This window comes from Mesoplodon bidens (genome assembly GCF_964165515.1).
Source record: "Mesoplodon bidens genome assembly, chromosome: 4".
Lineage (NCBI taxonomy): Eukaryota > Metazoa > Chordata > Mammalia > Artiodactyla > Ziphiidae > Mesoplodon > Mesoplodon bidens.
This window is the reverse complement of record NC_138160.1, coordinates 97,842,354-97,914,442: the sequence shown is the minus strand read 5'-3', so window position 1 is coordinate 97,914,442 and position 72,089 is coordinate 97,842,354.

Here is a 72,089-nt window from a genome sequence, read left to right as displayed (position 1 = left end):
ACAATGCTATGAGACTAGACATCAATTACAGGAAAAGATCTGTAAAAAATACAAACATGGAGGCTAAACAATACACTACTCAATAACGAAGTGATCACTGAAGAAATCAAAGAGGAAATTTAAAAATACCTAGAAATAAATGATAATGGAGACACAACGACCCAAAACCTATGGGACGCAGCAAAAGCAGTTCTAAGGGGGAAGTTTATAACAATACAATCCCACCTTAAGAAACAGGAAACATCTCGAGTAAACAACCTGACCCTGCACCTAAAGCAATTAGAGAAAGAAGAACAAAAAACCCCCAAAGTTAGCAGAAGGAAAGAAATCATAAAGATCACATCAGAAATAAATGAAAAAGAAATGAAGGAAACGATAGCAAAGATCAATAAAACTAAAAGCTGGTTCTTTGAGAAGATAAACAAAATTGATAAACCATTAGCCAGACTAATCAAGAAAAAAAGGGAGAAGACTCAAATCAATAGAATTAGAAATGAAAAAGGAGAAGTAACAACTGACACTGCAGAAATACAAAGGATCATGAGAGATTACTACAAGCAACTATATGCCAATAAAACGGACAACCTGGAAGAAATGGACAAATTCTTAGAAAAGCACAACCTGCCAAGACTGAATCAGGAAGAAATAGAAAATATGAATAGACCAATCACAAGCACTGAAATTGAAACTGTGATTAAAAATCTTCCATCAAACAAAAGCCCAGGACCAGATGGCTTCACAGGAGAATCCTATCAAACATTTAGAGAAGAGCTAACACCTATTCTTCTCAAACTCTTCCAAAATATAGCAGAGGGAGGAGCACTCCCAAACTCATTCTACGAGGCCACCATCACCTTGATACCAAAACCAGACAAGGATGTCACAAAGAAAGAAAACTATAGGCCAACATCACTGATGAACATAGATGCAAATATCCTCAACAAAATACTAGCAAACAGAATCCAACAGCACATTAAAAGGATCATACACCATGATCAAGTGGGGTTTATTCCAGGAATGCAAGGATTCTTCAATATACGCAAATCAATCAATGTGATACACCATATTAACAAATTGAAGAAGAAAAACCATATGATCATCTCAATAGATGCAGAGAAAGCTTTCGACAAAATTCAACACCCATTTATGATAAAAACCCTGCAGAAAGTAGGCATAGAGGGAACTTTCCTCAACATAATAAAGGCCATATATGACAAACCCACAGCCAACATCATCCTCAATGGTGAAAAACTGAAACCATTTCCACTAAGATCAGGAACAAGACAAGGCTGCCCACTCTCACCACTCTTATTCAACTTAGTTTTGGAAGTTTTAGCCACAGCAATCAGAGAAGAAAAGGAAATAAAAGGAATCCAAATCGGAAAACAAGAAGTAAAGCTGTCACTGTTTGCAGATGACATGATACTATAAATAGAGAATCCTAAAGATGCTACCAGAAAATTACTAGAGCTAATCAACGAATTTGGTAAAGTAGCAGGATACAAAATTAATGCACAGAAATCTCTGGCATTCCTGTAAACTAATGATGAAATATATGAAAGAGAAATAAGGAAACATTCCCATTTACCATTGCAACAAAAAGAATAAAATATCTAGGAATAAACCTACCTAAGGAGACAAAAGACCTGTATGCAGAAAATTATAAGACACTGATGAAAGAAATTAAAGATGATACAAACAGATGGAGAGATATACCATGCTCCTGGATTGGAAGAATCAATATTGTGAAAATGACTCTATTACCCAAAGCAATCTACAGATTCAATGCAATCCCTATCAAACTACCACTGGCATTTTTCACAGAACTAGAACAAAAAATTTCAAAATTTGTTTGGAAAAACAAAAGACCCCGAACAGCCAAAGCAATCTTGAGAACGAAACACGGAGCTGGAGGAATCAGGCTCCCTGACTTCAGACTATACTACAAAGCTACAGTAATCAAGACAATGTGGTACTGGCACAAAAACAGAAAGTTAGATCAATGGAAGAGGATAGAAAGCCCAGAGATAAACCCACGCACATATGGTCAACTTATCTTTGATAAAGGAGGCAGGAATGTACAGTGGAGAAAGGACAGCCTCTTCAATAAGTGGTGCTGGGAAAACTGGACAGGGACATGTAAAAGTATGAGATTAGATCATTCCCTAACACCATAAACAAAAATAAGCTCAAAATGGATTAAAGACCTAAATGTAAAGCCAGAAACTATCAAACTCTTAGAGGAAAACATAGGCAGAACACTCTATGACATAAATCACAGCAAGATCCATTTGGACCCACCTCCTAGAGAAATGGAAATAAAAACAAAGATAAACAAATGGGACCTAATGAAACTTCAAAGCTTTTGCACAGCAAAGGAAACCATAAACAAGACCAAAAGACAACCCTCAGAATGGGAGAAAATATTTGCAAATGAAGCAACTGACAAAGGATTAATCTCCAAAATTTATAAGCAGCTCATGCAGCTCAATAACAAAAAAACAAACAACCCAATCCAAAAATGGGCAGAAGACTTAAATAGGCATTTCTCCAAAGAAGATATACAGACTGCCAACAAACACATGAAGGAATGCTCAACATCATTAATCATTTGAGAAATGCAAATCAAAACTACAATGAGATATCATCTCTCACCAGTCAGAATGGCCATCATCAAGAAATCTAGAAACAATAAATGCTGGAGAGGGTGTGGAGAAAAGGGAACACTCTTGCACTGCTGGTGGGAATGTGAATTGGTACAGCCGCTATGGAGAACAGTATGGAGGTTCCTTAAAAAACTAAAAATAGAACTACCATATGACCCAGCAATCCCACTACTAGGCATATACCCTGAGAAAACCATAATTCAAAAAGAGACATGTACCAAAATGTTCATTGCAGCTCTATTCACAATAGCCCGGAGATGGAAACAACCTAAGTGTCCATCATCAGATGAATGGATAAAGAAGATGTGGCACATATACACAATGGAATATTACTCAGCCATAAAAAGAAACGAAACTGAGCTATTTGTAATGAGGTGGATAGACCTAGAGTCTGTCATACAGAGTGAAGTAAGTCAGAAAGAGAAAGACAAATACCATATGCTAACACATATATATGGAATTTAAGAAAAAAAAATGTCATGAAGAATCTAGGTGTAAAAGAGGAATAAAGACACAGACCTACTGAGAATGGACTTGAGGATATGGGGAGGGGGAAGGGTAAGCTGTGACAAAGCAAAAGAGAGGCATGGACATATATACACTACCAAATGTAAGGTAGATAGATAGTGGGAAGCAGCCGCAGAGCACAGGGAGATCAGCTCGGTGCTTTGTGACCGCCTGGAGGGGTGGGATAGGGAGGGTGAGAGGGAGGGAGACGCAAGAGGGAATGGATGTGGGAACAGATGTATATGTATGACTGATTCACTTTGTTATAAAGAAGAAACTAATAAAAAAATATTAGCACTTAAAAAAAAAAAAAGAAAAGTAAAAGCATATAGTCACACAAATATCTGTATGCAAGTGTTCATAGCAGCTTATTCAAAATAGCCCAGATCTGGAAACAACCCAAATATCCATCAGTTGGTGAAAGGATAAACACATTTTGGTTACAGCCCAATAAGAGAATATTACTCAGCCATACAAAGAACTATTATGTTTATAGCAGAAGAATCTCAAAAATATAATGTTAATGGAAATAATTCAGGCAAAAAGACTACCTACAGTATAATTCAATTTTTATTATATTCTAGAATAGGTAAAACTATAAGGACAGAAAATTAATCAGTGGTTGCTTAGAAATGAGTGTGTTAAAAGGAATTATTTGCAAAGGGGCACAAGAGAATTTTGGGGTTGATGGATATTTGTATATCTTGATTATGGTTGTATTTACCTGACTCTAGAGGTTTATCAAAATTCATGAAAATGCACAGTTAAAGAAATAGAATTTAGGGCTTCCCTGGTGGTGCAGTGGTTGAGAGTCCGCCTGCCAATGCAGGGGACGCGGGTTCGTGCCCTGGTCTGGGAGGATCCCACATGCCGCGGAGCGGCTGGGCCCGTGAGCCATGGCTGCTGAGCCTGCGCGTCCGGAGCCTGTGCTCCACAACGGGAGAGGCCACAACAGTGAGAGGCCCGCGTACCACAAAAAAAAAAAAAAAAAAAAAAAAAGAATTTAATGTATGTGAGTTATTCCTTAATAAACTTGACTAAAAAAGAGATTTATCCATGTTGCTATATGTACATCTAACTCATTGTTTTGAATCACTGGCAGATTCACTATGTTATACATTTACTTACATGTACTTTACTAATGATGATACTTAAATTGTCTCCAACTTCTGATCGTCACAAACATTGTTGTATGTAATATTTTCACACATGGCATATGAAAATTTCTATGGAATATATATGTAGTAAGTGCCTGAGAACAGAACTGCTGAGTCATAAGATGCATGCAATTAGTATGCCTTAATACCATCAACTTGCCCACTTAAAAGACTATACCTATGTGTCGTTAGTTCTTTTACCTATGTGGGATATTAAAAAGACTTAGGGAAATTAATATGACACATCACATTAACACATAGAAGAATAAAGACCATATGATCATCTTAATAGATGCAGAAAGAAGCTTCTGATAAAATTCAACATCCATTTATGGTTCACAAAACTCTCCAGAAAGTGGCCATAGAGGCAACATATCTCAATGTAATAAATGCTATATATGACAAACCCATAGCTAACATCATACTTAACAGTGAAAAGCTGAAAGCATTCCCTCTAAGATCAGGAACAAGACAAGAATGCCCACTCTCATCACTTTTAGTCAACATAGTTTTGAAAGTCCTAGCCATAGCAATGAGAGAAGAAAAAGAAATAAAAGGAACTCAAATTGGAAAGGAAGAAGTAAAATTGTCACTGTGGATGACATGATACTATACATAGAAAATCCTAAAGACTCCACCAGAAAACTACTAGAGCTCATCAATGAATCTGGTAAAGTTGTAGGATACAAAACTAATACGCAGAAATCTGTTGCATTTCTATACATTAACAATAAAAGATCCAAGGAGAAATGAAGGAAACAATCCCATTTACCACTGCATCAAAAATAATAAAATACCTAGGGATAAACCTACCTAAGGAGGCAAAAGACCTGCACTCCATAAACTATAAGATGCTGATGAAAAAAACTGAAGATGATACAAATAGATGGAACGATATACTGTGTTCTTGGATTGGAAGAATCAATATTGTTAACATGACCATACTACCCAATGCACTCTACAGATTCAATGCAATCCCTATCAAACTACCAATGACATTAATCATAGAAGTGGAACAAAAAATTTTTTAATCTATATGGAAACGCAAAAAAGTCAAATAGCCAAAACAATATTGAGAAGGAAGAAATGTGCTGGAGGAATCAAGCTCCCTGACTTCAGACTATACTACAAAGCTATGGTACTGGCACAAAAACAGACACATGAATCAATGGAACAGGATAGAAAGCCCAGAAATAAATCCATGCACTTTTGGTCAGTTTACCTAAGACAAAGGAGGCAAGAATATACAATGGATAAAAGACAGTCTCTTGAATAAGTGGTGCTGGGAAAACTGCACCACTACATGTAAAAGAGTGAAATTAAAACATTCTCTAACACCATATAAAAAAAGAAACTCAAAATGAATTAAAGACCTAAAGGCAAGCCCAAATACTATACAACTCCTAGAGGAAAACATAGGCAGAACATACTTTGACATAAATCACAGCAATGTTTTTTTGGATCTGTCTCCTAGAGTAATGGAAACAAAAGGAAAAATAAACACATGGAACCTAACTAAACTTAAACGCTTTTGCAGAGCAAAGGAAACCATAATCAAAACAACAATCTACGGAATAGGAGAAAATATTTGCAAATGATGCAACCGACTGACAAGAAATTAATTTCCCAAATATACAAACAGGTTATACAGTTCAATATCAATAAAACAAATAACCCAATCAAAAAATGGGCAGAAGATCTAAGTAGACATTTTTCCAGAGAAGACATCCAGATAGCCAACAGGCACTTGAAAAGATGCTCAACATTGCTAATTATTAGAGAAATGCAAATCAGAGCTACAATGAGGTATCACCTCACACCAGTCAGAATGGCCATCATCAAAAAGCCTACAAATAATAAATGCTGGAGAGGGTGTGGAGAAAAGGAACCCTCTTGCACTGTTGGTGGGAATGTAAATTGGTGCAGCCACAATGGAGAACAATATGGAGGTTCCTTAAAAAACTAAAAATAGAGTTAGCATATGATCCTGCAATCCCACTCCTGGGCATATACCCAGAAAAGAGGAAAAATTTAATTCAAAAATATACATGTACCCCAATGTTCACAGCAGCACTGTTTACAATAACCAAGACAGGGAAGCAACCTAAATGTCCATTGACAGATGAATGGATAAAGAAGATGTGGTGTATGTGTGTGTGTGTGTGTATACACACACACACACACACACACACAATGGAATATTACTCAGCCATAAAAAAGAATGAAATAATGCCATTTGCAGCAACATGGATGGACCTAGAGATTATCATACTAAATGAAGTCAGGCAGAGAAAGACAAATATCGTATGATAACACTTGTATGTGGAATCTAAAAAACCTGATACAAAGAAACTTATTAACCAAACTTAATTAGACTCACAGACACAGAAAACAAACTATGGTTACTAAAGGGGAAAGGTGTAGGGTAGGGATAAATTAGGGATTTGAGATTAACAGATACACACTACTATATATAAAATAAACAACAAGGACCTACTGTATAGCACAGGGAAACATATTCAGCATCTTGTAATAACCTATAATGGAAAAGAATCTGAAAAAATATATATATATGTGTGTGTATATATGTACATATATGTGTATATATATAACTGAATCACTTTGCTGTACACCTGATACATTATAAATCAACAATACATCATTAAAAAATGACTCATGGAAGACTATCAGCCTCTGTCCTAGGTGATGTTCCATACCCTTAGCCTCACCAGCTACTGAAATGTCTTCACAGAGATGACTTTTTTCACTTCTGATTGTTCCCTGTCCATCTGGTCCATAATCATTGTTTTTTGTCATCTTCCCATTGCTACATTATGCCTTCTGAAATTGGCCTTCCCCAATAAATTTGTGTATCACAGCAGTTTTACATTTTTCTTTAAATTATTACTTCTCTCTTATCTCATGCAGTTTTGCTGGCTCTCTGAGAGATTATCTCTTTTCAAATTCTAGTTTCATTTCAACATTCTTCCTTTGTACTCTGACCCGTGATTCTTATTCCCAGAGAAAAATAAACAAAACCCAGCTTAGTTACTCGGATTTTCAACAGTCAGTTATCCTGAAAAACTCCTACACTCAACTTCCAACCTAAACCTCTTCTTTGTCACATTTGGAAAGATTAACTGAATGAGTAACATCTACACTGCACGTATATTTGAGTATGCAGTTTGGAGTTTTAGGCTCAAGTTGTTGTTATATGAGCAAAACAAAAGACATTAAATTTTTAAAATGTACAATTACATAAGCAATTAGAATATCTACATATGTCACAATCCTTACATTTATGGCATTTTTTTTGTGCCTTTCTCAAAGTATTTATCAAACGAATAATGGATTTTTCCCCCAGCTGCTTGATTTATATTGTGTTCAATTTGCTGCACTGCATGTCACAAGTATAGAATAAAACTCTTCTTTTTTGTAATTAAGCACAAGAATAATTCTAGTATTTATATACGCTATACAATCCTAGGCAAATCTAGGAATTTTTATGGAAAAGTTGCTATATAACAGCTATTTTCATGATTAAGGGAAAAGAGAGTTCTAGTATTCTACATTCCTCTTTAATGAAGTGAATACAGAGCAACGTAGCTTAATTCATTTTATGAAATTTGTTTTATGTGGTTTTGTGTGAATTAGACACTCATTTATGATGATTCTATTTCCAAAAATAAATATTAGAGTAATAGTCAATATCTGAAGCACTGATCTACAAGGACTTAACACAATAGCTACTTGCAGACACTTTAGAGAAATATTTTATTTCCAAGTACCTAGCAATGTCTTATTATTATCGGTACCTTCAGTAATTTGTATTTCTTATAAGTTACATTATCCTTTTTAAGTACTCTAAGTTTAATAAAATTTTACTTTTTTGTTGTTGTTTTTAACTTCATTAGTGTATTTCTGAGCAAGTAGCATAGAATAATTTAAGAAGAGTTCCCTCCCTCTGACCCTGGGATAATACAATAGTCCTATTTTCCTGGAATTGACTGTGTTCAGAATATATGAAGCAATCAATTATTTGGCTAGAAAGCACAAGCACTTCAGTTTCTTCCAGATTTGGTTAAAGCCCATGCGTCCTCTAACCTGCATTTTAAAAACTTTTCCCAAAAATCCCAAATCTGCAAAAAGCATAGGCAAAGCAATACAAGGAATAGTAACTAAGTGCATGTTCAACAAATAGAAAACAAGCCAGTAGACAAACTTTGACTGTGTAGAGATTCCTGATAGATTGTTCAAAATCTATATTTTAGGCACAACTGTGACTCAGACACCTCCTCCTCCTCACAACCTCTGGATGCTCCTTCACCTCAATGGTTTTTTTTAAACTTGTAAGACACTGACACTCAGTTTATTATGCAGCAATACATACCTTAGATCAGAAAATATGAGATCAAACAGGAATGAATTGTTTATTCAAACGTAAAACATGACGCTATATAATTTGGAGAGTTTTATTTTCTGAGAGCAGAAACTACAAAACTGAATAGAGAAGAGAAAAAAAAACAAACTAAAATCCTGAGAATCCAATTCAACATTTAATCCCTTTAAAGTCATTAACTCTAATAACTAATTTTAAATATGTCCTTTAATTTTATTTTCACAAAACTAATTACAACAAAAATATACTATAATGAATTTTGTTAGGGTTTTTTTGTTTGTTTCTTTTTTGTATGCTAGAGGGTATAAACCTCCCTACTACCACCTAATTCTTTTGTCTGTTCAACAGAAACTATTGTTTTAGGTCATTGTTAAATTGTAGTGGTCTTTTCCTTCCCAACTGTAGCTGGGTGCAGGAATAATCTGACAGCCTTGTGTTCAGAGGCATCCCATATCTCATCCTCAACCCTGGGGTTTCTCTGCCACCACCTCATGGGACACCCTAAATGTTTGTTCAGGCATTCTAACACATGCACAAACTTGACAGTGCTTGCCAACATGATAAAGCAAAACCTTGATGAGGGTGGAATAGCCTATCAAAATATGATATGCACAACATACATTGAAAGCCCACGGGATTTTAAGGTTAATTGGATAACCTTATTTTCTTGGCATAAAACAATGAGCAGATAGGTGAAATTTTTCTCAGACACTATTAAATCCCTTATGGTCTAAAAGACTGGCATTTACCACATTTTGTGTTTCCCAAGTGGTTGTCAGAAGAAAAAAAAAAAAGTGGAAACCCAATTAGAAGAGTAAAACGTTGTCAGTATATTTCCAACAAGAACTTGGCTTCTCATGTTAATGTAGACGCATATGAGTAGAAGGATTTATATAATGATTGTTAGTTCACTGTGCCACCAACGAAACAAAAACCTCTTTATCATAGCATCAGAGACATCTTATTAATGGAAATTAGCATCTAAGTCTTAACATTCCCACAACATTATATCCAACAGATAAAAAATCTCAGGCTCTATTTTTTAAAATACTTGAATAGTCCCCAGACAAAGAAGTTCATCAACTTTAGTTCTCCAAAGTAACATATACAGTAATCTAAGTCAAACACATGTACACAAACACACTCCCCAACATACACACACAAAGCTGTAATGCTATCCTGCTGACTATGTTGTCTACTTAGTTAATGAAGGGTACTATTCAGTCAGTAGATGTGAAGGAGCCGTGAAGTCAATACCATGCACTTGGACTTCAGTTTCTGACAGTGAAGAAAGTAGACTAGCTACTCTATAAGACTTCCTATTACAATACTACTAAAATCTGAATAGAACTTGATTTGAAAGGTATTGATGGGTTCATGACAAGTAAGGAAAATCTTCAAGATTAAAAATTAAGCCAAAACAACAACAACAACTATGAATTTTTAACCAGAGAAGGCAGCTGTGAATTTTATATGATTGCCCTAAATAGTATATGATTGAATCTGAGTGTTTGAATGAAGATGGAAACCCTGAGGAGGTTAAAGTTGGCCCCCAGGGTAATAGCAGGTTCTGGGCCACAACAGAAAGAAATTAAATCCTCTCTGGAGGAAACATCCCTACAGACCTATAAACCCACAGTATTCTCACAAATTAAGTTCAACCTAATACAACAATTTTTTGTTAATCACAAAAAACACATCTATAAAATAGGGTAACATGAGAGACAGTAGAAACTAAAAGACAACTTTAGATTCCCAAGGTCAACAGATAATGGAATTAGAAAAATATGTATATAATAATGTAAAATGTTCAAGAGGAAAAAAATAAAGTTTTTTGAGTGTATAACCAATAAGAAACTATTACAATGGAGAGACTGATTTGGAAAAGAAGAGAGCAAAATTCTAGAATAAAAATGTATAATTAATGAATAGGTAACAAAATAGTCAAAAGGTTATTAGAGAACTGGAGGAAATGGCTGAAGGGAGTATCCACATCCTCGTTCAGAGATACAAGTTAACAGAAATATGAAAACACATTCAGAAAAGTAAGGGATGAATGACAAGGTCCGCGTTCTAACTGTAATTCTGGAAGGAGGGATTACACAGACTGGATGAACCTAATGGTCCTTGTGGAAAAAAGTATGAAATTTTATTGAAAGATATTTAAAAGACTTAAATAAATGGAGCAATATACTATACTCAGGGACTAGAAGACTCCTTGTTTTAAATATCTACCAGGCCGTGATCTAAAATTTATCCTTTAATGTGACTCACAGTAAAAAGTTTGAACACTATTTTAGAGAAATTCTTGCCTATGTACATCAGGAAAGATGTTCAGAACAGTACTGTTCATGGTGGCGAAAACAACTAGAAACGATGCATTGGCAAGAGTATGGATAACATTTTGCAATAGTCACAGTGGAATATTATGGAAGAATGGGAAGAATAAATTACAATTACATAAAATAACACGATGAGTCTGAAAAATATACTGAGGGAAAAACTCAATTCATAGTGGATAACATAAGTTTTGATATTTTTGTAAATCTCAAAAACAAGAAAACTAAGCAACATATTGTTTACCACTTAAATATGTAGTAGTAGTATTCAAAAAGGCAACAAAGGAATAATATGCATAAAATTCAGAGCAGTCGTTAGTTTGGTAAGGGAATTAGGATACAAAATTGGAGAAGGCCAAATAGTATCAGTATTATTGGTATTTAACAGTTCATAAGTTTGCTAGTGAGTTTATAGATAATATTATTAAACTTTTAAATTTACCTATGTTACATATATTACTGTCGATCAAATATTACATTAAAATAAAGTGTACAATGCACTTTAAAAATAATTCTAAGTTTACAATGTACTTTAAAAATAGTTCTAAGTTTGTTCAAGTCTATTTTTAGATTTTACGCAAAATTTTATGCAAAATTTCTAAAAGCTATTTAACCAGAGTCCTAGGCCACAACCAATCAGAAGCAACAGATTGAAAGGTAGAAGAAAAAGTTCCAAAGAGGCTGGTTTGGACCAACACCTATACAGTGAATAACAAAATAAATAATTTATACAGTAGAAGTTCAGGGGCCTCAAAATTATTCCCATTTGACACTGGAGCTGTTTAATATTGGAAAGATATTGGCCAGCACCTTCTCAGTCTTAGTACTACTGTGGAGTACAATAATTTACTCTCCTTTGGCAACCGGAGTCATCATGCTCAGGAGGCACTGTTAAATTGGCAAAAAAGGATGCAGCACATCAGAATAAATTTCAACTCAAGTTGTTAAAGTAGACGTTGAACATTTAGTGTCTGGTGGTGATGCCCCCTTCAGTCTACGCAGAAAAACTGTTCCAGTTTTCAGGTTACCTGCCTGCTTCCTGAAGGCATTTGAGTTTTTGAGCCACAAATTAGCAGCCCTTGGTAAGGTTTGGTGCCAGGCTGATAACCCTGTTTTTCTGGTGTGGCCAAGCAAAAGAGGGCTTGGCTGTGGGAGTGAGATTTGACAGGCAGAAGTAGGGAGATGGAAGGATGTCCAAAGAGAAAACGGTGTGAGCAAAGGCAAAGTTGTAGTTTCTGTTCCTCATTCTTGACTCCTCACATTCCTAACAGTTTGTTGTTTATTTGGGATGTTCTCCCTCTGTGTCTCTTGTACCACATAGAATCCAGTGCCAGGTCCCTTGGGAAAATGAACACGTAGCTGAAATTTCTGCGGTGACTTTTACATCCCTTTTGACAACACTCCTGGTTTCTGACATTGCATTTACCCATCTCCTGGAGTTTGGGTATCATCCTACACTATTTTTTACAGCTGAAGCTCCTCCAGATTTATTCTGTACAAATTGCCTGGAGTATCAAAATCAAATCTGTCTCTTCCTAAATTCTCTTCCTCACTACACCAACCGAAAATTAATTCAACAATTAATAGTGACCAATACATATCTATGCTTTCCATGCAATTAAACCCAGCTAGATATTGAAAGGAGAATAATTGAATTATCCCACTAAAATAAACCATCCTAAATTGCAAATGACTCATTTATTATTGAGTAATTCTCTCAAGGGCTTTCCATAGATTTTTGGTAGAGTACTTGGGAGAAATGTTTATGAATGCCTTTTTCTGCAACCGTGGGCAAAATTGCAAAGTTTATGGTTAAAATAATAAAATATTAAATGCTTTATTGTTTTTATATAATTATGTCAACTATGTAAGAGATACAGATATAATAGTTATAAGATGTATATAATACACCATATTCATACAAATAACTTTAGTATTTTTTTCAAGTAGTAAAAATATACCAATGATGCTGATCAGGAAATTCTAGTCTCACTTCTTACTTTGCCATTAGTTAGATCAGCAGCCTTAGCTTGCTTGGCCTTGACCTTCTACTTGTTACTTTGTTTTTCATCACTAAGTAGAAATGTAGCATAATAGCATTTTAGAGGCAGATATATAACAGGATTTGACTCCCATTCGCCATTTACAAGCTGTGGGTTATTTACCTAACTTACTGAGGTCTCAGTTTTCTCTTTCTCAAAATTGGAATAATGCTAATAGCTTCAAATCTAAAGGATTCTTAAGATGGTTGAAATGATATTTATAAAGCTTTTATCATGATATATACCTACGACATGATAAGTACTCAAAAAATCTGTCTTTTATTAACTGAGGAGACATGAATAAAAACATACAGTAAGAAACTTGTATTTTTTTAAATCTCCGATGTTTCAGTTTGATTATTCTAGTCTTAATTTCCCCTACTTTTTATAATAGTTTCTCTAAGACACAGACATAGATATAAAATACTAAATTGTATAAAATGTATCATGTGACTCTAGAAACAGGATACTGGAGTTGATAAAATTTCAATACTCATATTTTAAAACAGAGACGTCTCTGTCTAAATCCTTCAGCTCTAGCCTGCTTTATTTTGGGCTGAGTTACCTTTCTAATGGCCAGGAAAAAATGTCTGCTATAAGATGGGTAGGATGAGCCTTGTTCCTAAAAATGCTTGAGTGACTTGGGAATAGAATTAAGGAACATAAATGACACAAATGACAGTGTTAGCTTTAAAGTTTATTGAGTGGATTTTGACTATTTTGGTCTTAAAAGTGTTTCTAGAATTTTCATGCCATGAAGAGCTAAATGAGACGTTTCATATAATTAATATTCTAACAAAAGTCCTTATAGACCAAGGGAGCTGCTTTATGTGGAAATGCTTAGCTTTCTTTTATATATTCTATAAGGATCACATAAATATAATTTTATGATGAGTATGTTTTTGGTTACTAAGAGGAAGGATAAGAGTTACTTATTTGCCCAGAGAAAAGAGGGACTGGAGCCAAAGGTGTATGTCTGAGAAGGGAAAGCTTCTAGAGGTCTATTAGGGAGTTTCCATCAAGATTCCAAAATTCTAGGGGAAGCTAGAGTGACAGGATAACCTTCAGCAAGAACATTCTCTTGCTTGGGTTTAGTGGATGTGCGTGGAGATAATTCAGAGGCATAAAAAGCAGGGGTGAGGGCTTCCGTGGTGGCGCAGTGGTTGAGAGTCCGCCTGCCGATGCAGGGGACAGGGGTTCGTGCCCCGGTCCGGGAAGATCCCACATACCGCGGAGTGGCTGGGCCCGTGAGCCATGGCCGCTCAGCCTGCGCGTCCGGAGCCTGTGCTCCGCAACGGGAGAGGCCACAACAGTGAGAGGCCCGCGTACCGCAAAAAAAAAAAAAAAAAAGCAGGGGTGAGTAAGCATATTAGAAGGTGAAAACATATCTCATTCACTGTGTAAACAACAGAGAGGGGAGCTGAGGTTAATGGGCCAGAATTGGTTGCAGCCAAAATATTCACAGCTTTGCTGAAATCACTGGTTCCTTCATGCCAATATGTCTATTCCACAGTTCCCTCTGCTACTTTGGACTCTTTACATTGACAAAATTTACATCCATATACTGGAATCAAAACAGGGTTCTGTCCATTTCTCTAAATGCTGCTCAATATAATCCCTTTTTGTTTGTGCATAGTCCATAAAGAAGTCAATACAGCTCTGTAATTTATTGAGATGTCAGCTCCACAAACTTAGTTGGGAGCCTGGAAAGACAGAATACAGCTTCTTTCTCCCTTTTTAGAGATGCACTGACCTCATGCAGGGAACACTTCAAGGAGTTTTGTTTGGATGATCAATACATTTCTATATTTATAAGCCTAATCAGAGCCCATCTGCTTTTCTGCTAAAGCACTGCTCAAAGAGAGAGTCACATAATCAAAATTATAACTTTGTTGCATTGATTTTTTTGTTCTACTTGTTACTCAGACCACAAAAATAATTAAATATTTTCACTTTAATAACTGCAACTTGACATAAAATCATTTCTTTGGGAAACAGTTCCCTAATGTCAGGATTATGGCATTTTATACTCCCCATCCTGCCATTTTTTATTCTAATTATTAGACTTGAACAGGTCCAAGACTTGTTTTAAATGCTCTAGTCTCAAAACTTAACAGCTGTTCCCCAGCCCATATATAGAAAGTCAGTCAGCTTCCTTGAACTGACCTCAGTGGCGCAGTCACCCAGAGCCAGATCTCCACCGGAGACTCCAGCTTCACATTATAAATACTGCAGGGTCATCTATAAATATGTGCATTTCACCATGTTTCACCTGCTGTTGTTTTGCTGAGGCAAGTGCCTGCTGTCCTTATTCATGTAGCAGCAAGCACCTTTGGATATAACAGGGGGATAACAGAACCTGTGAATGTTTAACTGGCTCCGTCAAAGTGTGGGGAGAGGATCCAAAGAAGAGAAAGGAGGACTAGCTTGGAGGAAATATAACAAAATGAAAATGACATCTCGCAATGAAAATGGTAGGCCGGCCTTTAATTTGCTGTTGTGTTAAGTCAATACATCTTTTGTAGTATATGGCTAACCACTTCACGCTGGCTTACACACATTTATTACATGATTTATTACAGAGAGGGTCTACATAGGGTTGTAATCAGACCATTTCTGCCTGCCACATCCAAGCCATTGCCTCTGCTGCCCACAATTTTCTCCATCAAGGCAGCTTTTCCATTTAGGGAGATGAACTGTAACTGAAGTCACCTATGTGCTTTTAGCGTCTTCACTTTGTATTTGAATATGCTCTTAGGCTAACTTAGGCCATATGGTGTCTTCATTTGGCAATAAATATGCCCTTTCTGACTTTTAGGCTTCCTCATCTGTAGCATTCCTGAATCAAAAACTGTAGTTCTGCTTGGCTTTCTTAAACCCTTCAAAGGCACAAATCAATCACTGTTTGTTTTCTCATGGCCAAATACTAATCTGCAGAAAATCAAAAGAGTAAGTGTTGAAAATCAGTACCTTGATTTTTAATTTTAAAAGGAAAAATTAGTCATAAGTGCTTTATGAAATCCTTTAAGTATCTTTATCATTTTAGCAGAGATATATAATATAGCAACTGTTCCTATCTCAAAATTTACAAAGATTTTTCTGTGTATTTTTCTAGTCAACACTCTGTGTCTTATGTTACACCCACATGTAAAATTTGTATTTTAATGATATATAAAACACACTTGCTATTGTAAGTAAAATTATGAATGGTGACCAACTCTATAAAGCTAGAAATATACTGTCAATTTTCCAGATGGCGAAAAATATCTTATTTGTTTTTCTTTACGAAATGTCTGTGGTTTTGCCAAATCTTCCCACAAAGTCAGTCTTTAAGGCCCTAACACAGTGAAACAAAATGAATTCCAATAATAACACCCCACAGTGGTGTGTTTCCAGTAAATAGAGCTAAAATTCTGATTATGAAGACAAGCCTCAATCTAGCTAGCAGAGACTTGAGGCTTAATATGCAATATTATTTTCAAGAATTAAGGAAATTAGTATTTTAGATGAAAAGTCTTTTTGTAGCAAGCATTCAAGATGTGGTATTGTCTGGACATGCATGGTGACAAAGAAAGCAGTGACCTCTGAAGGAATCAAGAGTCTGAGTGGTCATTTAGGCCAAAACATACATTTTATTACCTCTACATCATCTTCACTGTATACAGCACTTGACTAGCCTATAACAGGATAGCTGCAATATCTCCTAAGACAGCTCACTTCATAATGAGATAGCTTTCACTGGTCAATATAACATCAATCTGAGATCTACTGCTTGAGCACATGGTTATTGGTCATAGGCACTGAATATATTCCTTGAAGCCAAATTTACTCCAGTTTCTCATGAAAAGACAAAACATTTGACTCAACTTTGTACGTCCCTTATGTTTTAGACTAAGAGGAATTGTTGGGCCTAGAGAAATAGATCTGGGAATAGTATATACAGTACTGGGAGTGGAAATCCTATGAATGAATGAGTTCCTGAAGATAAAGCATTAAACAGGAATGGAAAATGTGATACTGCCATACTGTAGAATGTTATGTGGGGCATAAATAAATATCTTAGCATCATTTAATCATCCTGCACATAATATATTTTTACCTTAGAAACCCCAGATATCTTCACTAGGCAAACAGTTTCCATGTACTGTCTATTTTTAGTACCGTTGTAACTTGGTATGCCAATGGTATAAATGACATTATATGACATAATATATAACAGTGGAATAATTCCATTTTCTTCATCTAGATATATAGCATATATAATTAATGGTTATATATTACTTGACTGCCATGTGTATATATATATACACACACACACACAATACACACATATATATAACATACAAACCCTTCTATTATTCCCTTAGAACATTTAGGTTAATTCTAATTTCTTTTACTATTATATTCAGCCTAAAACTAGAAATTATATCTTTGATTAAAGCACTAATTATATGCAAACACAAATGGAAATTTTTAATGATTACAAGAACATTTTTGTTTTTAACAACAACAAATGCATACTGAAACAGAGTTATTTTGCTAAATTTTGTGTACATCAATAATTTCTTAATTATTTCCTTACGGCAACATTTCAGAAATGCAATTGATGTGTCAATGAGAATGTAATCATCAGGCATTTGATATTTATTACCAAAATTTCCTCCAAAACCATGTATAAATTTATACCCCAATTGAAAATTCACTAGGATGTGTTTGTTTCAATCTTGTTGTAAAGAGCTTTATTGAGGTGTAATTTATATACTATAAACGTCACTTATTGACATTTATATTTCAATGACTTTTACTAGATTTATGCAGTTGTGTAACCACCACCACAAGAGTAGAGCATTTCCATCACCCTAAAAGATTCATTCCTGACCATTTGCAGTCAAGCCCTGCTCTCACCCCTAACTCCAGGCAAACACTGCTTTCTGTCTCTTAGAGATTTGCCTTTTTAGAAATTTCATATAAACGGAATCATCTAATACACTTCTTTTGTGTCTGGTTTCTTTCACTATTTTGTAACACTTTTGAGATTTATCTATGTCATACCATGTCTCTACAGTCTTTTCATTATTATTGCTGAATAGTATTCCCCTGTATAAACAAGATGTGTTTTCTTTACCATTTCACCAGGCGACGGATGTTTGGATTGTTAGCAGTTGTTTTTTTTTTTTCTCGCAACTATAAATAAATAAATACCTATGAACATTTTTGTTTAAGTCTTTGTATAGGACATAGGTTTTTGCTCGTTCTCTCAATCTTGTTAGAATCATTTTAATACATTCGTGTTAAATGTGAGAAAATGTACATTTATGTGATGTGAAAAACCGGTAATTCCAATATTTCTAAGAGTCGCAGAGTTTTTACAAAAACAAAAAAGGTAATTCTTAAAAGTGACAGTTCACACTCCAAAGTCATTCCTATACCATAATTTTTCCTAATTTTGTTCTGTTACAAGGAAGGATGCTCTATTATTTAGACTGAGAAGAGGTGACACTGTTTTTCCTAAGTCCTTGGCACACACTATATAATTCAACAACGTATTAGAAAACATTGCATTCTGATTTATACATGCAACTTGTATTTTATTTTTATATTTTAAATTCATTCACCCATTCAACAAATGTTTACTGACCAACTACAGTGTACCAGACACTATGCTCAGAACTAGGGAAACAAAATAAAAGAAAACATGGCCCTTGTCTTTATGGAGCTTTACAAACTAAGGCGGCAACCACAGTTCAATGTATTAATGAAAAAGTAGGTACTATCTACAAAACAGCAGCAACAACAATAATAGCCCTAATTTTAAAAACCTAGGTCTACAAAAATAAAACCTAATTCAACTTTAAGAGGTGAAGGAAGCATTGCCAGAAGAAAAAATATGCAAGCTGAGATATGAAGAACAGGTGGGTTGTCTAAGAAAGGATGAGAAAATTAGTCCAAGGGGAGAAAATAGCATAAGCAAAGAGCTTGAGTCAAAAGGATCTGGTACGTTTGGGGAAATACAAGTAGTTTTTATTGCCTAACAGAAGCTTTTGAAAGAGCAACAACAATAGAAGGAGCTAGAGAAACAAACTGGGGCAAAATCATGAAAGGATTCATAAGCCACATTAAAGACCTGTTAGCCAAATCTCCTTTCACTGAAATTACCAATGTCCTCTTTGATAATTTCTGTCCATATTATCAGGTTCAGCTAAAACTTAACTTCCCTGATAAAAGTATTTCTGGGCCTTGAAACCATGAGGGCCCACGATACTGGGTTTCACTGTTTCACAGCACCCTAGGATCCTCCCTTAGAATTTAAGGGAGTTAGACATAAATGATAGATGTGTCCCCTGTTAGGATGTAAGCTCTTTAAGGCAGTGTATTGCATGTGTTTAGTTCACCACTGTTTTAGTATTATTCCACACAGTAACTTGCTTATAAAATGCTCTCAACAAACAAGTGTTGAATGCAGAAAGAAAGGGGTTTGTCCTTTAACATACAGATATTGAATAAGCCCTGAAGATATTTAAGCATATATTTGCTTTGAAGAGGTCACTGTTTTTTGGAAAATGGCCTGAAGAAAGAGGACAAGACTGAATGTAAGAGGATAAGTTAATAGGAAGTACATATTCACAGCCAGTGTCCGAAGTGTTTATTTTTTTATTTTTTTTTTACCTCTGAATTACCACAACTCTGTGAAGTAGATACTATCACTATTTTCCCTTAAATCAGAAACTGAGATTCAGATTACTTAAGAAATTGCCTAAGATCACATAGTGTATGTACTGGTTACCTTGGGAGCCCACAAAGTATCACAAGCTCTAGAGCAAGATTAGCCTGGGAAGGTAGACAAGCCAGAAAGCAAAGGTTCCTTCCTGTAATCCACAGTCAGGAGTTTGACTTTCATCCCGAAAGCAATGCGAACCAAATGAAGAATTTTTAGCAAGACAGTGTAACAATCAAATGCATGGTTGAACAAGAACACTGTAAATGAAAATTGGTGAATGGATTTGGGGAGAGTGGGGGAAACTGGCACAACTAGAGACAGAGATTTGATCCAATTATCCCTGGGCAAAGAATGCCAATATTCTGGATAATAATGATGTTAGTATAGGTGGGAAACAGTGGATATCTCTGAAAATATTTAGAGGAAATATTTAGATATCCAAGGCAATGGACAGATCACTCTGAAGAGCAGGAAGAGATGGATATGGATAAGAAGTAATGCATATTTCAGAAAAAAAAAAGAAGTCTTATTTTTCTGAAAGAAAGGGGAAAAGGTTTGGTACAGAATCAAGTAAATAAGAAAGGTGGTAGAAAACTGAAGGAATTGTGTTAGATTTTATCTACTCTCTGAAATAGAGAGATAGGTCATCTGCTGAGAATGAAGGGCAGATGAGGTTCATTGTAAATCACGAGGGTCAAGAATAGGAGTACAGTTGTCTCACAACATATTGCTTAACTGACTTTATGATGATGAGATAAGAAAATAACAGATATATCCTAAAGGACAATAAGAAATATATCAAAGCCATTCTATATGCCAATCTTGATGGAACATTCCATATCATAAATATGCCAATTCTTGAACTAAATTTTAATTAATAAAGTCACAATTAAAATGTCAACAGGACTTTGATCTTACAGAAAAAAAAGATCTAAATTCATATGGAAAACAAAATGTCAGAAAGAGAAGAAAGTACTGTATTGGATTTAAAACATTATAAAGCATTATTAAATAATGCATGGGTAGAATAAAATAGAATAAAGAGTACAGAAGAGGTTATATATGTATAGGTATACATACTAATATATATGTGTGTGAATTTAATATATCTTTAAAAATTTTGCAAATACATGCTGAAACTTGAATTTTCAATAAATAGTTTTACAATAGCTGCACGGACAGCAGTCACTTTGGAAAATAAATATATTGAACCACTATTTAATTTCTAACACTGAAATAAATTCAAAATGAATAACCTATAAATGTATACAAAATTATTTGTGAACTAAAAATGTTTTTAAATTAAAAATTTATTGAAGAATGGATGATTTTCTAAATATGACATAAACCCCAGAAACCATAAAAGTTTAATGAATTTGCCCATTTAAAACTAAAAACTACCTTAATGGCAAAATAAAACCTAAGCTATGTGAAAAGAAAAACAACAAACTTAGAAAAACAATATTGTTGCACATATTAAAGATGAAGGGTAATTTCCTTAATATACAAAATGCTCATTGAAATTAACACCTACAAAAATAACAAATACTGTAGAAAAAAATGGATAAAGAACATTGAACAGTTTCACTTAAAAGAAAATATGAATAATCCTTAAATATATGAAAAGGTACATAATGTTAATTGTGCCAGTCAGAAGAGAAATGAAAGTTATAATTACATTATATTTTACCTAGTAGATTGTGTTGAAAATTATGTAGGAAAATGGAAACATTATTTATTATTGATGGGAATATAATTTAGTACAATATCAATGGAGAGAAATTTGGCAATGTCAAACTTTTAAATGTACCTATTCTACTCTTAGGTTTAATTCTACAAGTGTATTTTTATACTTGAATATATACAGATGTGCACATACACACATAAAATATGTTACTGTAGCATTTTGTAACAAAACAAAATTTTCTTGTTTAGTAGTAAGACAATGGAAACAAGCTAATACCCATCATAAGATGACTAAATAAATTATGGCACATTTACAGAGTGGAATACTAAAAAGCCCCTTCAAAAATGAGACATACATAAAAAGCTCTAAGCAGTTTTTAAAAGAAAATTTTCTTGTATATATTGTACTCCTATTTGTGTAAAAATTCCCTATATACCTATCATCCATCCATCCATCCATCCAACTGTCTGTCCATCCATTCATCCATCCATCTTTGTAAAAGAATGGGTAGAGAACCCAAGAAACTGTTAATGGTGCTAAAAATGGTGTTTTAATGGTGTTAAAAAATTATTTTTTTTACCAGGGAGGAAAAAAAATAAATGTTTAAAGAGACATAGCTGGAAGATAGAGTTTCATTTCCTCCTAAACTTTATTCTATTTTAAAAATATATTTTGCCAACTATCAAAGTGGATTTTGCTCTCTATATGACTTTAAAAAACAAACTAAATTCCAACACCAATACATGAAATTTTTAGTATTTGGTTGAAAAACTTTTACACTTAGCATGATATCTGGCTTCCAATGAGGCATTATAATTTAAGGTAAAGAGCACAGAGTTTTGAGTATTTTTGTTTTTGTCAAGATCCCTGCAGAAACAGAGCAATAAATTTAGAGTAATTTAAGGAGTGTTTTTAGTAAAGAGATGTTTTGTAAAGATACTGTCAAGGTGTTGGTAAAACTTAGGGACAGTGCAGTACTGTATAGGTAAAAATAGCAGGTTAACTTACCTCCTTTAGATTAAAAGGGCAAGAGGAAAAATTGTTATCAGCCAATAGAGGTGGCGGATTGTCTAGAGATGGTGCTTCAATAGGAGCTAAAACCATTTATCAAGTAGCATAGCCAAACTCTAGCAACTCCTCAGGGAGAGAGCTGAGAGAATAAACCATTCACCATCACCCCTCCTTCTGATCTCTTGCTAGTATTCACTATTGGCTAAAAAGGACAAAAAAGTCCATTGATACAGTAAACCTTCCATGCCATGAAGAAAGATAGAGAGAGGTGGAAAGAGGATGCAGAGGGTAAATGGATGATAATGTACACAATAGTATAATTGGTTCTGAGTCTAAGCGCAACAAAAAGTTATCTATTTTGAGACCTAGAGTAAGTCGACTTTTTGAGAATTAGATATTTTTATATGTTATATCAATTAGGGTCTGGTTGAGAGACAGAAACCTCATCAGTAATTTGAACAAAGAAATGTGATGTAAAGAATTGTTAAATGCCAGCACATGCCTGCACCCCCCTCAGCTGCTCACTCGCAGAGTGAGTCAGGGATTCTGGTTCCTGAAGCCCAATTAGTCGTGTGGCTGACAGGGTCTTGGTGCTCTGGCCAGGTGTCAGGCCTGAGCCTCTGAGATGGGAGAGCTCAGTTCAGGACATAGGTCCACCAGAGACCCCCCAGCCCCATGTAATATCAAATGGCAAAAGCTCTCCTAGAGATCTATATTTCAAGACTAACACCCAGCTCCACTGAACAACCCACAAGCTACAGTGCTGGACACCCTATGCCAAACAACTAGCAAGACAGGAACACAACCCCACCCATTAGAATAGAGGCTGCCTAAAATCATACTAAGTTCACAGACACCCCAAAGCACACCACTGGATGTCGTCCTGCCCACCAGAAAGACAAGATCCAGCCTCACCACCAGAACACAGGCACCAGTCCCCTCCACAACCCACTGAACAAACCCTACCCACTGGGGACAGACAACGGGAACTATGAACCTGAGGTCTGTAAAAAGGAGACCCCAAACACAGTAAATAAAGCAAAATGAGAACACAGAGAAATACACAGCAGATGAAGGAGCAAGGTAAAAACCCACCAGACCAAACAAATGAAGAGGAAATAGGCAGTCTACCTGAAAAAGAATTCAGAGTAATGATAGTAATGATGATCCAAAACCTTGGAAATAGAATGGAGAAAATACAAGAAATGTTTAACAAGGACCTAGAAGAACTAAGAGCAAACAAACAATGATGAACAACACAATAAATGAAATTAAAAATTCTCTAGAATGAATCAAAGCAGAATAACTGAGAAAGAAGAACTGATAAGTGACCTGGAAGATAAAATAGTGGAAATAACTACTGCAGAGCAGAATAAAGAAAAAAGAATGAAAAGAACTGAGGACAGTTTCAGAGATGTCTGGGACAACATTAAATGCACCACCATTGGAATTAAATGGGTCCCAGAAGAAGAAGAGAAAAAGGAAGGGACTGAGAAAATATTTGAAGAGATTATAGTTGAAAACTTCCCTAATATGGGTAAAGAAATAATAAATCAAGTCCAGGAAGCACAGAGAGTCCCATACAAGATAAATCCAAGGAGAAACATGCCAAGACAGATATTAATCAAACTATCAAAAATTAAATAGAAAGAAAAAATATAAAATGCAGCAAGGGAAAAACAACAAATAACATACAAGGGAATCCCCATAAGGTTAACAGCTGATCTTTCAGCAGAAACTCTACAAGCCAGAAGGGAGTGGCAGGACACATTTAAAGTGATGAAAGGGAAAAACCTGCAACCAAGATAACTCTACCCAGCAAGGATCTCATTCAGATTTGATGGAGAAATTAAAACCTTTACAGGCAAGTAAAAGCTAAGAGCATTCAGCATCACCAAACCAGCACTACAACAAATGCTAAAGGAACTTCTCTAGGAAGGAGACATAAGAGAAGGAAAAGACTTAAAATAACAAACCAAAAACAATTAAGAAAATGGAAATAGGAACATACATATCGATACTTACCTTAAATGTAAATGGATTAAATGCTCCAACCAAAAGACATAGACTGGATGAATGGATACAAAAACAAGACCCATATATATGCTGTCTACAAGAGACCCACTTCAGACCTACAGACACATACAAACTGGAAGTGAGGGGATGGAAAATGATATTCCATGCAAATGGAAATCAAAAGAAAGCTGGAGTAGCAATTCTCATATCACACGAACCAGACTTCAAAATAAAGACTATTACAAGAGACAAGGAAGGACACTACATAATGATCAAGGGATCGATCCAAGAAGAAGATATAACAATTGTAAATATTTATGCACCCAACATAGGAGCACCTCAATACATAAGGCAAATGCTAACAGCCTTAAAAGGGGAAATCAACAGGAATACAATAATAGTAGGGGACTTTAACAACCCACTTTCACCAATGGACAGATCATCCAAAATGAAAATAAATGAGGAAACAAAAGCTTTAAATGACACATTAAACAAGATGGATTTAACTGATATTTATAGGACATTCCATCCAAAAAACAACAGAATACACTTTCTTCTCAAATGCTAATGGCACATTCTCCAGGATAAATCATATCTTGGGTCACAAATCAAGACTTGGTAAATTTAAGAAAATTGAAATCGTATCAAGTATCTTTTATGACCAAGGCTATGAGACTAGATATCAATTACAGGAAAAAATCTGTAAAAAATACAACACATGGAGTGTAAACAATACAATACTAAATAACCAAGAGATCAGGGAAGAAATCAAAGAGGAAATCCAAAAATACCTAGAAACAAATGACAATGAAAACACAATGACCCAAAATGTATGGGATGCAGCAAAAGCAGCTCTAAGAGGGAAGTTTATAGCAATACGATCCTACCTCAAGAAAAAGAAACGTCTCAAATAAACAACCTAACATTACACCTAAAGCAAATAGAGAAAGAAGAACAAAAAAACCCCAAAGTTAGCAGAAAGAAAGAAAGCATAAAGAACAGATAAGAAATAAATGAAAAAGAATTGAAGGAAACAATAGCAAAGATCAATTAAAATAAAAGCTGGTTCTTTGAGAAGATAAACAAAATTGATAAACCATTAGCCAGACTCATCAAGAAAAAAGGCAGAAGACTCAAATCAATAGAATTAGAAATGAAAAAGGAGAAGTAACAAATGACACTGCAGAAATACAAACGATCATGAGAGATTACTACAAGCAACTCTATGCCAATAAAATGGACAACCTGAAAGAAATGGACAGATTCCTAGAAAAGCACAACCTTCCAAGACTGAACCAGGAAGAAATAGAAAATATAAACAGACCAATCACAAGCATTGAAATTGAGACTGTGATTAAAAATTTTCCAACAAACAAAAGCCCAGGACAAGATGCCTTCACAGGTGAATTCTATCAAACATTTAGAGAAGAGCTAACACCCATCCTTCTCAAAGTCTTCCAAAATATAACAGAGGGAGGAACACTCCCAAACTCATTCTACGAGGCCACCATCACCCTGATACCAAAACCAGAGAAAGATGTCACAAAAAAAGAAAACTACAGGCCAATATCACTGATGAACATAGATGCAAAAATCCTCAACAAAATACTAGCAAACAGAATCCAACAGCACATGAAAAGGGTCATACACCATGAACAAGTGGGGTTTCTCCCAGGAACGCAAGGATTCTTCAGTATACACAAATAAATCAATGTGATACACTATATTAACAAATTGAAGGAGAAGAACTATATGATCATCTCAATAGATGCACAAAACACTTTCAGCAAAATTCAAACACGCATTCATGACAGAAACCCTCCAGAAAGTAGGCATAGAGGGATCCTACCTCAACAATAAAGGGCATGTATGCCAAAACCACAGCCAACCTCATTCTCAATGGTGAAAAACTGAAACCATTTTCACAAAGATCAGGAAGAAGACAAGGTTGCCCACTCTCACCACTATTATTCAAAATAGCTTTGGAAGTTTTAGCCACAGCAATCAGAGAAGAAAAAGAAATTAAAGAATCCAAATTGGAAAAGAAGAAGTAAAGCTATCACTGCAGATGACATGATACTATACATAGAGAATCCAAAAGATGCTACCAGAAAACTAGTAGAGCTAATCAATGAATTTGGTAAAGTAGCAGGATACAAAATGAATGCACAGAAATGTCTTGCATTCCTGTAAACTAATGATGAAATATATGAAAGAGAAATAAGGAAACATTCCCATTTACCATTGCAACAAAAAGAATAAAATACCTAGGAATAAACCTACCTAAGGAGACAAAAAACCTGTATGCAGAAAACTCTAAGACACTGATGAAAGAAATTAAAGATGATACAAACAGGTGGAGAGATATACCATGCTCTTGGATTGGAAGAATCAACATTGTGAAAATGACTATACTACCCAAAGCAATCTACAGATTCAATGCAATCCCTCTCAAAGTACCAATGGTATTTTTCACAGAACCAGAACAAAAAATTTCAAATTTGTATGGAGACACAAAAGACCCCGAATAGCCAAAGCAATCTTGAGGAAGAAAAACGGAGCTAGAGGAATCAGGCTCCCTGACTTCAGACTATACACTACAAAGCTACAGTAATCAACGCAGTAAGGTACTAGCACAAAAACAGAAATATAGATCAATGGAATAGGATAGAAATCCCAGAGATAAACCCACGCACATATGATCACCTTATATTTGATAAAGGAGGCAAGAATATACACTGGAGAAAACACAGCCTCTTCAATTAAGTGGTGCTGGGAAAACTGGACAGCTACACATAAAAGAATGAAATTAGAACACTCCCTAATACCATATAAAAAAATAAACTCAAAATGGATTAAAGACCTAAATGTAAGACCTGATACTATAAAACTCTTAGAGGAAAACATAGACAGAATATTCCATGACATAAATCACAGCAAGATCCTTTTTGACCCCCCTCCTAGAAAAATGGAAATAAAAACAAAAATAAACAAATGGCACCTAATGAAACTTAAAAGCTTTTGAACAGCAAAGGAAACCATGAACAAGACGAAAAGACAATCCTCAGAATGGGAGAACAGATTTGCAAGTGAAGCAGCTAACAATGGATTAATCTCCAAAATTTACTAGTAGCTCATGCAGCTCAATATCAAAAGAAGAAACAACCCAATCCAAGAATGAGCAGAAGACTTAAATAGACATTTCTCCAAAGAAGACATACAGATTGCCAACAAACACATGAAAGGATGCTCAACATCACTAATCATTAGAGAAATGCAAAGCAAAACTACAATGAGATATCATCTCACACCGGTCAGAATGGCCATCGTCAAAAAAATCTACAAACCATAAATGCTGGAGAGGGTGTGGTGAAGAGGGAACACTCTTGCGCTGTTGGTGGGAATGTAAATTGATACAGCCACTATGGAGAACAGTACGGACGTTCCTCAAAAACCTAAAAATAGAACTCTCATACAACTCAGCAATCCCACTACTGGGCATATACCCTGAGATAACCATAATTCAAACAGTCATGTACCACAATATTCATTGCAGCTTTATTTACAATAGCCAGGACATGGAAGCAACCTAAGTTTCCATCGAAAGTTGAATGGATAAAGAAAATGTGGCACATATATACAATGGAGTATTACTCAGCTATACAAAGAAACAAAATTGAGTTATTTGTAGTGAGGTGGTCGGACCTAGAGACTGTCATACAGAGTGAAGTAAGTCAGAAAGAGAAAAACAAATACCATATGCTTAAACATATATGTGGAATCTAAAAAAAAAAAAAAAAAAACGACTCTGAAGAACCTAGGGGCAGGACAGGAATAAAGAACACTGACGTAGAGAATGGACCTGAGGACATGGGGAGGGGGAAGGGTAAGCTGGGAAGAAGTGAGAGAGTGGCACTGACATCTATACACTACCCAATGTAAAACAGATAGCTATTGGGAAGCAGCTGCCTGGCACCGGGAGATCAGCTCGGTGCTTTGTTTCCACCTAGATGGGTGGGATAGGGAGAGTCGGATTGAGACGCAAGAGGCAGGAGATAGAGAGATATATGTAGATGTAGAGCTGATTCACTTTGTTATACAGCAGAAACTAACACACAATTGTTAAGTAATTATACTCCAATAAAAATGTTAAAAAAAAAGAATTGTTAACTAGTTAAAATGTGGGTAAGTACCAAAGTAAAGAATATTCTAAAGGGTGAAAAAGTAGCAAAGGCAGATAGCAGTTACTACCTCTATGGTTGAGGGAGAGTTGAGCAATGAAGGAACTAAAATTTATAAGATATAGCAACAGTGAACAAATGGAACTTGTATTAAAAAAAAAAAAAACGCAATACCATTTACATTAGCACTGTTAAAAGTGAAATACTTAGGTTTAAATATAACAAAATATGTATAAGATCTATATGAAGAAAACTACAAAAATGTGATGAACAGAATCAAAAAAACTAAATAAATGGAGCATCATTCCACGTTCATGGATAGGAAGTTTCAATATTGTCAAGGTGTCATTTCTTGCCAACTTGATCTAGAGATTCTATATAATCTCATCAAATCCCAGGAAGTTATTTTGTGGATGTTGGCAAATTGATTCTTAAGTTTAAATAGAGAGCCAAAGAATTCAGAATTGCCAACACAGTATCAAAGAAGAAGAACAAATTGTAGGGCTGGTATTACCCAACTTCAAGACTTACCATAAAGCTATAGTAATCAAGAGTGTGATATTGGCAAGAAAACAAACAGATCCACAGAAAATAATACAGAACCCAGAAATAGACCCTCATAAATGTAAACAACTGACTTTTGACAATGGAGTAAAGATAGTCTGTTCAGCAAAGAGTGTCGAAACAACTGGACATCCACATGCAAAACCACAAATGTAGACACAGACCATACACCTTTCATATAAATTAACTCAAAATGAATCACAGACTGCAATGTAAAACAAAAATGTATAAAACTCCTAATACGGGCTTCCCTGGTGGCGCAGTGGTTGAGAGTCCGCCTGCCGACGCAGGGGACATGGGCTCGTGCTCTGGTCTGGGAGGATCCCACATGCCGCAGAGCGGCTGGGCCCATGAGCCATGGCCGCTGAGCTTGCATGTCCGGAGCCTGTGCTCCACAATGGGAGAGGCCACGGCAGTGAGAGGCCCGCATACGGCAAAAAAAACCCAAAAGACAAAACTCCTAATAGATAACATAAAAGAAAACCTAGATGACCAGGGGCATAGTGAGGACTCTTTAAATACAACATCAAAGGTATGATACATTAAAGAAATAACTGATGAACTAGACTCCATTAAAATTAAAAACTTTGCTCTGTAAAGACTTTGTCAAGAGAGTGAGTAAACCAGACACATCTGGTAAAGGACTATTATTCAAAATATACAAAGAACCCTTAAAACTCAACAAGAAAAGAAACAACCTGATAAAAGAACATAAGCAAACAATCTTAAAAGACATCTCTCCAAAGAAGATATACTGATGGCAAGTAAGGATATGAAAAGATGCTCCACATCATATGTCATCAGTGAAATGGAAACTGAAACATCAATAAGATACTACTACACACCTATTAGAATGGCCAAACTGTGGAACACTGACAACACCAAATGTGAGGAGGATGTGGAGCAACAGGAGCTCTCATTTATTGCTGGGGGGAAGGCAAAATGCTACGGCCACATTAGAAGACAATTTAGCAGTGATTTTCTACAAAACTAAACTTACTCTTACATACAATCCAATAATTGTGCTCCTTGAGACTTTATCCAAAGGAGTTGAAAACATATTTCCACAAAAACCTGCACATAGTTACTTAGCAGCTTTTTTCATAAATAATTGCCAGAACTTTGAAACAATCAAGATGTCTTTCAGTAGGTGAATGGATACATAAACTGTGGTACAGCCAGAGAACAGAATATTACTCAGCACTAAAATGAAATAAGATATCATGCCATGGGAAAACAAGAAGGAGTCTTAAACACATATTGCTAAGTGAAAGAAGTCAAGGTGAAAGGGCTACATTTTGTGTTTCCACTATACAACATTCTAGAAAAGGTCAAACTACAGAGATAGTAAAAAGAGCAGTGGTTGCCAGTGGGGTGACAAGGGATGAATAGGCAGAGTGCAGAGGATTTTTAGGGTCGTGAAAATGCCCTATTTAATATTACAATAGCAGATATATGGCATTATGTATTTATCCAAGCCCATAAAATGTACAAAACCAAGAGTGAACCACGAGATAAATATGGACTTTGGGTGATTTGATTATGGTGTGTAAATGTAGGTTCATGAATTGTGCAATGTACCATACATGGATTCAACCAACCATGGATCATGTAGTACTATAGTATTTACAGCATTTATTTGAAAAAATAAATGGCTCAGCCATTAAAAAAAATAAATCAATAGCTTTCAAAGTTTCAGATGTTAAAAAACTTGTATTAAGATTTTAAATGTTCATGTGTTGTCTTGTTTCCATTACACTTACTTTTCAACATTTATTTACATTCATATTTTTATTAAAATAATGCTGTTTGATTATTAATAAAGTAAAGCATCTGATTATGTTTAAGTAATCTCTCTTTCCTTTGGATAAGGAAACTCCATATTAGACCTAATCAGGACTCACTTATTTTGCTGTGATAATTTAGTCACTGAATATTTTATAGTTAAATTATAGAGAAACTTTGAGGAATTGTCTGTTCCTTTTGTAGTAGTTGCTTTTGCAGCAGGGTAAATTCTACTAAATGCCATTGGAAATATGCTACATTAGAAAAGCAGCTATGAACTCTGAGTCAAGGATAAGGAGTGTGAGAACCTCAAGATTTTCTAAACTTTCCCTGGTTGTCATCTTGTCTTTCTTTCATGATAGTGACCAGCAGTGAAAAGCTTAAATGAAAAATTCTGGAGTAATTGTCTTCAGAAGCAGCTATATGGGTGGGCTGGAGGTTGGGTGTCTTGGTAGATTTTGTCTATCACTGCAGTAAAACCTAGCAGAGAAATCCCTGAAAGGCAGGTGTGGGTGATGACATCTCCTAAAGAAGTAGAAACCAAGCTGAGTATCTGTGACAAAAGAAGAAAGAAATGCTATTACTATTCTATTTGATCTGTAATTGAATCAGAGTGGCATATTGAAATTTTCATTATCGTTCTTCCTTAGTAGGTCACTTTATTCCTAATTCCTTTTGCTTTGTGACTTATTGCTGCTGTAGTTTTAAATGACGTTTGTGAATATATCTGTGCCATAGACCATACTTTTTTCAATGTAACACAATTCTGTATCATTAAAACATTTTTTCTTACTTGTGATACTAACACTATCTGCTTTTCTTGTCTTCATATTTATCTGACATAACTATATCACAAAATGAGGACATTTTTTAAGATTAAAATATTCATAATGAAATTCTTTGTGATATTGCCGGAGAACTGTGCTCACTGAAATGTAGTGCCATATTGCTATATTAAGTATTTTTCTTGCTTTATGCTTATAAAAATAATTCTTTGCCATTGTCTTTTTGTTTTATCTTTTGCCATTCATGCTAAATTTCATTTGTTCCTTTCTTCTTAAATCACTTGAAGAAAAAAATTATCTTTTTAATTTCAGTGGTGAATAATTTTTCTTCAAATCTCATATTTTAGTTTTATCAAATTATTGAAGTCAAGATCAAACCCATTTTTGTTACATTTCATGAGTGATGAGGAGGTCTCCAAATTGTCCTTTTATTCCTCAGTGGAAGGGACAGCTTGCATGGCTTCCTTCCTGCCTTACCAAATAAGTGGAAATAGTAGGAAATAGCAAATGTAAGCCCAGAGAGAAGCCCTTTCAGGACCCCCAAAACACATATCAGAAATACAAAGGATAACTACCCCGGTTGTGTCTACAGAACAAAGTTACTTCATTCATTTGGGGAACAAAAAGGAGAATTAAAAGATGAAAAATATTATACTATTATCCAATGCATGTTTTCCTCACTATCATCTAGCATGGCTTTATATCTGCTGAAACAAACAAACAAATTAGAATCAACTTCATATTTGCCTGTGAAACAAATGAACAAAACTCCTTTCAACCAGTCATTTTCACCCAACATTAATCACAGTGACATATTTGCCTCAAGGGGCTATTTTTTTTTAATCCTGTGGTTTAGTTATCAGTAAAGTTATAGACTTTGTTTATGGAAACTGATGATTTCACTAATCATTTGAGGCTCGTGATCAATGAAGCCTATGAAACCAAGGATAAATTTAAATTAGTTAGACAAGAAAGATATTTTCTTGACAATTTTAAGAATGGGTTATATAATTTTGAAATTATTTACATCAAAATTGAATTAAAATTATTAAGATGCACATTGTTTACTTATTTAGTGTTGATGGGTTTGGAGTAGAAATGGGGAGCTGTTTGCAATAATAGAATCAGAATACACTGGGATTTGAAGAGACACTAAGTTCATAGTATCCGAAAATCCACAAGGTCATATACCACATGAGAATGCCATGTGCTTGCCCAGATGCCAAAAGCTAATGGGCATGTCTTTTTTCTTTAAAAAACTCTTATACACATGCATTCCCCTGGTTGAGCTCTATACTGAGAATTCTTCATTTATTCTTTAAAGGCTCTGCTGATTGGATTTTTGAGTTTTAAAAGACCACAGTATACTTGGAAGTTTGGATATTTCATCCTCTGTTTGTGGTGATTTTAATTAGTCAGTGATTCCAGCCTAAATATTTATTAGTTTTCTAACCTTTTGTTGGATTGCTACCATTAAACATTCTCTGACAGTTGTATTGATGTAAAGATAATATAGACTGATTGAATTGTATTCTAGGACATTTATTTTAAGATGTGAAGGTTAATGTCCAGTTGCTGTTCAGATAAAATTTCTCTCTAAAATTAAAATGAGCATATGTACCAACATAGAGAAGAGGTTTTGTTTTAGTAAAATTAAATTTTGATTTGAGGCACAGAATTTTTTGTTCCAATGATAATAATTAGCAATAAGCAAATAAATACTTCAAAGAGATACTTGTGAAAATCAAAATGATATTTAACAAAGGGGGCTTGAATGAGATCACTTCATGGCTGCAAATATCTGGCAAATAAAAAAAATTTTTAATGGACACTATGGAATAAATGGATGATCCACCCTGAGTATTTTTGAATCTAATATGTACTACTCTTTCATTTGAGCTTCTAAATTAGTAAAATGGAACTTAAAGCCCATTAAATTATACACTAATCAATGATCATATTTGTTATTCATTATTCGTTCATGATCTACCATAAAAGCAGTATCATAGACACTGATTTAAAGTATTTTATGAAATGACTTTATGCATGGCATTTGTGTTAATTAAAATAAGAGAAAGTAGCTTCAAAGCCTATTACTCATTTAATCTTATAGTTTAAAACCTATTTTTATAGATGTTTGAAGAAATAGCACATGTGCTGAATTTAATTGTAGGTGTCTTATTTGGAGAGCCAGAAATGCACAACTGCCCTTGATGAGTTTCTAGGAAAATTCTTGTCCAAACAGATGAAGCTCAGCGAGATCGCCTGCCTATTCTCTTCATAAATGGAGCTGTACGTGGTATATCTGCCACTGAAGGGGCTTGCCTTAGTCCTCCTTCTAGACCCCTTGAACTGTTGACTTCTTGAGTTTTAAAATCTATACACTCTGTTTAGATAGTAATTTAATACCAAAGTTGTTTTTGATTAGCAAAAAGTATGTGTATTTTAATCTTTCATCATCAGATAAACTTTCTGAATAAAAATTAACATGTAAACAAATAATTTCAACTGTTATTTTCAAAATTGTTCTGTTTTGTGAGCAAAATATTGAGACCTTGTTACTCTGTAAACGATTATTTTAAGGCAACAGAACAAGATTTCATTTATAGATTTTAGAAAAATGTTCATGAAGGTAGGCTCCCAGGGTTCATATGAATTATGTACATGAAAGTGCTTCATCCACATATGCTATATTAACATTACAGTGCTTTTATGACTTTAAGCACTGTCTATATTTCAGCAAATGTATTTTCTACATCATTCTTTCTAGCAAATAAAACAAACAAAAACCACAATAAACCACGTAGAAATGAAGAGGAAAAAAAATCTACTTAAATATCCTATTTTTAAAATGATGTCTTAGTTCTATGCTCCACTGAAACAGCTCTTACTGAAGTCAGTAGTGACCTCAATTTTCTGAGATCTCATAATCTTCATTTTACTTGAATTTTTAGCACCATAAACACTATAGAACAATTCTTAAAACACTCTTCTCTTGGTTTTTATTATGCAATACTCCCCTGATTTTACTTCTATATATCTTCTATCACTCATTCAATATTTACTTTGTAAGCATTTGATTTGTATAATAAACAGGATAATTTAAAATATTTTACCATTAAGCCTCTCCTCTTATTATGACATTCTTTCTCCTTCTACCATCTCATTCATGCCCAGGACTTAAATTATCCCACATACAGATAATTCACAAATGTATACCCAAGTCCAGACCTCTGCTTTGAGGTCTAGACTTTTCTATCTAATTATATCTTGACATTAGATCTTTGATGTCTCAGAGGTGATTCAAAGTCAACATGTCCAAAAGTGAACTTAAGATTCTTCATTTAAAACACTGGTTCTCTGCCAATGTTTCTTTTCTTCGTGAAAGGCATTGCCATCAATCCAGTCATTCAACCAGGACCTGGAAGTCAAGTTGACACTTCCCTCTACTTCACTCCCTACATTTAATCTAGTACCAAGTCCTGACAATTTTACTTGATATACAGATATATCTATAGTTATAGATTCAGATATAGATATCGTAAATCTGAAGTGTTGGCAGAGATGCTTTCAGAAAAGGAATTAACATTTGGGATTTAACTCTCTCAATAAAAATTATAAAAGATTCAAGAGAACTAACATTAAGTTGCTAGGCTACTAAATGGGCTGCTTAATACTGAGGTTCCTCCCAACTTTAAAATTCTCAAATAGTTTACTGATTTGGGACTACACTGCCTCCACCTGTAATTAAAAACAAATAGGGGCTTCCCTGGTGGCGCAGTGGTTAAGAGTCCACCTGCCGATGCAGGGGACACGGGTTCGTGCCCCGGTCTGGGAGGATCCCACATGCCGCGGAGCGGCTGGGCCCATGAGCCATGGCCATTGAGCCTGCACGTCCGGAGCCTGTGCTCTGCAACGGGAGAGGCCACAACAGTGAGAGGCCCTCGTATCGCAAAACAAACAAACAAAAAAACCAAAACAACAACAAAAAACTGTTCTTTTACCCATTTCAGGATAGCCTAGGTTTTGACTGGTCAAAATACCTCTAAAATCTCAGTGGTGCAAAATGATATGATTTAATTTCAATTTCTGCTACATGTACATCTTGGGTGACTAAGGATTCTATTGTGTATCACTCATATTCTAGAGCCAAGCAGATGAAGCAGCCATGATTAAGTATGATGTCAGAAAGAAACACTGGATCAACAATCAAAAGAAAACTGCATCAGCCATCAAATACTGTGGTCCAGAAGTAACACCTATCGACCTTGATCACAACTCATTGGACAGAATTAGTCATATGTCCTCCCCTCTCATAAAAAGGCCAGGAAGTACGTACCTAGTAGACAAAGAGCTGAAAATATTTGCTCAACAGCATTAATGACTTCTGTATTACTCAAAAGAATTGTTATTTTAAAACATGATTTAATAAGCAAAAGATGAAACTTTAAATTCTTTGGATTTATTCATTATGGGCTAATCCTACTGATGCCCAAATCATTTTTAAACCTGAAATATACTATACAGGATCCAATAATATTTTACAATTTTAATCAAATTATAATTGTTAAAGAAATTCTATTTTCTTATCTCTTAAAATGTAAGCCTTCAATCAATTACCAACTCATCAACCATTTGGACCTGATAACTTGAGTCCTAAATTACCATAACCCAATCCTTGGGGAGATCTCATGAAAAGAAGAGATTATTCAAAACGAGAAACATCTTCCTTGGGCTTTGATCATTAACTCTCTCCTTCAGAACAGAGAAAGTCCTACTTTTTCTGGACTAAGGTCCAATGAAGTGTCCTAAATCCTCATCAGTATCTGGTAGAATACCTTACCTGTAGGTGTTCGAGGGACACATAACATAAATTTTGAGATTCTCTTGGAGTTATTTAGTTCTAACTGTTCTGCTTTTCATCCACTGTTTTGTTTTTGTTTTTGCTTTATGAGATTTATTTGTGCTTTTTAGTGAGTGGCTAGAAGCAAAAGAACTGTATTTCCTCAACAAATTATCTCCATAAAAATTCAACAAGTTTTAAAGAAAAAATGATGCTCAGAATTTCAAAAGTACTTGAGCTTTAGTCAAATTTCCCATCTACTTCTCAGGAAAACAAGGAGCAAATAAGTCAAATATACACTGCTTCTGGAAAGCTCTTTTAGTGAGACTATGGTTGCAGTCATCTCTAACTTGGTTTCCAAACTGTGTCAGAAAAAAATTTCCTTTCCATTCATTATGCAGGACCCTTCTCCCCAGCCATGTGAGTTTTCTGACAAGATTTTTAATGCTGTCTTTCAGTGGAACATTGAGTAACTGCAATTCCATGATCACAGTACAGTATGTCTGACTGGCCAAGACTACAGGAACTTTAGTTAAATTCTTCACCAAGGAAAAGTAGGCACTTAGATTTTTTTTTACCACAGCTGTAGCTAAATCAAATAACATGGCTTGCAAGTGTAGATGACATCCCATTATATTATTTCTGGGTTATAAGTTCTATAAAAAACTGTCATGAGCCCCTCAAGTCAAGATGCAAATGTGCCTTTCATAGAATTCTTTTTAATGGAAGGAATTAATTGTAATTGGAAGGAATTAATTGTGATTCAAAGTGCATAATAACAGTTGTCAAACTTTGTGAACTATATTATGATGTTTAATCTTATAAAAAGCACTCACCCATTTTCCAAGGCCACTTAACTATCATTGAGGTCATCAGAAGCTTTTATAAAATAAACCTGATGTACTTCTTTTTAAGTTGCACATCCTCAAGACATGTTATACACTTAGCTATTATGTTCTGACTGATAATCCTAACAAAATAGGTAAGATTTCATCCAGGGAATATTCCAGAATAAAATATTTTAGAAAGTAAAACAGTAGCCAGAAGTAATGAGTTAACAGCTGAGACATAAGTATGCCATTCCTTACCAATGATTAATTAATCACTAAATGGTATATATAAACTTTATATAAGTGTTTGGGTTTTTGCTCTCTTCCTGTTTTTCACGGGTTTAAAAAGAAACAGATTGGAAGTTAGTTGACAAAGGGATTTGGCTCTAAAATAGTGATAGTAATCAGAGAAAAACATCAAGAAATATTTCTCTGTTGTGTGCTAGTAGCAACTAATCAACTGCATATTTGCTATTGGTCCTTCACAGAAAGCTATAATAGTTATTTTATTTTTGTGGATCATTAAGATAGTTTTTATTTGCAATATTTCACCTCTCACGCTGATAAAATGTTAAAATGCAGAGTGGGGGAAATCATGTATTTGAAATCCCATGTTTCTAGTTGTGTTTATAAAGTATTACAACTCTGTGAAAACTCTGATTACTGACTCAGATTCTAGAACAGCCTGTTATAATTCACTGTTATTATCTGTCTAATCAAAGGATAAAGACAGTGATTTCTGCCTTTAGGCAAAATTCTCCTTAGTCCCACTATTTCTGTTTCCATTTGCAGTGGTTTAGTGCACTGCCCTGGTTTCTGATTTCTTAAAGACTGACAGTCTCAAGCTGAGACATTTTTTCTGGGCCTCTGTCAGCACTGTGTAAACCTACTATGACATATAAATAGTACTCAGGAGTCTTCCATGAGAAACTTTGCTATGCAGCATATTCTGTCACCTCCTCAAACTCTGAGACCTCTCACAGCTGCTGACACCACAGACAGTCATTGAATGAGATTTGCAGGGGCAGTGTGTGACATAAAAACAGATTATTACTGATTTTTTTCTTATGAAAATATTACCATATATACCATTTAAAAATATTTACAAAAATCAACTTGCAAAGTTGGATGTAACTCTGAAAGGTCATCAAGTCTTCAAGGAGGATTGCACCGCTGAAGGGGTCCTTTACATGTTTCTTTATACTTGGGGGATTGCTTAGAATGAGGCCATTATTTCTAAAGTTCTCTACAAACATAACTATATCATTTGATAACAATAATAGAGATGGTAGAATTTAAAACACTGTTTCTAATGTGGGACTCTGTATGTTCAAGGAACTTGTGAATATCGCAGAAGGAAACTGGACACTGAAATGATAAAAGAGAATGAAAAGAGTTTTTTTTTTTTTTTTTTTTTTGGCAGTACGCGGGCCTCTCACTGCTGTGGCCTCTCCCGTTGCGGAGCACAGGCTCCGGACGCGCAGGCTCAGTGGCCATGGCTCACGGGTCCAGCCTCTCTGTGGCATGTGGGATCTTCCCGGACTGGGGCACGAACCCGTGTCCCCTGCATTGGCAGGCGGACTCTCAACCACTGCACCACCAGGGAAGCCCGAAAAGAGATTTGGGGCTACATACTGCCCCCCATGGTTAAATACTGAGTTCATTCATGTCTATAAAAATGTTATCTAATGGTGAGCAACTGTTTTCCACTTGCACTGTAATGACTTTTTCAGAAAAAGCAGGTTTATTACCTGAGTTATCTCAATAATTGCCGGAACACTGTAATTTGTCTGTGGAACACAAGTCAAAACACGGAAATAAACCTAAAGTGACTGCTACGCTGAGGTACACCAACCTTCTGTAAACACTGAGGCTTGCAGACTGTTGCCAGCAAAGAAATGTAAGGATTAAAGATATTTATGAAGAGGATCCAACCCACTCTTTGGAGGTGACTAAGTATAATTGTGTCCAAAGGCAGGAAGATGAGCAAAGGAATTTGCATTTGCATCTAGCTTCATTCTTTCATTTATTCACTGTTTAATTTAACAGTTTCCTGCCCTATATGTTGAGCTTTGTACAAGGCACTAGTGATATGCAGAAAAAGGTACAGATCATGTCTCCAAGGTGTTTCCAGGGATTTCAGTAAGGAGATGTGATGCCAGTAGATGGAGGGATTTACTCAAAACCATGGAACATTTTGAACAAAGGCAAGGCTGGGGCTCAGGATGCAACAAAATTATAATCAAAGAGTTAGTACAACAGGGTGTACTTTGGACAAGTGAATACCAGGGATTTTTGGTTTATTCCCTTACTTAGCTCTAACTTCTACCTCTTCTGAATGCAACTAACAGTATAGAAATAATTTAGAAGTTGAATAAATGGTGAAAGAGTAGCTTTCAGAAAAATAAATTATCCCACTCAAAGAGACAATCCTTTTATAAATGAAAAGATATTTGAACCACAGTCATCTGAGGAAGTTTGAATTTTTTGGTTCTTGTTTTCTCAGAAAGCACATTCTCAGACTAAAGCTATATTATTTCATCTGTGGAGAAAGCTCTAAGAAAGCCCTTTACAAGTTAACATTTCCTACTCTTTTGCTAGGAATCAAATTAAATTTTAATGAATTGTTTTTATTTTGAAAACTAAATTATAAATTCTGATTTTATAATATGTTATTATGTTGGGCAGGACAGGGGGAAGGCCATAGCAGTATGAATAATTTTGGTGACAATTTTCAATTGATATATCATAATCAACATATAGAGCCTTAAATTATACTTTTCTGAAGATTATACATTTGAATACGATTTTTTTTCTACTCAACAAATATTTAGTGAACATCTGCTCTGTGCCAGTAGTGGTCTAAATGCTGAGGATAAAAAGTAAGAAAAACAGGGGAAAAAATCCCTAGTTTTATGAAGCACACATTCTAGAGGGGACATATAAAATGCAAATAGATAATTAATGCATAAAATATCACATATTTGATTTTGATTATCAGAAAAAGTGAGTAACCATTACAAAATTAAGACAGTTACATGGATTCCTGGGGGTGCAGCAAGAAAATTTTGCTGTTAAAAACATTTAACTGGTTTTTGACTTTGAGTTCATTGAGTTATGTTTACACAGTGTTTGGGAAATACTATGAGTTACTGAAATACCTACAATGACTCAAATACAGCATTATCATACAAAATTTACCATGATGGTAAAGTACAGAGAGTTTATTCCCAACTGTGAAGATGTTAAATGCTGTACGTTACATTAAAATAAGACAATTGTAAAGACAGATAGAAAATGAAAGTAAAATGATTTCCAATGAGTTTCACAGTTAAATGGAATCTTGAGAATCATGAAGCCCAAACTGCTCTTTTTGTATAATGAAAATCAAATAAATAAGCAAACAAAAATCAGAAAAACCTAACAAACATCCATAACAGGCCAAGAGGACATTAAGAAGAGATTAAAAATTAGGGATAATAAAAAGAATTATACACCCTAAACAAGTGAAATTTATCAAGACTGGCATGACATTAGAAAATTGATTAATATAATCCATCACATCAATAGGCTGAAAAACAAAAATCACATGATTTTAAACATACAGATAAAACTTTTGACAAAATCCAACACCTATTCATGATAAAAAACTTTCAGTAAACTAGGAATAGAGAGAAACTAAACCTCAACTTGACAATGAATCTGTACAAAAACTTACAGGTAACATCATAATTAATGGCGAGAAATAAGAAAATTCCTAAGATCAGGTACAAAGCAAGAATGTCCTTTCTCATCTCTCCTTTTCAACATCTTATTGGAAGTACTAGCTAATGCAGTAAGACAAGAAAAGGAAATAGAAAATATACAGATTAGGAAGGAAAGAATAATACTGTTATTGTTCACAGATGACATGATCCAAAATAGCCAATGCAATATTGAAGGAGAAGAACCAGTTGGAAGACGGATGCTACCCAACTTCAAGAATTACTATAAACTTACGAGTAATCAGGATGGTGTCATATTGGTGAAAGAATAGATAAAACGATCAATAGAAGCAAATACAGAATCCAGAAATGAACCCACATTACTATAGACATCTGATCTTTGACAAAGGAGCAAAGGCAATACAATGGAGCAAAGACAGTCTCTTTGACAAATGGTGCTGGAACAACTGGACATCCACATGTAAAACCATGGAAGTAGACACAGACATTACACCTTTCACATAAATTAACTCAAATGGGTCACAGAACTAAATGTAGAACACTAAAGTATAAAACTCCTAGAAGATAATACAGGAGGAAATCTAAATGACCATGGGTATGATGATGATGACATTTTAAATACAGCACACCAAAGGCATGATTCATGAAAGAAATGATTGAAAAGCTGGACTTCATTAAAATTAAAAAATAAATTCTCTTCAAAAGACAATGCCAAGAGAATGAGAGGACAAGCCACATGGAAAAAATACTTGCAAAAGTTACATGTAGGGCTTCCCTGGTGGCGCAGTGGTTGAGAATCTGCCTGCCAATGCAGGGGACATGGGTTCGAGCCCTGGTCTGGGAAGATCCCACATGCCGCGGAGCAACTGGCCCCGTGAGCCACAATTACTGAGCCTGCGCGTCTGGAGCCTGTGCTCTGCAATGAGAGAGGCCACGATAGTGAGAGGCCCGCGCACCGCGATGAGGAGTGGCCCCCACTTGCCACAACTAGAGAAAGCCCTCGCACAGAAACGAAGAGCCAACACAGCCATAAATAAATAAATAAATAAATAAATAAAATTTAAAAAGTTACATGTAATACAGCAGTGTTATCCAAAATATACAAAGAACTTTGTAAGTTCAACAATAATAAAAGAAACAATTTGATTAAAATAGGGCCAAGATCCTAAAAGACATCTCACCAAAGAAGATATACTGATGGCAGATAAGCATTTGAAAAGATGGTCCACATCAGATGTCATTAAAAAAATGGAAATTAAAACAACAATGAGATATCACTACACACTTACTAGAAAGGCCACAATCTGGAATACTGACAACATCAAACATAAAGAGGATGTGGAACAACAGAAACACTCATTCATTGCTGGTGGGAATGCAAAATGGTACTACCACTTTGGAAGACAGTTTGGTGGTTTCTTAAAAAACTAAACATACTCCTTAAGAATATAAAGGGAATCAAAGTCCTAAATGTAGCAATTAACTCATCTTGTTAATATCTATCTCAATGCTGAATTTTGAAGTGCAACTTTGAAATGTCAAAAAAAAAGTATAATGGTTACAATTTATTGGGCACCCACTATGTGCCAGTTAACATGTAGGACTTTACTACAAACATTTGATTCACATATTTTATCCCCATTTTTATGGATGACAAAAGTGAGCTAAGAGAGCTTATATAGTTCATGGTCAAACACCTAGTGAGTAGATCATCCATATCCAGACCCTGTGTTCTCAGTAATTCTAGGTCGAAAGTCAGGCAAGCAAGGTCTAGCCTCAACTCTTCTCTTGTTACCAATTAGTTTCTGCCTCAAATTTGTAAATTATAAATAAAAAATCAAACAAACAACAAATGTGTAAGGACATAAGTAAAAGTCTGTATAATTCAAATTAGGAAGTGATAAGCCAAAGAGAGAGAAAGAAGATAGAAGAGTACATGAGAAAAAAGTATATATAAAGATGAGTGGAGAAACGTGATGAGACTAAGCAGAAATAGAAACAGACAAAAAAGATAATTGAGAAGTAAAAAGGGAAATCAACTCTTAAATATGTTTCTTGAAAGTCAAGGAAGCAAAATAAAAGTTCAAGTCTATTGAAATGAAAAGAGAAAATGGTAAAGGTGGGGAAAAAATAGAATGGCAAACCAAAAGATTTTATGTTCTAAGAGATATATGTAAAATTTAAAAATAAGAAAATTTCACCATACACAAAAATAAATTCAAAATGGATTACAGACCTAAATGTAAGACCAGACACTATAAAACTCTCAGAAGAAAACATAGGCAGAACACTCCATGACATAAATCACAGCAAGATCTTTGTTGACCCACCTCCTAGAGTAATAAAAATAAAAACAAGAATAAACAAATGTGACCTAATTAGACTTAAAAGCTTTTGCACAGTAAAGAAAGCCATAAACAAGACGAAAAGACAACCCTCAGAATGGGAGAAAATATTTGCAAATGAAGCAACTGACAAGGGATTAATCTCCAAAATACACAAACAGCACATGCAGCTCAGTACCAAAAAAACAAACAACCCAATCAAAAAATGGGTGGAAGACCTAAATAGACCTTTCTCCAAAGAAGACATACAGATGGCCAAGAGGCATATGAAAAGAGGCTCAACATCACTAATTATTAGAGAAAGGCAAATCAAAACTACAATGAAGTATCACCTCACACCAGTCAGAATGGCCATCATCAAAAAATCTACAAACAATAAATGCTGGAAAGAGTGTGGAGAAAGGGGAAACCTCTTATACTGTTGGTGGGAAGGTAAATCGATACAGCTGCTGTGGAGAACAGTATGGAGGTTCCTTAAAAAACTAAAAATAGAAATACCATATGATCCAGCAATCTCACTCCTGGGCATACACCCAGAGAATATAACTCAAAAAGGCACATGCACCCCAATATTCATTGCATCACTATTTACAATAGCCAGGACATGGAAGCAACCTAAATGTCCATCAACAGAAGAATGAATAAAAAGGTGTGGTGTATATATATATATATATATATATATATATATATATATATATACACACACACATATATATATATACACACACATACAATGGAATATTACTCAGCCATAAGAAGGAACAAAATAATGCCATTTGCAGAAATGTGGATGGACTTAGAGACTATCACACAGAGTGAAGTAAGTCAGAAAGAGAAAAACAAATATCGTATATTAACATATGTATGTGGAATATAGAAAAATGGTACAGATGAACCTATCTGCAAAGCAGAAATAGACATACAAACATAGAGAACAAACATATGGACACCAAGGGGGGAAAGAAAGAATGGGATGAATTGGGAGATTGGGATTGACATATATATACTACTATGTATAAAAAAGATAACTAATGAGAACCTACAGTATAGCACAAGGAACTCTACTCAATGCTCTGATCTAAGTGGGAAGGATATCCCAAAAGGAGGAGATATTTGTATGTGTATAGCTGATTCACTTTGCTCTACAGCAGAAACTAACACAACATTGTGAAGCAACTCTACTCCAATAATAAATAAATAAGGTATTTTGCCATTTGCAACAACATTGGTGGACTTGGAGGGTATCATACTTAGTGAAATAAGTCATATATAGAAAGGCAAATACTGTATGTTATCACTTATATATGGAATCTAAAAAATAAAACAAACTAGTGAATATAACAAAAAAGAATTAAACTCACAGATATGGAGAACAAACTAGTGGTTTTCAGTGGGGAGAGGAAGTGGGGAGGGGCAAGATAGGGATGCGGATTAAGAGATACAAACAACTATGTACAAAATAAACAAGCTACAAGGATATATTGTACATCACAAGGAATATAACAAATACTTTATAATAACTATAAATGGAGATAAGCAATAAAAGTTTTGAATCACTATGCTGTATACCTGAAATAAATATGTTATAAATCAACTATATCTCAATAAAACTTTTTATAAATCAATAAATACATAAATAAATAAGAGGAGGAGGACAAAGAGAAAGGGGAGAGAAAAGTGGCAATGGGAAACATTTGTAGGCAGACATTAGAGAAATTCCGAATAGATATAAAACGAAATGCAATGAGTATAGTTGGCATTACCTGAGACATAATCAAAAAGAGGAATATATGACAATAATGACTGAATATGGGTATAGAATTTTTTAAATAAAATAAGTTAAATATTGTAAGTGGACCTAATATAAGGTATGAAATAGGATAATAGGGCTACTATTTATATATTGAAACTAGGATTTTGATAAGCCAAACATCTGCTGAAGGAATTACTTCCTGACAATACTAAATTGTTAATACAGTTAAACAACATTGAATACATTTCTAAAATTGGCTTATTTTGAGTTGCCCAAATTCAATTTTCTGTACATAATTTAGTATATAAAATTATAAAAAACAATATGAATCTTTACATGCATCTCTTTTATATGCTTTTATATTCTCTGTAATAGTGTCTTCTTCTTTCACTGGCATAACTGATTTGAAAATAGGAAAAAAAAAAAGTTCAAAAGCAAAGTGTTTATAAGTGCAGTAAGAACAGCTAACAAAGATATATGGATGTTAAGTGCATGAAGTCCATGCAGTCCAGAAACCTGAATAGGTAAACTATAAGCATTTCTACTCTGAAGGTAGGATACCCAGAAGGTCACTCTCTTTCAGGAGAGGCTCAGCTGTTCTGAGAGAGCAAACTTGCTGAGGTGGCATAGCCTGTCAAAGTAAGTGTTGGTAGCACCTCCCTTCTGGAGAAGGTACTAAGGTTTAATTTCAGATCTATGACTTTTTTCTTTCTTTGATCTACTATTAAATATTTATGGAGAGATAGAGAGGAAAAATTATCTTTAAATGCCACTAGTATAGTTAAAACTATTTTTGTGTCTCAGTTAGAAACCTGAAAATGAGACCAAAAAAATGGAACATAAAAGGTTCATGCTCTAAAATTGTCTGAGTGCTAATATCACAAATCACCACATAGGCTCAGTCAACTTTCACAGTTTGAATATTTTTCAGCAATATTAATATTTTCCATTAATACATGCTCTCTTCAAGTCAGGCACTGTGCTAAGTAGTTCTCCAAAACTATTACATATATTTTATTACCATCATTTTATTTTTAAAAATATCAAATAGGTCTCAGAGAAATCGAATAACTTGCCCAAGTCTACCCAAATACCAAATTTCATAGCTAGGAATAAATCTAGATATTAATAACTATAACTTTGTTATTCAATTTCCTGAGTCAGACTGTTGGGATGTGGGACCCATAATTTTAAGGATATTCTGATGCACAACTAGCTCAAGTATTCACTACCTTATTCCTACAATGTACAAAGACATACTTGCAAAAGCCTTGGAAAGTTGAATCATCACCAAGGTAACTGTATCTAAAAAACCAAAAATGAAACAAGCCAAAAGTCCACCTCATTATTTGGGCCCTGAACTCAAATCAATATTTCTCTAAACATTGAGAATGAACCTAATTATATATTTCAGTTAATTTAGACATATATGTCTAGTCAAGCTCAGTGTGATGTAGACAGGACTCTAGGGAACAGTTAGATAGCAGCCCCTTCTCCCTTTTGAGACATCTGTATTTCTCACCTCTCATTTATTCATTTAAATGCCTATGTCTCCAAGGCCGAACCACTAAAGCAATAAAAGAGCACAAATGAAAATGCATTGAAATCAGAATGTGTTATAAATATAAAAACAAATAAATATAAGGAGGAAGACATGTTATAAGAGTAGAGAGAAGACTCAGATTAAGTGAAGAGTTATCTTAAAAAGGATCTCTAAAAGTAGAAATTTCCATCACCACCCACATTGTCATTCTCTTGATTTTGTCCACATGTATGGCATAGATGTTTTTCAAGAGCATTTTTAAGCCTATTCCCTATTTTGGACAGTAATTCAGAATGGAGCAACAGTTTAGCATGTGAAGAATTTTGCCTTATCAAAAAAAATCAGAAAAGTGATAGAAATAAAATTGTAGCAAATAATAAAACAGAGAAGATAAATGTGAGTTAGAAAAACAGGAACACATCTGACTATATAATGAAACAGAAATCAACTAAACTATCATGAAAATATGGAATTAAAGAGCTAAAAGAAAATGGCATTTCCGCATTACTAAAAAAGAAGTGGTTGAGTGCTTTTACTCAGGAGGTTTTTAAGACTAAACTATGAAAAACACATATGCATATAAGCACGACAGATAATGACTAAAAAGAACAGAAGGTAAAAATAATTTTTTTTAAATCAAAGAGAAATGAAAAGAATATATAAAAAATATGAGAAAAGGTAACAGATGTAGGAAATAGACTAAATGATCCAAAACACCAATATTATGTGATTCCTGAAAAAGAAACCTAAATCAGAGAACAAAAATACTGAAAGTTATAATGCAAGAAAACTCTGAGATTAAAATTTAGAAAAGACTTGAAACTACAAATTGAAGGAATACAATGCAAATATAGACAAATAGACCCATAATTGCCAATAGTGAGATGTATTCTGGTAAAACTACTGGAATTAAAACAAAAAGTCCTCTGAACATCCAGCAAAAACATGAAAACACATACAAGGGAAAGAAAATTAGGTTGTCGGACTTCTCAATAACAGTACTTTAGCTCAGAAGATAAGAGAATAATATACCTGATACCTAAGGAAAGGAAAGGTGAGCCTAAGAGTCAATCCAGCCAAACTAACTTTCAACTATAAATTCTTCAGATTAACTGTGATGACAACCAACTACTTATGTCATTCTGCTCTTGTTAGCACTTGATAAAAAATTTACTAGAGAATGGACTTTAGAAAACAAAATGAATGGAGAAACAACAAAAGGCCTGGTGGTGAACATTCAATATATATTTACCTGTAGGACTGTAAAAACATATGGTTTTAAGTGATGGATTACAGCATGTAGAAACTATATGTTCTGACAATGTAGATATAGTAATTTATCAAAAAGGGGGAAAAGTGAAAAGAATACATAAAAATTATCTCCATAAAAATTATCTCACAAGGAAATGGCTCACTTGATTATGGAAGTGCCACTATCTTGCCATCTATAAGCTAGAGACCCAGGAAAGCCAGTGGTGTAATTCAGTCTGAGTCTAAGGGCCTGAGAATTTGGTGGGGTGGTGGCAGGGGAAATGATGATGTCAATCCCAGTCCAAGGGAGGGCAGAAGATGAAATATCCCAGCTCCAGCAGTGAGAAAAGGGGGGAAAAAAAAGCGAAATGCACCTCCGCCTTTTGTTCTATTCGAGGCCTTCAGAGGATTGGATGATATGCTCACACACATTGGGCAGGGTAATCTACTGAGTCCACTGATTTAAATGTTAATCTCCTCCAGAGCCCTCACAGACATACCCAGAAATAATGTTTAATCTGGGCATCCTTTAGACAGTCAACTTGACACATATAATTAACCATCACAGAAGCTCTCAGTAATATCTTTGTAATTTTCAATAAATATAAAACTATTACAAAATTAAAAGTTTTTTTAAAGAATTCAGAAACGTATCAGCCAATCAAAATGTATGGATTTTAATTTGATTCTGATAATTTAAAAACTCTGACATTTATGAGGTAATTAGAATTGTCAACACTGATTGGCTATTTAATGTTATTAAGTACTATCTAGAAATTTTTGGATAATATTTTGTTTTCTTAAAAAAGAATACTTTTGCAATAGCAACACAAACTAAAATATCTATGGATGAGATAATTTAATGTCAGGGACTTGCTGTGGATTGAGTGGATTAGGGGAAGTAGGTAAATTTATGGATGGAGCCAACCTTGCCGGAGTTGAAGGTTGCTTGCAGTGGGTTATGCGTGTATTGATCTCCCTGTATTTTTCTGTCTGCTTTGCATATGGTAGACATTTGCCTAATGAAATTTTAAGAAAAAAAAACTCTCATAAGGAAATATACACAACTTAACTATGGTAGTGAGGGATTAAGAGTAAACAGAATTAAAAACAAACCAAATTTCTCTCAAAGTTAATAAAGAGCAGTTTAGCAAAAACAATTCAAAATCACATAAACTTGGATTCTTTAAATACAATAATTTCATTATCCTTAATAACAAAAAAATATCCTTCATTAACAGACCATCTGGGTCCTGACCTTGCCACCATACCTTTCATTCCTATCTGCACAGTTACCAAGATAAAGAGTAGCAATGCATGCAGATAGAAAAGAAAAATGCTGCCCCTGAGCTAATAATGAATTAAACTAGTAGATGGCAAGCAGCAGGGAGATGCACAGCTGGAATGCCAAGTAAGACAGCACAGGGGTTACCTGTGAGTGAGGCCAATCATGGGATGTTAGGTACAGACTCTCTGCCTCTTCAAAAGCATTGTAAATAATTAGTAATGGGTTGCCTTTTTTTTTTTTTAAGAATAAAACTGGTAGTACAGATGAAAGTCTAAATTAGTACTAAAAATAAATTTTATCTTATATCTTTTCCTAACCAGCAAAGCCAGTCTTTAAAGATAGATATTTATACTTATAAGGTATCTATGAAACTACAGAGGAATGCACCATACACACACACACACACACACACACACATACATTATTTTGCTTTAAAAATCAACAAGAAGATGACATATCAAATGTAAACCTTATACTTAAATAAATGCAATGAAAATTTGGGAGAATAAAAATAGACCCTTTATGAAACAGTAAAGAGGGCTCTCAAGTGTAACTGAAACTCAAGTTGCATAATAAAAGAGGTTTAAAACTTTTCTGGCTTCATGCTTTGTACACATCATTAATATCTACCACTTCAAGTCACTTCAAATTAGGCATCCCAGCAGTTAAGTTCATAGTTTCTTTGCTTCAAGAAAAGAATAAAAATGTGAGAGAAAAAAAGATTTAAAATACAGCATTTTAGTGCTGAAATGTGGGAATGTGAGGCAAGAAACATAAGGGAAAATAGAAAGATACTGAAACTAAGCACTCCTGGGGATGGAAGCTTTTCTGTGTCCCCCGTTTCTTGTTTGTAGGGAATAGGCTCCAGCCTCCATGACCTTCCCTGAGTTCCAAAGGTCAGGTTCAAACAGTTGCTAATTGGGAAGGGAGGGGATGCAGAGAAAGGGAGGAGCAGCCAAGAAACAATAGTGCAGGCTTTGGACAGGATCCTGGTTCCCCCTCATGGGGTGCACAAAACAGTACCTTTGAGCTCTTCTGGAGAACTAAAACCCCCAACAAAGGGAAGATGTTAACTACTTGATGAAGCATTCTTCATTGCAGAGAGAAGACCACAGTTTGATAAGCTCAGAAGCTCATCAGGAGACCACCTGAGGCCAGATTAAAAGATGCAGGCCCTGCACACACCCTGATCCTTATGAGTAACCCCACCATTCAACCATTGCTATAAAATTCACCAGGGACTTCCCTGGTGGTCCAGTGGTTAAGACTCTGCATTCCCAATGCAGGGGGCACAGGTTCAATGCCTGGTCGGGGAGCTAAGATCCCACATGCCATATGGTGTGGCCAATAAATTAATTAATTAATTAAATTAACGTTCAAAAACAAAAAACTCCTCACAAACACCTCCTCCCCCAGGTTCGGGCACACAATTTTTGTGGTCATGAGCCCACTTTGCTTGGCAAAGCGATATGCTATTCTTTTCTACTTCACCCAAGGCTCTGTCTCTGAGATTCCACTCAGCACCAGTGCACAGAGGCCGTTTTGGGCATCAATACTGAACTGAAAATCTGTGGCTCTACAGATGTCATCTCACTTCTACAATTTTCAGCTTTGTGAAGATTAGTAATGGTTGAAAATGTGTAAAATTGTAAACCATGTTGAACAAAGGGGACAAGCCTCTATATGCTGGTGACAAGGACTCAAGGGAGACAGAACAGTCACTAGCTGACTCTGAGTTAGGGTTTTTAAAGGAGGCATCTCCATGTCAGAAAAAGAAATGGGAAACTCTTACAATAATTTACTCTACTGAGACTTTTGGGGATAGTTTGTAATTTGAATTCATATGTGACATATGTATGAGATAAAATTCATATTTTATGGCAAGACAAGAAAAATTTAAACATAAAAATTCTTCTCTGCCTTCTGGCCTCCTCTCTCCCTTCACTGTGCATTGCGTGTCTACATCATGCACTGACCAAACCTCCCCCCCCATCAGCGGAATACCTGCTCAACCACAAAGAGCAACATTCTCCCAGCTGCAACAAGACAACTGAAAAACTAACATTCCTTCTTGAGCTTGTAAGGGGTCACATGACCCACCAGGGTGACACAGATCTGGATTATGTAAACTGTCAATAATATGTCATTTGATGTACAGCCCTCTGTCTCAAAAAACTTATATAACTGTGTCTTGATTTCTAACAGGCAGAACAGTTCTCCGAGCTTTCTGAGATGCTCTTCCCAGGTTATAATCCTCAAATTTGGCTTGAATAAATTTTTCCAATTCTTCCTTAGACCAACTGATTAATTTTTGGTTGACATATGTTATATTTTGTTCTGTGTTAGCATGTATCCACACAGATTTACATGCTATGTACTATTATTTATGAGTATGGAGAAATTTAAGACCAAGTCCTGATAACCAAAATTGTTTCCAGCATGAGTTTTCCATCTCCAAAAATGTATAAATATGTGGCCCAAATTCTGGCAATGGGCATAGGTCATTTTGACCTGTGAAGGTTAAGGGAACAGAGAAGTTTCTGGAAACATTTGGGAGTCCAGGATACAATCACAAACATTATTGTAGTATAAACCATGGAAAAATTTTAATATTATCAGAAAGATATAGGGAGGTTTATTTGTGAACACTGAAGATATCCAAGCAAAATGGAAAAAGAAAATGGAGAAAGAGGTGAAATTATTTCTTCAATGTTGATTTTGTTGCCAAGAGTTTCAATTAAGGAAGAAAATGCAAAAGACAAAATGGATACATGGCTTCAAGGCATCTTACTGAATATTTCACTCAAATTGGCTTGAAAATGAACACCATCACCTCACAGAAACTGCAAGCTTGGCTGACAGAAGATAAACTAAAAATGCTGATCAAATCAAGGTAAATGAAGTGACTAGAATTGTAGACACTTAAGTCAATATTTGGCTGATTTTTCCCTGCAAATGTTTTCTCTTACAAATGTAGCTATAAGATGTTCACACGGGTGATATTCCCCCCTCCTTTAATACGAATGCCTTGGAAGAAGAGGTGATATGCAGACTACAGGAGATGCAGTCATGGTCTCCTTTTGTTATAGTGAGGGTGAAGTTCATACTAAGTAGGCAAAGAACATGTGTAGACAAGAATAGGAAAGAAAACTCATCCCCAAAATGGCATGTACTGTTTATCAGGATAAATACTGAGATGTGTCAAGAAGAGCTAGGAGTGAAATTGACAGCCCTTATCGTCTCTGCATATGTGGTCAAATCAAATGTATTTCTAAATTCAGAAGTGTAACTGAGCAGGATTCTTCCTGGGACAGACCCCTCCCCCATATCCTCCACTTTAGCTCCTTTCTGAAGTACCTAGATAGCAGTATCCAATGCACATTTCCTGAGTTGTTTTACAGATGCTAAAACCCCTACCAGATAAAAGACTCTCTTGATGACCATGAGCACATACCTCCTAGGCCTACTTGCACCTAAGGATTAATGATGTTAACCCCTGTGACATGGCCCTGTTACCTAACTACCAACCAATCAGAGAATTGTGCACAAGCTGATCACATACCTTGCGACTCCCCTCCCTCACCTTGCCTTTAAAAATGCTTTCCTGAATCCCATCGGGGAGTTTGGGCTTTCTGAGCACTAGCTGTCCCAGACAACTTACAGTGTGGCTTAACAATAAATGCTGCACTTTCCTTCACCACAACCCAGTGTCAGTAGATTGGCTTTATTGTACGAGGGTGAGTACACACAAGTTTGGTTCAGTAACAATAATAGTTTCATTCAAGTGTAGTTGTACTGGCTTAAGAGGCCAAAAATCATAGTTGCTTAAACCACCAGGATTTAGTCCAGGGAAAAGTCTGTTAATAATGAATCATAGAGAGAATAAGAAATTTATCTTGAAGGAGGAGAGAGAAAGTGACATCAGTGCAGTTGAATGAACTTTTCTGGTTGAAGTACAGTTATATCCCATGAACATTCATGGTGCACAGCTCCAAACCCTTTTCTCTTCTTGTTGCCAGGCCACCTAGAGTAAGGAAAGATTTATCTCCATTCAGGGCAGCTTGCTGGGGATGGTATCAAAGAGAATGTTGCCAAGAAAGGTGAAAAAGAAATAATTTTTTTATTGCCACTTGAGAAGGTTTAGTAGACATATATTGCCCTTTCTCTAATAAGGACAAAAGGAAATTATGGTCCAGAGTTAAGCTCCCCTAAAAGGATTTTTGACACCACTTTTTATTTTTTAATATTATGAAAACAAATGAGGAAATACTAAAGGAACTAAGTGAAGTAACTCACTCTAATATTTCTCACTCTAAAATTTAGATTGTAAATAGGAATTTCATAATCTAACTCTAGTTTTCCCCATCTGCCTTTAAGATAAAGGTCATAAACTGGCAGCTCATGAGTAAGTCTGGCCCATCCAATATGCCATCAAAATTTTAAAGAAATAATAAATTTTATATAAACATTTTAAAATTGGGTTAAAAATCTCAATCTTTATCTTTTTATTTGGAATAAAAAATGATTAGGAATCCTAATCAGCTGAAGCTGAGTTGCTCCAGCCAGCTTTCAATAAAGCAGCTCTCTTTATTTCCCAACATTTCTCATCTGAGTCACGTTTTCCTTTTATTTCTACTACCTGCCCCTGCAGGTTACTGAGATTTTGAGTCATGCAAACTCATATCCTTATTGATGTATTACATTCTTTAAGTAGAAAATAAATTTTCACTTATTTCACATGGGGAAATAGCCAGGTTGAGTTTTCTGTATGGTCAAAAACTACTGGCTGAAGACATTATCAGAATGCACCCATGTGAGGTGGAGATGTAGGACCTAGGAAAAAGGACCTAGGTTCCATGGTCTTTCCAAAACTTAAAAAAGAAGAAAAACACCTCACTTAATCAACCAACAAGCAAAATAGTGTACTCTTCTCAAAGTAGGGATGGGCATCAATTTCCCTCCTAACACCTGTACTTAACTACTTTGTTCAACCCAACTTCTAGTAATTTCTTTTACTTGCTAAATATGAGTTGCTTTAAACACTAAAAGACTGAAACAACTAAGAGTTTTCTATCTAAGTGTAAGACTTTGGCAAGAAGTAAAATGTATCTAGAGAACTGAAAAGCAAGTAGGTGGAAAAAGGACAACAGCCTGGATAGTAAAGCAGGACTCTGAGAATCCATTTAGCATAAACATTCCCCAGTATCTGCCCTCTGATACAACTGAGCCCTGAATCTCAGAGGTAATTAAAATTATAAATGGTCTACCTGGCTATGTCCCCTTCTTAGATCTACATAATGTCCTGCTGCTCTGCATAGCAAGACCTAACCTGTCCATCCCAGGTCTGTGCCTAATTGAAGAGCAGACCCAGAGAGGGAGAGAACGGCTTGGGTTTTCAACTCCAAGCTGCTGGCATTCTGCAACTCCTGCATTTACTTCTGAGACCACTCAAGAATGCAAGCATAAAACAACTCCATCACTGAAGTTGCCAGAGGGTGATGAAAACTTCACTGGTTTGACTCTAGGAGCCCTCCCGGCAGTTGTCCCTAAGGTAGGGGTGACAGGGCAGGTGTCACAGAAACGTGAACTAGAAGCTGCCTGGAAACCTCTGGCCAGGACTCCCAATCAGGTGCCTGTGGCATCCTCCCCACCGCTAGCCCAAATGCCCCAATTAGGCGCTAACAAAGAGCAAGCTGAGCAAATACATCAGTCAGAGGGCTACGCTGGGAAAGAGGTACATTCAAATTGATGCAAACAAACCCTGGAGCTGTTGAAGTCAAACACTAGGTACTCTCACAGCAAGGATTCCTAGAGGAAATGAGGGCTTGTTGAGTATGTGTGAGGACTGCCAAAGCTATCAGGGCACCAGGTTATTCCAGAAACTCCAGAGGATTGTTGTCTCCGGTCTACCAGAGGGCCAGGAATCACCGAGAGAAAACCAATGATAGGTAGCCCAGGGCTTAGAGGTAGTTTGATAGGGCAGAGAATGAAATCACAAGTCACGCAGTACACCAGCCTTGCCCCCGCTCTGCTTATTTAGAAGAAAGTACAAGACACAATAACTGGGAAAGGACTACAATAATGCAAACTAATGTAGTTTGCTGTATTTGTTATATCATCCATTTTTGTTAGAATGAGATTTTTTTACTTTACAACATGGCTGCACATCCCTGGGCAAATACTGTTATTTATCAGCCATACAGAGAAAAAATTTAATACATCACAAAGAATAACTCTGATGCAAATACTCACGTTTTCCCTCATTTACAGATTGTTTTTTTAGCAATTTATCAATTACCTGATGTTAACTGGAAACCTAAAATATGCTGTATACTCAAATGATGGATAAAAGGAAATATTAGGAAAATGCAAGAGATGCTTTAGAGCAAAAGCAACTTTAGTCAAACTTTCCTTTAGACACTCAACTATTTGGGTAATTTTTTTTCTTACTTGGAATTTCTACAATTAATTTGGCCATTACTTGATATTTATAGAGTACTTTAAAATTCCCCAGTGTTTTACAATCACTGCTTAGTTTTTCTTTACAACATTCCCAAAAGTTGTAAGCAGTAAAACTTCTCACCAGGAACTGAACAGGAAAGTCTAAACTGCCGTTAGAAAAGATATTCTTATAAGGCGTTCTGGGTGGCAAATAGAGTAAGGAAGTCAGCTGCTTATTCGTTTTACCAACTTAATTTGGAGTAAAGTCTGCCAGCATTTATTTGAACTCAGCTGTGACATTAATCTTCCATGGTTTAATTATGATGAATTATAACAAATCCTGGCAAGGAACTAAAGTTTAACATAGGGGTCCTGAGATCAAGTCCAGAGTTGAAAGGACCTACAGAGGTCAGCAACTCCAGAATAGCTCTGAAAGGCAGGCCACCTCTGACAGATGGGAACTGATTTTAAAGTTTTCCAAAAACACCCTTTCTTCAACCCTTTCCAGTTTAATATCTTTTGGTACAGAAATATTATTTTCCTAGAGCCAACTAAAGTCCAGGCTTTATTTAATATAAGCTTGTTTCCTCTGGTTCATACCTCATTGGAAATGGAGAAATTTGGTTACAGACTACTTATAATAAACTTAAAAAGAAATATTACCACATGTTCCACAACTATTTACTTTCTCAATAGATGCGCTTGTTCCTAAGACAATATGACCTTAACTGAGCTTTTTACTTTGCATTTCCAAGCTCAGTTGGGACTGATCCGAACAATTTCTACATAACATGCCACAGCATAGATAGTCCTTAAAAAGAGCGGCAATAGTGATTGATAGAAGTTAAACAAATATTGAACTCAAGAATAAATCACAATGACACCATTGCAATACAAGCATTTAATGAGTCTCTACTATATGCTTAATACTGAGAAGTGATTGCTTCATGTTAAAAAAAAAAAGAGTAGTTTCTACCTACAAGAAGATTGAAATATATTATGGAAATAAAAGCACATTTTAGACATTCAAACAACTGAAAAATCAATATAAGAAAAACACAAACTGTGTGGTTTAGACAGAATTAAGAGACAGGTCAATGTGAAATAAGAAAGATTTTAATGGAAGAGATGGGACTGAACTGAAACCTGAAGAAGGAGTCTATATAATAAGAGAAAGAGAAGGAAAACACATTCTCAATAAAGGAAGCAACACATGTAAAAACTACCTAATTGGAATGGCCTAGTCTTAGGTTAATGATAGAAAATGCCTATGTGAAATATTTTGCACAGTGAAGCAAATATTAACTTGAATAAATAGGGAAAATTATCCTTTAATCTCATGTAAAGGACATAATTGTTCTATGCATGAATTTTGATCCGGCTTGGAGATTAATATAAAAAGGCAAGACAATGAGCAATGATGTGTGATGTCAGTAACTTAATGAATAATAAAGACACAAATAGGTCCACTAAGAAACAGAGATGAGATAATAGGAAGGAGGTGATTTGATGGAAAAATATTTTAAGACACGAGAGAGGAAAATAAAATTAGATTTTAAAAAGTCCATTAAAGGTAAGTCTCTTAATAAATAAAGAGAAGTGAAGACAAAGATTACCATAATTAAGGAAATCTTATTGTAGAATAAATCTACCCTCTCTCCAACTATTGTAGAAATGTCTCTTTAAGCTCCTCTCTTAGAGTTGCTTCTTGACCCTCTTATTTTCCTAGTTTCTCTACAAACTCTCCCAGGTTTTGCTTATTTATTCACTGGCTTCAACTCTTTGGAGCATGTGTACTTCTATAAAACAAACGTGGGCCTCATATTTACTTTTCTCTTTTTGAACTTCTGGCTGAATGTTGTCAATAGATGTTTCATAGACCATCCCCAATATTCACTACATGAAAAAGAGAATTCCTACATTTTCTCCAAACCCAGAGCCTCTACAGCAAACCTCCATGTCCTCTATTCTGAGGCTATCAAATAATTTAAGTCTATTTCTCGCCCCACGTTCCTTATAGCAGCCTCTCACTGAACCTCTATGCCTCCAACTTTTCCCATCTTTAATCTATATTTAAACCATATGTTTGATTAAGTCACTTCACTACTACAAAATTTTAGTGAGGTCTTTTTTTGGCCCTAGAACATATTCCAAATTTTATAGCATAACATCCAAGACCCCATTCTCCCTTTTCCATATTTTCTTTCCAGACACCATACAACATTAGTGTCTTTCCACTTCCAGAATATTACCTGGAAATACCTCTCCAATATGGAGCCATGACTACAAACATCTGTCTATATCTGAAAACCTTCAATTCTGTTCCCTTGGAAAATTTTCTATTGTTCAGAAGGCATCTTCTCCTTTGACCTCTCACCCAGATGTAATGAGTAGCTCCTCTAAGTGACTGCTATACTTACGTATAGCTCTACTGGCAATTTATTGAGTGACCACTATACTTGCATATTGTTCTACTGTCAGCTTATCAATCTATCAGACTGCTGGTCCACAAGTTTCAGACACATAGCTGTTCAATAAATGCTATGAGATTTTAATTGTGACCTTTCCTGTAACCTACAGAAAGATTAAAATTCCCTAATTTCTGAAGTAAGAAATTAAAAGTACTTCTCCAATTTATTTTTATGAATCTATGTGTTTCTTTGCTTGTGAGATTCTTCCTAATCTTACTATCACACTTTGAATAGTGTCAGTTCATTAGGTACCAAAAAAAAAAAAAATCAATCTAACTGCGTGGTTTCTATGACAAAGAAAGAAAAAAAATAACATTGAGCACCACTGCAGTGCTATGCACACAGCAGCTGCTCTCTTCATGTTGCTTACAAAGATTTCTAATATTACTAGTTAACAGAACTACTTTGGAAAGAATATTTGGATAAAGTAGAATACCAGACTCCAACATAGTTTAGGGTTTTTATGAAAACTGGATGTTATACAGTAAGAGTTCAGGCACTGGAGTGAGACAGAAGAACAACTGATATCTAACTTTTCAAAATTCACATACCTCATATGGCTGTTATGAAGATTAAATGAAATAACACATGCAGCAAAGCTGGCATATAGTTACCTATTTTGATCATTACAATGATTGTGATTGCATTATCTATGAACTTTGGACAACAGAGGAAAGAACATGGACTGAAGAATCAGAAAAGCCTAAGTTTAAATATTTGCCAAAAGTGTGACCTAAGATAGTTCATTAGTTTCAGTAATTTCCTTTCTTTTTTCTTAAATGCATCTGTAATTAACATTACATACAACTTCATACGTTTAAAATGAGATAGACATAGCAACTAGAATGAAAACTGGCACACAGAAGATACTAAAAGAGTTGCTTCTTTTCTTTTCCCCTCATGAAAAAGGCCAAATTTTCACTTTTTTTTTTTTTTTTTTTTTTTTTTTTGTGGTATGTGGGCCTCTCACTGTTGTGGCCTCTCCCGTTGTGGAGCACAGGCTCCAGATGTGCAGGCTCAGCGGCCATGGCTCACGGGCCCAGTTGCTCCACGGCATGTGGGATCTTCCCGGACCGGGGCACGAACCCGTGTCCCCTGAATCGGCAGGCGGACTCTCAACCACTGCGCCACCAGGGAAGCCCTCACTTTTATTTTTAATAGTTTGTTTTTAAAGACAAAATACTCTCTACTAGTTATATCAGAATTTAATAGCCTATTTCCTCATAATAGAGATTTCTCAGTGTTAGCTTCAGCCAGAGGCCCTTCACTAGAACAGTGTTTAGGTTCTGATTTTTCTAAAATTATAATAAACAGAAATTTAGGGGACAGAATTATGCCACAACAGTAAGAGATTTCAAAGTATAGCCTCTGCGATTATACTTGAGTAACCCCAACGTCCTTAAAACTCCAGGAATTTTTGTCCCCTCCCCACAAAATTTAAAAAAAAAAAACAAATGAACAAACAAATAATGAAAACCCATGGATCCCTATTATCACCTAACTGCCAATAAATTTCCACTAATACCTAGATTTACTTTGAAAGAAGTTTTTTAAACAACAAATTTTCATTGTTCTAATCCTGCTCTTGGTGATTTAGACTTACAACCCTGATATTTTTCATTAATTCTGAAAGAATAAAGAGATAAGTGAGAAATACTAGAAGCAGTGAAAAAAAAAAAAGGGAAAAAGAACTCTTCCTTTATTAAACTCACTTATTTTAACCAATGTTTTGCTAAATTTATTTGCATGATGTATAAATTTCTAGTTATTATACATTATTTGTAGTAGAGAGGAAACAATGGTAACTACACATTTTTCTTTATGATTTTAGATGTTACCAAGAATTCAGTACGTCTTAAATAATCTATATGTGTCTTCCCTCAGTGAAATCAGTGCTTTGAGAGGATTAAATACAGATTTTTTTTTAACCAATTCTGAGGGTACATGAATATTCAATTCCTAGACAGTCTTTCTAGAAAGGCTAACAGAGACCTCTCTCACTCACTGACATGTGGGGTTTTTTTTGTTTTTTTTTTTAACTGAGGTCAATTTACTAGCAAAAATGGAGGACAGAGAGTTTTCATTTCTCCCACCAGGATGTACTTTCTTCAATATCTCCTCTCCTGCAAATCTCATTTATAAAAGTTGGAAAAAATAATTTTGATTAATGACCTAACTTGAAGCAAAGCAAGTTTGATTAATCAGCACTTTCCTATGATGCGTGACTTTTGGAGCAAGATCTTTTTGTGACAGTTTTTCAGTATTTGTAATCTGTTAAGTACCTGCTAAGCTTCCTAAATATACTAACTGTAAGTTTGTCAGAATTCATTGATTTAAAATATTTTCCACAGTTTTACAGAGGAACAATTTAATATAATATTTGCCAGTAATTTGCCTTTCTCACAAGCCATAACTTTTGTAGAGTTGAATCAGAATCTGTTTTTTCTATGCATATTGAGTATTATTAGCATGAATACGATTAGATCCAACTTAGAGATGCCACTTGCTGCCTAACCACAAATTCCCATCCTCTTGCTGTTTTCCAATTATTCTCTTTGTGTTTGGATTTCAACAGTTTGACTATGATACTTTTACTTGTGATCAACCGATAATTGATCAAAAAATTACCTTAAACACCTTGAACTATTAAGTTCTCTATTAAGCAAATAGAGACTGAGAATGGATATAATACCATAAGCTTTATCCTGGAGGTGAATGTGGGCATATTCAGGTCAATAGATTGTGTTTGTTGACATTAAAGTGGAAAAGCTGAGTTCAGCTACTTGAGGTACAGGGATAACTAAAAAAAAAAAAAAAAATCTGGGAAATTGTTTCCCCAGATAAACACAAGTACCAAAACTATGCTTCACAGAGTCTGGGAACAAATTCACATAAGGTAACGCAACTCCCACCTCTACAGAACTATTCTTTGCTTTTATACAAAAAGTAAAAAGAGAGATAATCTCAGGGGATGGTACATAACCACTCTACCTATTATTTTTAAATTTAGTGTTACCAGCAGTGGATGCAAAGTCTTCCTTTTTGGCAGAAATAAGGCCAAAGAATTTCATTGTTGTGAATTACCACTGTAGAAACTATTCTGTTCACATCCATAATTTACCATAATAAAAAGATATATCCCTAAGTAGCAAAAGCAGGCATAAAATATATGAAGTTGGATGTAGTAGATGTTATAGGTACAATGAAAAGAAAGGGTCAAAAGGAAGAATAGAATATTCTTATCAAGAATAGAATTATTCACCCAGTTAGTGAGTGAACCTCATTTTCAAAAGTAAGGATGATGAACTGTAAAAAGAGTAGTTTTACTTCTATGATAAGAGTCCTTTAAGAAATCAGAGTTTCTTGTGAAAAATCCACAAGGATTGTACAGTCATAAAGCTAAATCACATTATATTATCTATATGTTATATCCATTATTTTTAAAAATATCAGATTATCTATATTGAACTCTAGGCTGCCTCATTAAAGTTAGATAATTATAAATTATTTGATATTGCTTTGGGAGCACTTACCATACCATTCTTGCTATTAAATACAATCAAGTTTTATTATTTTTTAAATGGCATTCTGACTTCAGTCACTGACTTGTTTTTACTTTAACTTTAATGTTATCCAATAACTGCAACAGACCATGGGGAAAAATAAGTTCCAAAAGTGTTCTCTACTACTCTTTATGCACATTTTGATGTTAAAAAAAATGAGTTCTTTGCTTTGCATTCAGTCAGAATAGCTCCATTTTTAGTCTACTTTTTAGCAGATGTGTATATGTGTGATTCCTGGGAATGGTAAAGACAGTTGCACATATGTTTATGGCCAACACTTTCACCTTGATACTAATATAGGGAAGTGTAAAATCAGAACACTTTCATTTCTAATGCATGTTGTATGATGACCAGAGGGGTCCAATAAGTAAATAAATAAATAAGCAAGCAAGGAAGGTTATCCTAAATTTCCTTTACTGTCTTGTTAGATTGCTTTGATTCATTCTTAAACTAATCCTTTTCTTAAATTGTCTCCCAAATGTATCTCTGAACATAAATAGATGCAAAGTGTCATCTGATAAACCATTATCCAGAGAAAGCTACAGCAAACTACAATGTGGTTAGAAGCATGAAACTACAAAGGAGGGGATATCAAAATTAAAATTCTGTCAAACTGAATTTCTTATTTTAAAATTTTCATTCTTTCTTGAATCAAAAAATCTAAATGCTTCTTCCTTAATTCTCCACATAATGTTGCCTGTGGCTGAAATCCTCCAGACTATAATAGGTCACTCTAGAGAAACACTTTTCATTAGACAAGAAAGATGGAGGAACAGAGGGAGGGAGAGAGCAACGTAGGAAGAAGACAAGCAAGCAATGCCTCAGGAAGCTATAATAGCAAGTGGGAATGTGCTGAGTTACAGAGCAGCAAATTTTGATTCTTTATGCCTGTACTATCCCGTAGTATAATAAATAAAAAATTACTCTTCAGAATTGCAAGATTTGAAACACTAAGAAGTTGGACAGACATGTTAGCTCTAGTGCATTATATTTTTTTAATATATCTTTAAAAGGGACCTAATGAAACTTAAAAGCTTTTGCACAGCAAAGGAATCTATAAACAAGAGGAAAAGACAACCCTCAGAATGGGAGAAAATATTTGCAAATGAAGCAACTGACAATGGATTAATCTCCAAAATATACAAGCAGCTCATGCAGCTCAATAACAAAAAAACAAACAACCCAATCCAAAAATGGGCAGAAGACATAAATAGACATTTCTCCAAAGAAGATATACAGATTGCCAACAAACACATGAAAGGATGCTCAACATCACTAATCATTACAGAAATGCAAAGCAAAATTACAATGAGGCATCACCTCACACTGGTCAGAATGGCCATCATCAAAAAATCTACACACAATAAATGCTGGAGAGCATGTGGAGAAAAGGGAACCCTCTTGCCCTGTTGGTGGGAATGTAAATTGATAAAGCCACTATGGAGGTTCTGTAAAAAATTAAAAATAGAATTTCCATATGACCCAGCAATCCCACTACTGGGCATATACCCTGAGAAAACCATAATTCAAAAAGAGTCAGGTACTACAATGTTCATTGCAGCACTATTTACAATAGCCGGGACATGGAAGCAACCTAAGTGTCCATTGACAGATGAATGGATAAAGAAGATGTGGCACATACATACAATGGAATATTACTCAGCCGTAAAAAGAAATGAAACTGAGTTATTTGTAGTGAGGTGGATGGACCTAGAGTCTGTCATACAGAGTGAAGTAAGTCAGAAAGAGAAAAACAAATACTGTATGCTAACCCGTATACATGGAATCTAAGAAAAAAAGGAAAATGGTTCTGAAGAACCTAGGGGCAGGACAGGAATAAAGACGCAGACGTAGAGAATGGACTTGAGGACACAGGGAGGGGGAAGGGTAAGCTGGGATGAAGTGAGAGAGTGGCATGGACATATATACACTACCAAATGTAAAATAGATAGCTAGTGGGAATCAGCCGCATAGCACAGGGAGATCAGCTCGGTGCTTTGTGACCACCTAGAGGGGTGGGATGGGGAGGGTGGGAGGGAGACGCAAGAGGGAGGGGATATGGGGATATATGTACACGTATAGCTGATTCACTTGTTATACAGCAGAAACTAACACATCATTGTAAAGCAATTATACTCCAATAAAGATGTTTAAAAAAAAAGTTATATGTATGGATACAACCCCCAAACCTCCCCACCACCACCATGACCACCTCTGAGATACCCCTACAGATTTGGAGGTACCTAGAAACAAAGATACAGTCCAGTGCTGGTGCTACTTAATTTGCATTTTTCACATATCTGTGAACTGGAGGTCAAAATGAAACTCTGCACACAAAAGAACAGGAATTGAATTAGTTCAGCCTCTACTTTTATTAGTCATCTAAATGTTGGAGATAGGGTGGGGAGGGATATGCATGTGCATAGGAGAGAAAGAGAAAGAGAGGGAAAGAGAGCAACTGAAATTTTTGAATGTTGGGAACCCTGGTTGTTAGTACCTTTATGCGTTTGCCTGCTAATACAGAAAGCAATAAGAAAATAAATAAACTTGGAAAAAACAAAATGGAACAGCCCTACTCAGATAAGAGATGTCTCTAGAAATTTGAAATGTTAAAAGAAGCCTTTTAGAATGGAAAGATGGTTGTCTTTACAGTTTTACAAAAGAATTTGCCTTATTTTTCCCTGAATTTTACTGAGAATGAAGCAATAAAATTTATGTAACTTAGCCAGAATTTATCTTCCCATTTCTGTTAGAGCTTAGCATCTTTAACAAAGTTTGTTTTTTCCCCTTATGTTAACCTCTGCACTGATTTCTCTCATTTAAACAAGAACACACCTGATTAAGGAGCAGATGTCTTGTCCCTGGGTGGCTGGTTTCTTTTTACATAACTATTATATTACAGAAAAGAGACTAAATTTGCTAATAACTGCGCTTCAGTTAAATAACTCTTTGATCTTGTCTTTTCCACTTCTTACAAGTGACAGTATCATATTCCATATACAAAACCATAATACTGCCATTACCAAAATCAGCTGAGAGTTTATAGGAAAAGGCTCTGAGCTCAAACACAGAAATTCTTACCTGCTGACTAACCTTGGAAAGGTCCCTTAACTGTTCCTACTCTGTAACACACAAGAGTGATAATACATTTCAGGGTTGCTATGGAGGGTGGGCTATACTGGGCTATGGTTGCCATGAAAATATTTAAGAGTATTATATATAGTATTATAATATTATGGTTGAAAGTTTCATGGCTTGAGGTAATGATTTCAGCTTGGATCCAAGAAGGGAATGGCTCTTCCTGTCCAAAAGCACTTGAAAACTCCCTGCCTTGTTGCCCTCAAAACACACAGGGAAAGCAATCATTTTAAAGAACTCAATGCTGGGATCCATTATTGCATTTAGAAAGCAAAGGAGTTATAGCACTGCAGAGTTTTTCTGACCTCTAAATTTATTAAGTCAGCTGGTCTTAAGGAGAGAATAGTGTAAGAAGAAATGTCTTCTAAATGAAGGAGAAAAAAAAGAAACACTCAGGATTGAAAGACTGTAAGTTAAATACATATACAAGCAAAAACAAAGAACTATTTATGGTTTGGATTTTTTTCACAAAGCAAAAAACCCATTGTCCCACAGCAAAAGATGAGGAAACAAGACAGATAACCTTGGGGCTGTATAAACTGTATAAAACACAGATCTGGCCTTTATGAAATTTAAAAGTTGGTTGTAGAACATCAAGGTGGCGAAAGCCAAGTGCCAACTGCATTATGAAAGTACATATGGTGGACTGAGAGTTGAAACGTATGCTCACATGTTAAAAAGGAAGTTCTATTACCAGAGAGCTAAGAAATATTTTTAATTCCCTAAATGTGGTACCTACAGACATGGCTGCCTCTGGTTTCAGCTACTGGTAAGGTTCTAGGAACAAGGCAGCTATTGGTGCAAGGGAAAGGGCCAGGTAGTTACCCATTCTACTGGCTTGAGGACCAGAGAACTGATCCAGGCACCTCCTCTTCATTCAACCCTGTACTACCCCCATCACCTCTTTAGGGCTAAAGTGAGGTGCCTATCCATCATAAAACATCTGTGCTGGAATGTGTTAGGTATCCAAGGCTAGGATTGAGTACACAGGCCCTTGTACAACTGTTTACCTTACATGTCTGTCTTATCAGCCTGCCTAAAGCACAGCTCTACCTCTCACTCCATGCTTCCTCTCAGCAGAGAACAACAAGGAGACACTGGGCCAGGAGACATATACGTACACTAGATAAAAGCCTCGTATAGGGCTTCCCTGGTGGCTCAGAGGTTGAGAGTCCGCCTGCCGACGCAGGGGACACGGGTTTGTGCCCCGGTCCGGGAAGATCCCACATGCCACGGAGCGGTTGGCCCGTGAGCCATGGCCGCTGAGCCTGCGCGTCCGGAGCCTGTGCTCCACAACGGGAGAGGCCACAACAGTGAGAGGCCCACGTACCACAAAGAAAAAAAAAAAGCCTCGTATAGAACAAGCAAGCTTTAAGTCCCTGTTCTTAGGAAAAAAAGTGTTGGGAAGACTGTGTTTCCTTGAACAAGACCCAGGAAAAGCCTGAGGCTTTTTTCCAGTTGAAGTGTCAAGGTGGTGCCAATATCTAGAGCTCAAAATCATCATTAGACAGGTGATCACACATGGCAAATGAAAAGTGGCTAACAGTAGTAAACTCATCATTGGTAAAAAGCATATGTTTTATGAAAACCAAAAGCATGGATATTGATTCCTAAGATCGAATATCTTCCTTCACCACAGCCAGGACCATATGACATTTAGGGTAAGTCACTAAGTTCAATATTGAAATACCAATTTCTAGAGTTTCAGTCATCCTTTAGACACAATAATATTTTTTGGTAAAGGCTATGATAAATAGAAGAATTATCACATAGGTAAAGTCACTATCCTATATACACAAGATAAGGATTGATAGTTCATCATTTATTTGGGTTTTAAAAAGTACTGGTAGTGCCTTATAAGTAAAATTTGGGGAAAATTTTTAAAAATTATATATAAGACAAATGATGTTTTCATATAATTAAATATTTGAGGATATCAAATAACTTAAAACACATGGATTTTATTGATTTGAAATTTAAGTATGAAAAGTAGCTATTGATTGTTTCTCTTAAACAATAAAAGGTTTTAAAGATAAGAAGAAAATGCTTCAAAATACAATTTGGATTTTGCTGAACACAAAGCTTTTAAGAAATGTGTTTGCAGTAATGAATCCTGGAATGTTCTCAACTCCTTAGAAGAAATAGTTGAGTCAAGGCTAACAGCAAGCAACCCCTTCAAAGTGTACTATGCAGACAAATGTTAGTGTCTTAGGAATAATGGTGGTAAATTACAAAATGATATCATGGTCTTATAATCTGTCATCATAGCTTTCCTCTTTTAGAAAAGAGAAGTCACTTGAGTGGGCAAAACAGAGAGATAAGATACAAGGCAACATACTGTCATCCATCTGTGACAATTTAAGCTGCCAGAAGGAAATGGAGCATGGGAGAACCAGTGCAGGGGTAGACATGCAAAACTGACCAAGACTGATTTTGGAGGGGGGATGGAAAATGATCAATGGACAGGATAGCAAGAAATCATTCTTGTACTTTTGAAAGTTGAGTTTCTTCATTATGCATAGCTAAAACCAAAAGCTTCATCCCATTAACGATTTGCTCTCTAGGCCTTAAACAGTGTTGTAGCAACAGTGTCTTTATAGGTTTTATGTACAATGTTTTGATGGCTGTACAGTTATTTGTGGCTTATGAGAATGCACTTTTAAACTAGGCCAGAAAGCTGACCTTTTGTAGCTCATTTTTTCTGTTTGTTTTGAAATAACTTATATGTACCCTGCTTCTTTAGTTAATTGTAATGTTGGTCCACTGCAGTAATAAAATGGTTATATATTGAGTATCTGGGATGGACCACTCTGCACTGCTGTATTATAACTGTTTATAACTTTGCAGTGCCTTCATAAATGTGATTCATTACACTAATAAACATGCAAGACAACTGCAGCATCTTGCTGTTTTCTTTGCCCAAATTGCTTGGCCTTGATACTTAGACATGGCTTTTGCAAATGAACAAATGACCTCCACATTGAACAGAACCTCAGAAAGTCTATGATTTGATTTCACATACTTATTTTGGTTTATATTTTTTCCAATACTGTAGAATCTCATCAAAAGACATACACTGTAGTAGGATGAGTTAGAAATACTTGTAATTAAATAAAAATATCTCTTATGGGAGAATCTAAAAATTACTGGAAGGTGAGAACACAGAACCTATAGTTAAAAGTTTAGAAAAACATAGAAATTATTTAGACTATAGTCAAGAAATATGATAGCAAATTATTTGTTTTTCAATAAATAAAGGATGTTGGGAGGGGCCAGGGGAGGACCCAGTGAGCATTTTTACTCTATTTCTGGTGGAGATAAAACTAAAAGAAATGGGGGCTTCCCTGGTGGCGCAGTGGTTGAGAGTCTGCCTGCCGATGCAGAGGACACGGGTTCATGCCCCTGTCCGGGAAGATCCCACATGCCGCGGAGCGGCTGGGTCCGTGAGCCACGGCCGCTGAGCCTACGCGTCCGGAGCCTGTGCTCCACAACGGGAGAGGCCACAACAGTGAGAGGCCCGCGTACTACAAAGAAAAAAAAAAATAATAAATAAAAGAAATGAAGTCAAATTGGAGAGTAGCTTTTGCTGAGGCAGAGAAGGGCAGAGTTTCTGCTTTCACTGTTTATGACTACTTGTACTATTAGAAGTACTATATAAAGGGACACTCTGCAGATACTCGGTGGAGATCTTTAAAAATAAAACCTGAATTTCATTAGCGAAGAATTACCCAGCAATTTTTTTTTTCTAAAATAGAGAATAACTGAATGGTCTGTGTCTGGCTTCAGCAGTCTGTTTTGTGGGAATTCCCAGCTTTACACAATCCTACTATGTTATAATCTCTGATATCTCCAACTAGTACCAATGGGTTACAAACACAGATCTGAAAAAATAAAGCAAGACATTGGGAATCTCATCCTTATCTACAAAGGAAATTAACTTGCAGTGTCTAGTCTTAGCCCTGGACAATCACGACTACTGAGCTATGGCTTTACACCAGCTCCACCCCACATGTGTCCAGTTCCTGTGATGGTGTGGGGTGGAGTTACACTGAATTTCTTAATTAGCATGCAGTCTAGTCTACTTGACTAAGGCCTTGATATTCTACTGTGTTCAATCTCATAATTCAGGGTTTGGCTCACACTTCTAGATGCTTAGTCACCAGGTGGGATCCTCCCTAACCATATGAACTATCATAAATTCAACAGTCAGAGAGTTGACTTTTTTATCCGTGAAATAACAATGATAAAACTTGCTTTGCACAGGTTTTCTGTGAACTAAATGAGGTTTTCATGAGATAAGATACATACAACATATATATATATATATATATATATATATATATATATATGTATATACATAGCAGATACTCTAATCATTGGTTCTTTCCTTCCTATGCCTCCAAGCACTAACACTTACTATAAGCTCTAATGACATACCCTTACCAGTACAAGTGACCCCACTTAGTCACTGACAACAGCTAAAATATACTACAGCCTTCTGAACCTGATTTTAAAAATGGGCAAATGGGGCTTCCCTGGTGTCTCAGTGGTTGAGAGTCCGCCTGCCGATGCAGGGGACACGGGTTCATGCCCCAGTCTGGGAAGATCCCACATGCCATGGAGCAGCTAGGCCCATGAGCCATGGCCACTGAGCCTGTGCATCTGGAGCCTGTGCTCTGCAACGGGAGAGGCCACAACAGTGAGAGGCCCGCGTACCGCAAAAAAAGAAAAGAAAAAAGGGCAAATGACACGAATAGACATTTTTTCCAAAGGAGACATACAGATGGCCAACAGACACTTGAAAAGATGCTCAACACTGCTAATCATCAGAGAAATGTAAATCAAAACCACAACAAGATATCACCTCACACTTTTCAGCATGGTTATCATCATAAAGAACACAAATGACAAATGTTGGTGAGGATGTGGAGAAAAAGGAACCCTTGTGTACTTTTGGTGAGATTGTAAATTGGTGCAGCTACCATGGAAAACAATATGGAGTTTCCTCAAAAATTAAAACTACCATATGATCCAACAATTCTACTCCAGGGTATATATCTGAAGAAAATGAAAACACTAATTCAGAACGATACAAGCACCCCAATATTCATAGCAGCATTATTACAATAGCCAAGATACAGAAGTGACCTAAGTGTCCATCAACAAATGAATGGATAAAGGAGATGTTGTATACACACACACACACACACACACATACATACATACATACACATGGTGGAATATTACTCAGCCATAAAAAAGAATGAAATTCTGCCATTTGCAGCAACATGCATAAACCTAGAGAGCATTATGCTCACTGAAATAAGTCAGAAAAAGAGAAACAAATACTCTATGCTATCACTGATATATGGAATCTAAAAAATAAATTAATAACAAAACAGAAACAGACTCCCAGGTACAGAGAACAAACTAGTGGTTACCAGTAGGGAGAGGGAAGGGGCAGAGCACAATAGGGGTAGAAGCACAAGAGGTCCAAACTACAATGTATAAAATAAATAAGCTACAAAGATACATTGTATAGCATAGGGCATGTAGCCAGTATTTTATAATAACTTTAAATGGAGTATAATCTAAAAAATATTGAATCACTAGGTTGCACAACTGAAACTGAAGTAATATGCATGTAAATTATACTTCAATTAAAGAATCCAACAAGATATGTATAAAAAATTTGAAAAGACACTAAAAAAATAGATACAGGGAGTGGAAGTAAGTGTCAGAGTAAGGAAGATCTATAAAACTAATAAAAATGAGGAAATGAATGAAACTAGAAGTCAAAAGTTGATAAAGTTAAAATACACTACTTTTTGGATCTTCTGATATGAAAGTCAAAGGAAACTATTTAAAGTGGGTAAATTAATAAAGAGAAGTTTGAATATTTTTTTAATTTAGATAATCTCCAAAATACCTAAATCATATAATCAACTTTCAAAATTATGCAAATAATCATGTATAAACACAATATAAAAAGTCTGTCTATGTTATAAAGATAAAACACCAAATCAATGAAATGTTAAAAAACAAAATATGTAACATAAAATAAAGAGGTAGAATTCAGATCAATCAGATCAACCAATAGATACATGTTAAAACTTAAATCCTAATTATTAAGAAATACTCTCAGAATTGATCCATAAGAAAAATAATTCAATTATTTACACATACCCATACATATATGAAATAATGCCTATAAAATATTGGTAGAGTGTGATACAAAAAAGTTTTCATAAATATTAACAACCATTATTATTATGATTACAATCTGAATATACTCCTGTGTTAGGCATCTGAGTTCTTGCAATTTTTTTCCTATTAAAAACAATGCTACAAAGATATTAAGTAATATGTCTCTTTGTATTTGTATGCTTCTGTTAAGACAATGTCTTAGAAGTGTTAAAAATATGAATTTTATGTTTTAAAATTTTTGATTAATAATGCTAAACTTCCCTCTGAAAATGTTGTTTTATTTATATTGTATAAGGATGTTTATTTCCCAAAAGATTGCTAATGCTAATTATTATTAATATTCTTTTAAATTGTGCCATTTTGATGAGCAAAATAAAACTCATTTTTAAAGTTCATGATTTCCTGATTAGTAAGGATATTGATATACTTGAATATACTTGTATTTCTCCTTGAATTACCTCATCATATTTATTTCCTTTTTATCTAAAAAAGGGGGTATTATATTTTATTACTTTTTTGAAGGTCTTTATATATTTTGGATATGAATGTTACATACAATACACAGAGTGAACTTTGTGTTTACTTATTTTCCTTTCTATCCCTCATTTTAAAACTTTCTAGACGTGGCTTCTGTTTCAATGAAACACAGTGGTTTAGCACATGCTCTCTGGGGCCAGCTTTCACGTGGTCAAACCTTGGCTCTGCCACTTGCTGCCTGTGTGACCAAGTGCAAATTACTTAATTCTCTGAGCCTCAGGTTCACCTCTTCTCTAAAACGGGTATAATAATATTGGTCAGCTCAGGTTTTAATGAGGATTAATATTAGCCATTATT